Below are 65,718 nucleotides of genomic sequence, written 5' to 3'. Positions count from 1 at the left end.
GACACGAAGTTGGGGGTTTAACTTTGGTCACGTCTCAAACCCAAAAGTTGAGAAGGGGAGGCGGTCTCAATGTCAAAGAAAGCAATAGGAAAAAACTCTCACCCTCTATCTCCCTAGATCAAAACAAATATGTAGACATCGAAGGTGAGATTATAGTCCAGAAGAGGAAATAGGAAAGGCTCTGGGGAAGCATTAATTTGAGCCAAGCGATCAGCGCCAAAAGTGAGGGCAAGTCTTTGCTGGGTGGAAGAAAATCTTTCGGCTCAATACGATGTGAATTGAAGTTAAAGGGGTATATTGATATGGCTCATTTGGACGGATCAGATGGTTGGGCCGCATCATTTTCAAGAAAAGAAAGAAACCAATAAAACTTTCCAAAGTGAATAATATGCTCTAATAAGATAGCTATAACTTCTTGTGTGCTACTCAAAACATAGTCTCAAAAACATCAATGGATAGAGCTTGAAAAAACAAAGATTTTGATATAAGTTTCATAAAAATCGAAGAAGCGAGCACAAAGTTATGACTGTTTTAGTGAAGTGTGTCAAAACTATCCCAAATACACAGTCTGCTCTGATCAGATAGCCATAAGTTTTTCTGTGCTGCCCAGAATAGAGTATTGAAAACATCAATAGATAGATCTTGAAAAAACAAAAATTTTGATATAAGTTTCATAAAAAACAGAGAAGCGACCACAAAGTTATGACTGTTTTAGTGAGAAGTATCAAAACTGTCCCAAATACACAGTCTGCTCTGATCAGACAGCCATAATTTACTTTGTGCTAGGATAGAGCTTGAAAAAAAAAAGATTTTGATATAATTTTCATTAAAAACAGAGAAGCCAGCACAAAGTTATAACTGTTTTAGTGAACAGTACCAAAACTGTCTATACCCGCCTCTGCAGGCAGCTGTGTGGGGAGAGGTAATGATTTCCCTCACTAGAGAAGTAACTTCCAAGATGCATGGTGGGTTGAGGTCACCCAAGGGAGTAGAGGATCCTCTTATAACCGATCTGGAAGCAAGCTACTCATATGTAGACACACTAAGCTCTGAAGCGAACAGGGAAAAGATAGAGAAAGGAAGCAAAAGCTTGATTCATGAAGCAAAAGAGACTTCCAATTGGAGAGGACTACAAGAGTAGGAGAGCCTAATGCTTAAGGGAGACGAAAAAGTATGGGAGGAGCTGGATACAAGGCTATGGCATAGCTACAAGGGGAAAAAAATGAGGTGCTTGAGAGGGAGGAGAGAGGCCTCTTTTATAGAGAAACTCTCACCCTGTTACATTTCCAACCAGTAGATTCCTTCACCCCTAGTGACATAAGGACATGGATCACCATCAATTGTCCTTTTGGGAACATTTTGACAAGTGTCCCATCTAAAGATGCTCATGAATCTTTTAAAATTAAAAAATTCAAGAGTCCTCTCACATGGAGCCCATAGGGACCCTCTCTTTTCCACATGTCAACATTCTCCATATTCCACTTAGGATTTCTAGAAGGATTCGTCTTGATCCCACACTTCTCGACACTCCTCCACATGCCCTTCATGTGCTTGGCATGTGGTCTCAATATTATTTAAGTATATTATTGAGTCCATGTAGACATTTGGCCCATCCTAAATACATGACTCATTTCTATCTTCCCAATACAATCCAATAATATTTCACTCTCAAACCACTCTATTCCCATACCAAGGCATTTACGATTCATACACATTGTATTTACAATGATTCACATCACTCATACTAACATCCACAATCATTCTACTAATTATTCTAATTAGTATCAAGCCCATATTTGTTATTACATGAGATAAAGTAGTCATCATCACATTGTGGGCCTTGCAAGATTCTCCTACAAAATTCCACCTTATTGTTATTCTGAAAAAAAGATATTAATTTTTGTTGTCACAGTAGCCAACTCTAAGCTGAGTAAACTTAGGGTCTAGTGTATCAATCCAAAGTCCTTTTGATGAAGCACTCCATCTTGGAGCTTCATTATTGTTTACATTTTCAAAAAAGGGAGCCACTTCATGCCTAGAGACATACCCATGCATGTTTGGATCTCACCACTAATGAAACCATATCACAGAATAATGTGCCATGAATGTAACTTAACAACAGCCAAGTTTCTAGGAAAATAATGTACATTATTTTTCACAAGTCATCACCACTATTTTTTTTTCACTTTGAAATTAATAAACAATAAATACACTCCTCTTGATCCTGGTCCTCTACTAATACCTTGCCCTCAATGGTACCACAAATTTCAACATGGGGTTGGGACAATAGCCTATTGGTAGAGCAGTGTGGAGCTCTACGAACTGAGATGTGAGTTCAAATCAAGCTTACCCCTCACTCTACCAAGGGGTGGGTTAAAAAGGGGGTGAGTAAAAATTATCACAATAAATTTGGGAAAAAAACCCCCAAGTCTAACACATATAAAAGGTTTAGAACCTTTGAGATGTTTTAGATCACTAAGGTTAGAGCACTAAAGTGGAATAACTTTCGCACTTTCCCAAATTAAGAATAAAAAAAGATGCATTTTTAAATTTTTGTTTTATACTTTAGCAAAGCTACCCATATAAACCAATTAAGCATTTGTTATGTGCATGTACAAATATCCTGGTCATGATGATTCTGGTCAACTCCTAGTTTTTGACATGGAGGTTGGGAGAATAAAGCATGTGATTGAAAGATGAGAATATGTCCATACAAAGGAATTGAGAAAAAATTGTGAGAGTATCTATTTAGCAAGTCTATAATGTCAAATGCATGCATGAAGATGGTTGGTCATGTTGAATTAAAGAGGTAAAGCTCGGATGATTTCATGTGCCACTTAGGGATCACTCCTTTGTAGATGGGTGAGCATCTCACCCATCTCAATTTGCAACCTTTCAACCTTGGATCGAATTTTTGAGTCGATTGAAATTTCCAAAAAGGCACCCATAATCGGCTGTGTTTATACCATGGAGTCAAAAGTATAATAACCTGAAAATTGAGTATTGAAACTCTTTCCCCAAGTCAATTTTGTATTGAAACTATTTCCCTAAGTCGATTTTGTATTGAAACTCTTTCCCCAAGTCAATTTTACTATATCAAGTGTAAATGCCTTTCTCATGGCAAAGTGTGGGTTTGAAATGCCAAGTATGTGCACAAGTCCACCAATTCTACTTGTTCACCTATATATGAAAATCCTACATAGTATATTCCCAAGCTAGATGCATAAGAAGAGATCATCATCTTGATCTACAGATAAGTTTGAAAATCAATGCTCAACCGTTGTCATGATTGATAGCATGAAGCTTGGGTAGCTCTTCATTGTAAGACCCTTTTTCATGAAGGAAAGTTGCTTTGTGATTAGTATAACTAGTGCTCGAGGGAGCCCAATTTGGACATCCAGGTGATACCATATGTGGCCAAATGGTTAAAATCCATGCCAAATAGACTACTTGCAAGTGCAAGAGAGAGATCCTCCCAAGACACATTGGCCTAAGTTGTGAGGCCGGAACGGGCGTCCTAATGACCTTGAATGGATTTGAACACTGCACCAAGAACCAAAGATCTTTTGTTTCGTCTATTATTACCCTAGTCGAGTAATGCAATCTGTTGGGTCCAAATAAGACTCAACGCAAGGTGATCAACATGGAGTGATGTGCACACATTGCCCCTCGGTACTCTATATAAAATGGGCTTGACAACTTCCATTCATATTCATTAGTTTTAACTTCCAATTTCACTGATTTGTGCGCTTCATATTCAGATTAATAGTTTTGAGTTCTACTCACTGATTTGTGCGCTTCATATTCAGATTAATAGTTTTGAGTTCTACTTTCACTGGTCTGTGCACCCTAGTGCATACAATCCTCCATCGTAGTATCTTTTCACATCACCATCTAAGCTTTCCTTGAAAGAGTGGAAGGCAATACTAGTGATCACTTAGCAATAGTAATTTGAAAATTATCCATCTCTATCTTGCTAATCCTTGTTCTCTGTGTTAACACACAAGCAGTAATTTCTTAAATATCATGCATGTACATTCACAACCTATTGGTATAAAAAGAGTATCACCTTGATCTCTTACAGATATTTTCTGGTTTACCTCCGTATATCTTTTACTAAATTGAGCCTCGATGCCTTTTCCACAATAAAATGCGGGATAAACACTTTCCGCAAAAGCGTATTATGTGGAGTTATCTACAAGCTATGTTTCCCCATGTGTAAGAGCATCATTTTCTATTCTATCATGACAAGAGTTTCAGACCTACTGAGCAATCTCTGAGGGAATTCCATGTCCAAGAAAAAAAGCATCAAATACCAACCCCTCTTTTAAAGAGCCTCATAACTATATCTTAAGACGCTGAGAGGTCTCTAGTATCCCCCTTTTCCAGTACTCAGCCCGCTTGGTCTGGCGCATTCTCTTACAGGAGCTAGATGGTACCCTGACAACTGCTGCCCACTGGTTGACCCAGGACTTGTTTTTTGATTTCCTCACGGATTACTAACACAGACTCTAGGCTAGCTTCCATCCTTGGAAGGTTACTCTCTTCCTTTACTGTGTAGACACATCACAATCTTGCTATTGGTACTCAGCTAGCCATTGTGGAGATATGGTGGAGGATCCTTTTACTCTTCACATCAATTTGGCCATTCCAACCTTTTAGGTCTCCGTCATCCCAATGGCCCCCGAGTCTGAAGTCTGCCAGAGATGGGAGATCATGAACAGCATTACTGCCTGGCATATCTGGTGGGCTAGATGCAGAGCCCATTGATGGATCCTCCACCCTCCCCACAGAGACGATCTGCTCCATTTGGTTAGACATGATCCACACCTTGTGGGGACGTTGGGTGTGCCTTACAGGCAATTCGGAGCAGATGCAACCTCACCGTGCCGCCTTCCTACGCACACGAAGTCCAACCCCCATCCTCACTCAAGGGGGTGATGGACCCCATTTGGAACTAAAGGTCCCTTAAGTGTGCCTTTTTTCCTCGCCCTCCCCCACTGTAGCCTCCCTCTAAGAGAAGCCAGCCAGAGAGGAAGTGCTCCCTCTTTTTTCCAGTTTATACCTCTTTTGAGGGATGTACATATCAAGCTCCTTTGCAGACATACTTTCTTTTATGACTAATGAAGGATCTTTTCTTGGAAAAAAAAAGTAATTCCCTTAAGAAACAACCAACAATACAAAAAGGACTAACGGTTTCCCAGCACGCTGTAAGTGCTACTTTGCAGAACCAAGGTGCGCCTTTCGTACTACAAGTCAAACAATTATTGGGAACTGTGAATGTCTATCAGGACATTAGACAGTCAATCTTCTCACAGTGTGTTTGTACACAGCATCTATATATCATACTCATGATCTTTACCATATGTACACACCACTCAGGAGGCAAGACAATTGAATACCCGGAAATAAATAGAGAGGACCATGGAATACCACAGCATATGCTATGGCTTAAGATAAATGTTTTATAGCCTGCTGCTTAATTGCAAGTGTTCCATATCAGCAGCCATCTCCATTCTTCTTATGCTTCTCCTCATACTCCGTTCACGGCAACATTCCACAATGAGACGTGCAGCTGTACCCAAGCCGAGAACAACTAATACACCTACAAAATTCAAGACAACAATACATTAATGGAAAGGAGAGTGCACTCTTTTCATGAAAAAAGGTTCAGACCAATAACTTTATCATGCATAACATAGTGTATTAGCATATGGTAACTTTATCGTGCATAGCATAGTAACATTATCAAACTTGCCTTTGACTACCTCTTTGCTCTGTTGGTAGCAACAAACTCTCATAGGCCAACACAACCATCATCTACCATGTGCATTCCCACTCTCTCAGAGACTCTTTTGTCCGTTCATAGATAAGGGTTCACAACATGGGCTGGACTCTCTGCTAAACCCTAACCCTAGCTACATTCTCCGTATGACACATGCATCTCAGTGGCTGTGGGGACTGATGCATGTGAGTGAATGAATGGATACATGAAAGAAAGAATTGTATTACCATCTACAAGGGTCTATAAGACCAAAAAGTGTTACAATGAATCCATGAAGTAACTGTATCATGGAAAAAAAAGAGAAACTACCTGATAAAACCATCTATGAGAGACCATGATTATTGATACAAAGTTGCAAAGTAGCTTTCCAGTGCACGAGACATGTAGTGTGGGGAGAGAGAGAGAGAGAGAGAGAGAGAGAGAGAGAGAGAGAGGGTGTCTCCGTGCGCATGCATACATGTGCACCAATACTGTTAAAGCTTTCAGTCATAACATAGGGTTTAATGGAAAGTGCATATATGCTGAGGTAATAACATACCAATAATGATATTTACAGGAAGAGGGGAGGCCCCGAGATAATAAGATATCAAAACATCAAACATGAGCCCCGCCACGAGGATCAGTAGAGCAGCCAAAAGTGGATGGAAATGTCCCTATCAAAAATCGAGTGCAATATCAGTAAATGAGAGCCTCACTTCACCATAGCAACACCTGGGATAGTTGATGAAATGTTAGCCATACCCTCCCGTGCCACCTTCGGCGGAAAGTTTGGTGCCCATATGACCGGCTAATTCTCCAAGCCCAAAAATTTTGCTAAAACCATAAGACAAACATTAGATTACTTGTGCTCTAGTGCCGATACCAAAATGATAACTAAGAAAACCGACATTGGCAATGACTCCATATTAAGACACTTTACCAAGGGCTGCGAAATGGGAGCTGGCAGATTCGTAGCCACATGCCTGCAAGTGCACAATTTGAGAGGTTAAACACAATCTCATGTTCACAACTAGGGTCGGGGGGAGCGTTGTGGCAGTTTGCGGGCAGGAGGGAGGGGGAAGGATAGAGGACAAGAAGGGGAAACATTCTTGAATACCTGCAGACTTCACATTTATTTGTACCCTTGTTGTTAAACCATTGCTGTATACAACTACGATGGGTCTTTGCGAGCTCTCCACGACAACGACATCCCAATTCGATCAAGGGCTCATCAGTCGGTTGCTGGCAAATTCTGAAGCATCATCTCACACAAAATGAAATGTTAGCCATACATTTCTGCAATGCATGCAGCAAAATCATAATTCAAAAAGATATTAAAAAAATAAGTAAATAAGACTCACCGGCAATATTCTGCTAGACTCTCAGTACTGACTGCACTAACTGTCCGAGGAAACACTGCCTCCTGACCATTATAAGGATCTGAATTGTTCTGCTGAGGTGGTGGCACTTGCACGGTAATGGTAATATCATGTTGTTGTAGTTGCTGTTGCTGCTGACCTGTGCAAGTCTCCATGCTGGCGCCTTTACTGCCAGCCAAGCTTGCATCTTGTGAATGTGATGTGGATGGTTCCCCTGTTGTTCTTGCAGCAGGCTTACTGTTGTCTGCTCTATCAACTTCCCCAGTAACTTTTAACTGTAGCTTGCAAGCATCCCCTTCATTGCTTCCTGAACACTGCACTGACAAATCCACCTCAACCCACTCTGCATCGTGCTTAGAAAAAATGCACCGCCCACCTTCCAATAATCTTTCCCTAGATTCTCCCAGTGGTCCTGAGGCAGAAGAGAGATTGATTGCACCTGCATTGACAACGCTTGACATGGTCTGTGGCTGGCCAGCACCACCCTCTGTTACGCCTACAGTAGAAACAGGTGGCTCATTGTCTACAACCTCAGATCTGACCCTTCGATCTTTGAAAAGGTGGATGAACGATCTTAGCATTGTTCCTAGCAGGATTTTTACTTGTTGATCAACTTTATCATAGTTTTATAAGAAGAGATTTGTTAAAACTTAAGACCCGACTTAACTCAACGTTTACTAGGCACCTCAACAACATCTGCTTTGAGGTCAGAATAAGATTTAGTTGGACTATAGATGTGAAAACAAGGCAAAGCTCGATATGCCATTAGTTTTAAGTTCCTCTCTCTCTCTCTCTCTCTCTCTCTCTCAGGGAGTTGTGGACACCCCCTTCATTGATGTATACCATTTTATACCCCCAGTAAGGTACAGGATGGAGCTAGCTAGGTTGCATATCATGATTGTATACTCCATGCATATAGCTTTGCATTCTCCTAGTAGTAGAGCTCCATCCCCTCCCCCACTCATTGTACTTATTGCACACCCAGATTCAGCTTTTTAGTTCAGTACTTTTTCATTTTGTTGGGATGACAGAGGATACCCCACACAGGTACACTGATTTGTCTCATAGGCCGAGTTCGGTCTTTTGGAAGACGTTAATAAAATCTTTCTTTCTTTCTTTCTTTCTCTCTCTCTCTCAATGTGAGGCACATAATGCAGACTAGGTATACTTCGCTGATATGAGAGAGAGAGAGAGTGCATCAGCCTTCGTTATGAGCTAACTGATTGCTTAAGTGATATTATTTGCTTCTTGTGCAGGTATGACGTTGTACAAATGTTTTTTAAGGGGAAAAAATTAGTTTGTTGGCTTATGCACGTAGAAAATAACGTTTTAATCAAAATGTAAAGCATGAGCATTTATTAAATTTGTTGGGAATTCTGAAGTTGGGTCAAGGAAAAGATGGGTCGACGTTTAAAAAAGCAATTGATTTAACTTCATGTAACGTTTCAGCTTCACGCGTAGTTTTCTCTAAAACAACAACTAAAAAATGCACTTCAAGTCCGCGTTTTCGTAACTAGTTCAGGCCTGTTTTTTGTGATGGGATGATGGGGCGGTACATGCACCCTAGGAAATGGAGTTTCCAAGTTTCCGGTACATGCACCCCACAAAACGGAGTTTCCGAGTTTCTGGGGTCTGTTTCTGCCGAAACCTGTGACTATGCCTCACACCCTTATTGGTGAATTATAGAAGAACAGGGATGGCCTAGGTGATGGAGGCCCGTAAGGCCAGAAAATGGGCAGTTTACCATGATGGTAGGGTCATCATCACAAATAAAAGCCCCACATGATGGCACGGGGTCTGTGAGACCATAGACAAACACCATATGGAATTACAATGGCACTCTATGGTCAGATCCAGGAGGCTTTGCAAAGACATACACAGAAAAAGAAATTGTGTTCTACACAAAAACTCACCAAAGCCCTGAGAGAGGGCTACCCAAGGTGCCGGGTTATGTACAAGAATCAGCCCGAGGGCAAACACACACCACTGGAGGGGGCTGTGGTTCAGGAGGAGTGGCATGCCTATTTCGGCCTCACGTGCATCAGATAATTAGTGGTTAGACGGAATGAGAAGACCCAGTTCATGTGGATATGGTTAGCCAAGCCAGGCCCCCCCTTAGGAATTTGTTATTCCATAAAGAGTATTTTACAGATACAAGTATGAGGGTGCCTTGCACCAGATTTCCAAGTATAGCATGAAAACACATCAAAAAGAAGTTTCAAACCCTAGCCCAAGGCAAGGAAAAGAACCATCCATCACCCAATCCACTCAACAAGGGGAGGGTCCAGCTTCACACCAAACCATATGGATCTCTCAAGCAAGTCTCAGTCTCACATAGACTCATGCGTGGATATTTCGCGTCAAGCCCAGTCTCACATGCAGCAAGGATGCACCGAAGGAAACCAAGTTTCCTTTTACAGAAAGAGAAGTACCTGCAGCAGAACAGGTTCAATTGGCCCCAAAACAGGCCATACAAGGAAGAAAACAGCTGTCAGAGCATAGATTTCAACTCAGCCAATGCTGCAGGTGACTGTACACAATCCATACAGTGTTCATAAAGCAGTCTGTACTGTCCGTACAGACGACTTGGCAGTCTGTACAGGCAGCACAGCAGTCATACATGTCGTACAGCAATCATACAGGGTGCAGATCTGGTTGTACAGCAGTGGAGAGGATTGGAGAGCAGCTGAATGGTAGGCGGCTTCCTCCAAGGAGAGGTTTGGAGAGGGTGGTATGTAACATGCCGAAGCTTACATAGAGGATTATACTTTGATAAACAGTTTTCAGCACCTTTGTTCTTGATGACATATAGCAGAATGTAATGAGAATAAGAGTGCAGAGAGAGAAGAGAGACTTGTTGGATCCCAAATACCCTATGAAAGGCCCCCACCACCTATACTGTATTTGCTTTATTCAATTAGTAGAATGACTGCATGACTGCTGTACATAGCCAGGACTGAACTGACCCTACAGACCTTCACTTGGCTGAGGTAACTCTCAGCCTGAAGATGACCCTTGATCTTCACCTTCCACCCACCTTGCCCTTGGCTCCTATTGGGCTGTCTAGGCCCTTGAACCCTTGGCAAATTTCAGAAATATGAGATGATTTCTGGACTGGACTGAAGGGCTGTATATACTCTCCATATGCTCCAGTGGGCTAGTTAGACTACTATCGGCTAGGTCCCTTGGACAAACAAATGCCAAAGCTCCCATAAAGTGCTGGTCAGCCTGTATGCATTGCCCTAGGGCTGGCCAACTGGCTGGAAGTCCAATAAATGCCTGGCACACCTCTACATCATTCTAGGGGTTACAAAGACGTGCGATACATGCACTGACTTCATGCGCGGGACATGAACACCTGACCATATGACCATGTACGGCCTGACCATGATGCTCTACAATGGATCCCTGGTTGATTCATCCCGGACAAGGGCTCACGAAGGGCCAATTACCACTCTAAGTGTTGCATTTGCTGGACAAATATGTTCATGTGGCATCCAAGTGTGGGATGCACGTGACATCCCCTTCTACTTAACTTGACAGAAGTTGCAATGTCTCCAAATAGTTCGTCAATAATGTTGGATAGTCTTCTAAGAAGTTCTTGTCAAGACAAACCGCTGCATGCATCCCTCAGTCCTAAAACTTCATGAGAAACTGACACTCTCTTCTGCCAGAGCCATGCTTGAAATAGTGCAAAAGGATATGTTTTAGAACCATCACTTCGGCTTCGTCGACAATATTTGGTTCTGGTTCATCTTGGACATCTAAGGGAGGAGGTCTCGCATAGTGCTTCAGCCAAGTGACATGCAACACATCATGCATGGTCCAAATGGAGGGTAGCTTCAACTTCATGGACACCTCGTTGATCTTCTTAGAATGGAAAAAGGTCTGTAACTCCGATACGACAGCTTTGGGCATTACTTGCCCACCTGTTTCAACCTTTGTTTCATAATCCTAAGATATACCAATCCCCTTCCGAGAAATTCCCATCTCTTCTTTTGACAGTCAAGAGCAAGTTCCCCATGCCTTGCATTGATTATATTTTAGAGAAGCTAAATGGAGCCAAGTTGTTTTCAAAGCATGACCTAAAAAGTGGATACCATCAGGTACAAATTGTCGATAGGAACATCCCCAAGACAGCATTCCGCACTGAACAAGCCCACCACGAGTTTGTGTTCATGCCCTTTGGATTGACAAACACCCCAACGACATTTAACCGCATGATGATGCGTGTTTTTAGAGACTTGATTGGAAAGTGTCTTCATTTCTTGGATGATATACTTGTAACAGTAGAGCAACATGACATTGACATTGAAAAGTGATGAAGTTGCTGGAAAGCAACAAGCTTTATGCCAGCAACAAGCTTTATGCCAATAAAAAAAATCGGAGTTCTATTTGTTACAGGTTCATTACCTTAGATATATTATTAGTGTCGATTAGATCCCACCAAAGTGGTAGAAATTCTCAATTCGGAGATCCCAGAAATAGCATACAATGTACAGTCATATGTGGAAATTTGTCAAGCATATTCCACCCACATCGACAAGTTTTTTAGCCTCTCGGTAGCTCTCATAGATCTGCTCAAGGGTGTCGAGACTCGTAGCCAACCCATCCACATAACTCCGTGAACAATTCTTGGAGTTAGCGGTCCAACTCCAATTCCATAGCCTTGCTTAGGCAATATATGAAAACTTGCTCAGTGGTTCTGAGGTATCAAAGCGGTTAAGGACTGAGGATTTTCCGGACAGCACCTGCATTTTTTTCTCCAGAGGAGGTGGTCTTTAAAAGCCTCTACAGGCTGCGTTTTTTTACCCACAGACTGCGTTTTCTGCTCCAGAGAGTTGCGCTTCTGCCCAGGCCATGGTTGATATATACGTACGTACGGATCTGATCCGTACCGTACGGCCGTACTGTACGGATCCGTACACGTATGGATCGATCCGTACGTGAGGTTTTTTTTTGGCTGAAAATCGACGAGCGTGTATGAATGGGCGCCCGCCTGGCGGCTGGCCTTTGGGTACATACTAGGCCTTTCAACTTTGATTATTGGACTCCAGAGAGCGTGCGTTACAGAGAGGCGAGAGCAGAAAGTTTTCGAAAAAGACCAAGCGACCACAGCGTTGGAACTTTGGCGCCAGGCGTGCGTGTAGGTAAACTGAGCATCTTCCTCTCTCTCTTTCTCTCCCTCTTGAGTCTTGAGTCTTATCTCTTTCTTGCATATGTGCTGCGCACTTGGCAGGTGCAGACAAAAGTCTCAAGAGCCATCATGCCTAAGCCAACTAACCCGTATTGGCAAGAGCACACCAATGTGATCCGCATTGTCAACACGCCAGGGCAAGCTGGATCTGGCACGCGACGATGGCAATGCAAGTATTGCAACTTTCAGCTCACCAGTACCATTTCTCGCGTCGTTATGCACTTGACAGGCATTGGCACAACCAATAACTGTGTAGGGTGCAAGGCAGTACCAAAGGACATTAGGGATAAGTTGATTGCTGAGAATTTTCCAGCAATGGGTGCAGGGAAAAAGGTGAAAGGTAGTCAACAGACACAGGATGCTCTCCATGATGCACTCTTGGGAGACTTGGGTGGTTCTTCACAGGTTCAGGAGGAGCAGCCCACTGGCAGTAGGAAGAGGGCTCGTACCATGCATGAGCAGCAGGACTATGTGGAGGATGATGGAGAGATGCATGCACCAAGGCAGACTACCTTGCCTTCTCGAGTGGCCTCTCTTTCTTGGGTGAAGGAGCGCCAGAAAGTGGCTGAGATGGAGATTGCTCGCACTCTCATTGAGTGCAACATCTCCTTTCATGTCTTGAGGACTGAGCAGTGGCAGAGGATGGTCAGAGCCATAGCCCAGGTTGGACACACAGAGGATTGGTCGGGGTTGGAATACAATAAGATGCGGACCACTACGCTTGAGGAGCAGAAAGCATTGATAGATAAGGCATTGGTACCAGTGAAGGCAGGTTGGGGGCAGTTTGGGTGCACCATCATTTCAGATGGCTGGAGTGACATTCGTAGGCGACACATCATTAATATTCTTGTGTCGTCTTGCCTTGGCACGTACTTCTTGCGTGCTGTTGATGCAGGAAAGGCTGGAGAGCGGATTACAGGTGAGTTTATCTATGAGCACATCCGGCAGGCTATACTTGAGGTTGGCCCAGAGAATGTGGTGCAGGTTATTACTGACAACGCCTCCAATTGCAAGGCTATGGGTGAGATGATTGAGGCAGAGTTTAAGAACATTGTTTGGACTCCATGTGCAGCTCACTGTCTTGACTTGTTGATGGAGGACATTGGGAAGTTAACATGGGTGTTGCCTATTGTTTCCGATGCCACAAAAATGACTACTTTTTTCCGCAAAAAGCACAAGGCATTGGCTATCTTTAGGAGTCACAGTACACTTGACATGGTGCGGCCCTTGAAGACCAGATTTGCATATATGTATCTTGTGTTGCAGCGACTCTATGCAGTGAGGGATCCACTTCTACAGACAGTAGTGGACCCGAAGTGGAGAGAGATGCATCACGCACAGGAGGAGTCCACTAGATACATACAGCGGCGGGTGCTTGATGAGTCCTTTTGGTCGGAGGTGCAGGCTATGATAGTAGCATTGCCGCCAATTTATGTGTTGCTGCGTGTCACAGACATGGAGGGCTCCACCATGGGCCTAGTCTATCATCTCTTCTCAGAGATGAAGACACACATCAGAGGCTGCAGATCACTGGCGCTTGATCGGTATGCACTTGCTTCTGCAATGAATCATGATTACTCTAGAGTCTATTAAATATTTAGTATAATACTATAATGTATAATAGTAAATACTATAATCAAAATTCAGCCTGTTAACTAATGTTGCGTCAATGCTTTTACAGTCGGGAAGAGATCTTGGCTATTGTAGACAAGAGATGGACATTTATGAGTCGGCCCATTCATGCGATGGCTGCATTGCTTCATCCTTTCTACAAGAAGCCAACTCTTTTTAATGACAGGAGTCTACTACAGGGCAAGGATGCGTACATTGGCTTGATTTGCAAGGAGGATGAGCAGTTGGACATTGATGCAGAGCTCGCTAGCTATGAAAATAATTTAGGGTCATCCTTTACTAGAGCTGTGGCGTTGAGGCCGGAGGCAACGAAGTTCTCTCTTACATGGTGGCAGAGTTATGGAAGACAAGGTCTTCCAAAGCTCACTCGTATCGCTTTACGTGTCCTCTCACAGGTAAAGTTTTCTATCTTTACATTTTCCATACATGTGTTATGGACCTGGGACCATGGTTCATTGTCCAATGTCTATTGTCTATGACCATGTCCAATGTCCATTGTAATTTGTCACCATTGACACGTCACAATGCACATGTGACATGCAGGATTGCTCTGCTGGTGGATGCGAGCGCAATTGGAGCGCTTATTCGCTAATTCACACGAAGATCCGTAATCGACTCAGCACTGCACAGCTAGAGAGATTAGTCTACTGCCGAGCAAATATGAAGCTTGTGCAAGATTACCACGCTTTGGGGACACCCAAGCAGGTTAGAAAGTTGAAACTTTGGGCTAGCGTTTATACATATTACAAGCGAATATTTGTAATTACTAATTACTACTTTCTACGCTGTTAATAATGTGAACACTGAATTGCATTTTGTTTTTTAACAGACAGATCCATCAAAATTGAAGTTGGTCTCGGAGGGGAGTGCAGAGGAGACTGAGCAGCAGCAGCAGCAGCAGCAGCAGCTTGTGAGAAACGATCAGGAGGAGATTATTCGCATGCTGCACAGAGAGCTAGAGAGTGTGGATCGACGTGTGACGAGGTCACGTGCGCGAGTTTTCAGTCTCCCGTTAGTCGGGCGAGATGCAGGTCCAGAAGTTTCTCGACGAGAGACCATTCGGCGAGGAAAACTTCCTGTCCGTACTCCTCGGAGACGGGCAAATGAGGCTGTTCCTCTCATTCAGCCTATGGAGGATGATGATCCAGGACAGCAGAGTATGATGGCAGAGCCAGAGTATGATGAAGAGGGCAACGTCCTGACAGATGGGGACTTGCTCTCTTCAGGAGTGTCATCATCCTCATCCGATGAGGAGTTTTGAGATTCAGATAGTAGAGTCTCGAGAGTCGAGTCGAGACTCTTTGTTATTGCTTAGTGTTTTTTACTTTTGAGTCTTGACTCTTGACATCAGACATTTATGATTTGTTATTTGTATGCTCTAGTATGAGCCTTTTAGGTTGACATCAGACATTTGTTATTTGTATGCTCTAGTATGAGCCTTTCTACGTCTATTTTGTCTTGACAGCCATTGTGTCAAGTATATGATGTGTGTTTTGAAATTAGTACATACTACATGCAAATTGGTTTATTTTGATTCTTGAATGTTTCAAACTTTTATGTACCTTAAATGTAGAAAGGTGTTGAATGTCCTATTGTTTGCCAATGGTACGTATTTTTACGTACATAAAAAATTTTACTGTACGGAACACCGTACAGTACGTACATATACACAACGTACAGTACGTACACATCAACCTTGGCCCAGGCTGCGTCTTCAGCTTCAAAGGGCTGCGTTTCTGTCCAGACAGCCTACATAGGCTGCGTTTTGTTCTACATGAGGCTGCGTCACTGCTGCCCAAACAGCTTGCATAGGCTGTTTTCCTCCTCAAAAGCATTTGCTCTCCGCTTGGACAGCACCCTCACCTTTTCTTGCATTTTGTGGCTACCACACTTTTGGCTCTCTCTCTCTCTCTGCCCGCCATTTCGCCTCTGCCCCCCTTTCTCTGTACCCCTTTCCGCCAGTTCGCCTGTGCCCCCCAGTTCGCCTGTGCCCACCATTTCGCCTCTGCCCCCCTTTCCGCCATTTTGCCTCTGCCCGCCATTTTGCCTCTGTACCCCTTTCCACCAGTTCGCCTCTGCCCCCCTTTCCGCCAGTTCGCCATTTTGCCTCTGCCCGCCATTTCGCCTCTGCCCCCCTTTCTCTGTACCCCTTTCCGCCAGTTCGCCTGTGCCCCCCAGTTCGCTTGTGCCTGCCATTTCGCCTCTGCCCCCCTTTCCGCCATTTCGCCCCAGTTCGCCATTTTGCCTCTGCTCGCCATTTCGCCTCTGTACCCCTTTCCGCCATTTCGCCTCTGTACCCCTTTCCCCCAATTCGCCTCTGCCCCCCTTTCCGCCAGTTCGCCATTTTGCCTCTGCCCGCCATTTCGCCTCTGCCCCCCTTTCTCTGTACCCCTTTCCGCCAGTTCGCCTGTGCCCCCCTTTCCGCCAGTACGCCATTTTGCCTCTGCCCGCCATTTCGCCTCTGCCCCCCTTTCTCTATACCCCTTTCCGCCAGTTCGCCTGTGCCCCCCAGTTCGCCTCTGCCCGCCATTTTGCCTCTGCCCCCCTTTCTGCCAGTTCGCCCAGTTCGCCATTTTGCCTCTGCCCGCGATTTCACCATTTTGCCTGTGCCACTCGCCATTTTGCCTCTGCCCGCCATTTCGCCACCCACCCTTGCTCAGGCCCCCAAGGCAGCAACATAACTCTCTCTCTCTCTCTCTCTCTCTCTCTCCTCCCTGCTTGTGGGAAGGACTGCAGAGTGACCTGGAGGGATGGCCCCGAGTCTCCAAGAGAAACTCGAGGCCCTCGAGATGGCAATGAAGGCACTAATCAAGGAGAACAAGAAGACATCCGATTCCAACCTCAATGAGGTGGAAAACAAACTACATCGGCACATCATAGCTCTCGAAGCACGGGTCACGAACCTCGAACAAGAGAACACGGCACTCAAGGAGGAGGTGAGTGCATTGAAAGTGGAAATGGTAGCCATCAAGAATGCTGAGAAGGAAGAAGGGGAGATCAATGACAACACTCTCACGGCCATCAAAGAAGAGATCTCCAAGGAGATCACAAAGGACATGGAGGGAAAGCTCGAAGCCAAGCAGTCAGGATGGGTCGAGGTGGTGAAGAAGAACATCCGTAAAGAAGTGAGGGAGGAGACTCAAAGGGAAGAACACCAAATCATTCACACCACCATTGAGGAGGAGAAGATGAGGCATGCCTGCCGCCTCAACATTCGAGTCACAGGTATAGCCGAGACACCCGACTCCACTCCCGAGAAAGATGGACAGCTTCTATGCATGAAGCTCGGCTACAAGGAAGAGCACCCTCTCCCCTTCACCAAAGCATGGAGAGCCGGGAAAGACTCAACACGCAAGCGAGCCCTCATCCTACAGTTTGCAGGAGAGACGGAGAGGGTCACCTTCATGAGGAAGAGGGTCATACTACGAGGTTTAGAGGGAGCTCCTATTTTCTGGGATGATGATCTCACGAGGATGCAGCTTGAGCATAGGAGAACTTGCATGCCACGAGTCTTACCCGCGAGGAGAGAAGGCAAGAAGGCCTTCTATCGAGATGGTCGGGTCATCATTGATGGCCGGCCCATGGATTAGCGGTTTGGGGCCTATGGGACACAGACCAGGCAACTAACAGAGATACACATGGCAGTATGGAACTGTAATGGTTCACTATGGGTGCAGCCTGGACGACTGGAGCATGTTATGGTGGGGAGAGACATCATACTTCTGACAGAGACACATCAGAGCCCAGAGAGAGGGCTACCTCGAGTAGAGGGATTCCAGTGGGAGTCAGCATACAGGAGGACCACACGCCAAGGTACCTTGAGAGGGTCGGGGGGAGTAGCAGTCCTATTCAAACGGGAGCTACAGGGGAGACTGAGAGTGGTAGCACAGGATCCAGAGGCCAGATACATGTGGATCAGCTTATAGCTCTCACAGGACAGGGTTATATACATAGCTCTATGTTACTTTTCTCCATCAGGATCCTCCTATGTCATTACAGAGGACATGCCACAAGAGGAGGAGACAGGAGCCTCGCCATACACTTGTCTGTCAGAGGAGATTATGCATTATTCTACACTAGGGGAAGTATTTCTTACGGGCGACTTCAATGCCCACACACAGAGCAGACAGTGTGAGGTGTATGACTATGATGACATGGAGATCCTCCACCCTGTGGATCCAGAGGAGATAGGGGCTAGTCGGGCATCAGAGGACATTATGGGGACTACTTACTAGAGTTGGGAGCCAGGCATCATCTCGTTATTTATAACGGGATGTTACAGTGGCCGGGATCAGGAGGGCTGACATGCTTCCCACATGGGGGTCATACACGGACCGGAGGCACGGTGGTAGACTACATTATGGGGTCTGTGGAGGCATCACAGCTTGTCACCTCATTCTCCATTCCACCTCGTCCTATTGGGGCAGATCATACATACTTGGCATTTTCACTAGCCGGATCACCAGTATCACCAGTCCCCAACATACCGACGCCACACACTACCATCTACTTCACACATGACATGGCAGACATATACACTGGCAGAGTAGAGGATGGACTCCTACTCATGGATCCCCTGGCACCTATGGATACCATTACAGCCCAGCTGGCATCACTCCTACACACGACTGCATTACAGAACTTCCCACATCGTGTACACTCAGGAGAGCCTGCGAGACCTGGGACTATGCCCCAGAACAGATGGTATGATGACGAGTGCAGAGCCCTATACTCACGGCTCCGCATACAGAGAGCCTTGGGAGCCATCACAGAGCAGGAGTCGAGGAGAGAGATGAGGAGACTTACTCGCCGCAAAAGGCGGGCCTTCGCAGAGATACAGGAGCTAGAGATCTTTCATTTCTTCATGAGTAGAGATAGCCCTGTCTCATGGCGGCACTTCAGAGAGCCCCGGACCCCGACACCTATTGCAGACCCACAGACATGGCACACATATGCAGAGGGTCTATACCATGCCCCACAGCAACCACCTATACCTCAGCCACAGGAGCCTCGACCTACCACAGCTAGCTTCTTTACCCACTCGATGGTACAGGAAGCTATCCGCCGCCTACAGCATGGACGGGCCGCCGACCATATGGGCTTGCAGGGTGAGCATCTCATATATGCAGTAGATTCTTTAGCTCCTTTTCTTGCACACCTGTTTAACAGGGCACTAGCAGAGGGTTTGCCTGCGGAGTGGACGATGCACACCATTGTGCCGATTCACAAAACAGGGGATATGCTCGATCCGAGCAACTACAGGACGGTTATGGTTGGCCACGTGTTGGCCAAACTCTATGGTGCAGTGCTGGAGCAAGAGCTTAGCTTATATGCTGAGAGAGCAGGTTTATGCTCATCAGGGCAGGCAGTCTTCAGGAGAGCTTTCTCTACCACTGACCATGTATTCACTTTGAGATGTATGATTGATCAGGCCAGAGTGAGGAAGAGAAAGCTCTATTGCTGCTTTGTGGATTTCCGCAAGGCATTTGACACAATACCACGAGAGAGGCTCTTTCAACGCCTGCAGTCTCTTGGCATACCAGCAGAAATGACATGGGGCATCTATGCATTATATGAGTAGGTTTTTGGGCGAGTCAGATGTCCAAGAGGTATGTCCGAGACTATTGCTAGCACCATTGGTGTGAAGCAAGGATGCCCACTTTCCCCCACGCTATTTGGGTTATACATTGATGAGGTGGCTGACTTCATTACACGGGGAGGCGGAGATGGAGTTGATTTAGCAGGTACCTCAGTACATATTATGCTCTATGCTGATGATATTGTATTAGTGTCTGAGTCTCCAGGTGGTCTACAGCAGCATCTACATGCACTCGATGATTTCTGCACACAGAGAGGTCTTACTGTGAACCTTGGGAAAACCAAGGTTATGGTCTTTCATACATCGAGACAGGGCAGGAGTCAGCTGACATTCACTCTCGCAGGATGCCAGGTGGAGGTGGTGACATCATACGTGTACCTAGGGGTTACCTTCTCTGCAGCAGTCACATGCTTCACCATGGGTTCAGCAGCCAGAGCTAGATTGACACGGGGATATGCAGCATTGGCTATGCTAGAGAGACAGTGCCACCAGGCGCATTTTCAGGAGCCCCGGACGAAGGGGTGGCTATTTGACACATTAGTCACACCGGCATTGATGTATGGAGCAACGGTATGGGCGCCAGGCCTTGCTACCCATTGGTGGACACAGATAGAGAGACCACAGGCCCTCATGATGGCACGCATGATACGCAGCAAACCGTCAGTACCTCATGACATTATCCGAGCACAGTTTGTTGTGCCTCCTATGATGGTAGAGGCCATATTTCAGGCTATATGCCTGCTAGACAGATTCAGAAAGATGCCACAGGACAGATTGTCATACAGAGCTTTTGAGGCATCTAGACAGCTGGCTGAGGCAGGAGACAGAGGATCATGGTATGCACAGGTCACACATTGGTTCTCACAGCATGGCCTAGACATGGATCATCTACCACCATTCCAGTATGACAGGAATGCACCACATATCCGTCTCTCTCATAGTGAGAGGAACAGAGTATTGAGATAGGATCTATGGCAGCTCTATACACGAGAGACATGAATATCGCCTACACAGCCTCTTCCACCGAAGATGCTATACTACAGAGATCACTTCATGAGTATCACTGATGATGGATTTATAGAGAGGCCTAGATACATGGAGGGCTTTTTACCACACGGCTCCCGAGTGGCTATTGGTCAGCTCAGAGTTTCATCACACCGATTGGAGATTGAGACTGGCAGAGCAGCACGGATCCCCCGAGAGGAGAGGGTATGCAGATTGTGCAGAGAGGAGGTGGAGAGTGAGGAGCATTATGTATGCAGATGCAGAGCATATACAGCCATCAGAGAGAGATATCCCATTTTATTCAGAGAGCCACATTCCCTACGCTAGATCTTTGAGGCAACAGACCAGCGCATACTGGGGAGATACATTCTAGACATACAGCGCCACAGAGAGACATTATTACAGGCTCAGATAGCTCCAGAGGGGGGGTGACAAACACAGATTACTACATTTTTTCAGAGATCCATCCCCCTCCCAGCCCCTACACGGCGGGGAATTACTCTCCAGAGAGCAGAGACACTTAGAGCCCGCAGGAGACAGAGGACACCTGGCTTTCGGACACCACGCCTATACCAGAGAGAGATGACAGAGATCAGAGCTCAGTTTCACAGAGAGGGTGCGGAGCGACTGGCTCGCTTCAGAGCACACCCAGGCATGTTCTTCAGGGAGCTGTGGACACCCCCTTCACTGATGTATACCATTTTATACCCCCAGTATGGTACAGGATGGAGCTAGCTAGGTTGCATATCATGATTGTATACTCCATGCATATAGCTTTGCATTCTCCTAGTAGTAGAGCTCCATCCCCTGCACACCCAGATTCAGCTTTTTTTTGTTCAGTACTTTTTCATTTTGTTGGGATGACAGAGGATACCCCATACAGGTACTCCGATTTGTCTCATAGGCCGAGTTCGGTCTTTTGGAAGACGTTAATAAAATCTTTCTTTCTTTCTTTCTTTCTCTCCAACCCTAGCATCCTCTCTCTCTTTCCTGCTTCTTCAACCTTGCAGGCTGCGTTTTTTTACGTTTCAGAGGAGTTTTCTACAGGATGGCTGCAAATACTTTCACCATTCCCCAGTTGGAGGAGGACTCCAAATTTAATGGCTCCAATTATCCCCAGTGGAAGGATGCAATCTTTAATCTTTTGGTGGGTCTTGATCTTTGGCGGTTCGTCGATGCCTCCACTCCAAAGCCCGACCCCACAATTAACTCACCACAAACCATGAATCCCTGGACCAGCATGGATCTTCGAGCACACACAATCATCTCCTACAACTTGAACCAGCCATCCGGTATGCATAAAGCTGACCAAACCTCTAAGGAATTATGGGATGCACTTGCAACCCGTTTTCAAAGGAACGCTTGCAGCCGCAAGCTTCATTTAAAAGCCCAACTCAATGAGCTAAAGATTATCGAGGCGGATGATGTCATGGCCAAAGTGCAAGAACTCAAGAAGATCCGTCAACAACAAGCCACCTTGGGAGCCCAAATCCCCGATGATGACTTTGTCATTGAGTTACTGGGCAAACTTCCTCCATCTTATCAATCCTTTAAGGATACCATTGCCTTTCACCTTGTTCTTCCCCCGGTGGATGCGGTGATTGGCATGCTTCAAGATAGGCTTGATCTCATGAAGATCTCTGACTCTTCTCCTATTGAGTCAGCTTTTTTCAGCCAAAGGGAAGCCCAAGTGGCAACCCAAAGGAGGTAATACCCAAGGCGGCAAATCCAAGGAGGAATCTCCTTCAAGCTCCAAGAATAAAGATAAGGGAAAATCTACGGAGAGGAAATGCCACTACTATGGCAAGGCTGGTCATCTTCGGCCCGATTGCTTTAAGAAGAAGAGAGATGAGGAGAAAAAGTCAAAACAGAAGGACTCCAACAACAAAGAATCCAAACCCAAAGACAAAGATGTGGCCTTAGTTCTAGTCGAAGAGTGCACCTCATCCACAGAGGCGTGGACTACTACCTCTCTTGAGGATTGGATTGTGGATTCCGGGGCTACTTCTCATATGACTCACAACAAGGATATCTTGGAGGACTCTCACTCTGTCTCTATGCAGGTCCAACTTGCGAACAATCAACCTGCTGATACACAGATTATGGGTAATATTCCTCTAGTTACTCCCTCAGGGAGGCCCCAATACCTCGAGAATGTTCTTTATGTTCCAAAGTTATCCAAAAACTTACTCTCCGTCTCTAAGATAGCCAAGAAAGGCTATGGCTTGTACTTCGATGATCAGGTTTTGGAGATCATTCACAGAGATTCTCACATGATTATCGCCCAGGGATGTACTTCAATGATCAGATTTTGGAGATCATTCACAGAGATTCTCACAGGATTATCACTCAGGGCATACAAGAGGGTGGTCTTTACAAGATCACCAGTTTTCAGGAGGAACCCAATCTTGATCACTCTCATCTGTTCCAACTTCTAGCCTCTCATCAGGCTCTTCTCACATAGGAGGATACTACTCTTTGGCATGCCCGTTATGAGCATCTTCCCTTCTCTTCACTAGAGCTTCTAGTCTCCTACCAAATGGTAGATTGCCTCAACTACCTCAGATGTGTGGCATTTTCTCAGCTTGTCTTCAAGGCAAGCAACCATAGTCACAGGGGACGGAAGGGACGAGTGCTTGGAACGGAGGGACGCCGAAATGGGACGGACCGGCGACGGGGACGGCAGGGGACGGACGGACGTCCCCTAGGAAGCGTCACTCACAGGGGAAGGGGACGGGGACGGGGGTGGGGGTGGGGGACAACCCTGTGGGGGGACGGCAAGGAGCCGTTGCGCGATTTTCTGCCATTGCGTTCACCGTTTCTAGCCATTGCGTTCGCCGTTTCTAGCCATTGCGTTCGCCGTTTCTAGCCGTTTATGGCTGTTGGCTTGGCTGTTTATGGCTTGGCCTTGGCCCTTGAGCCTTGAGGCTTGGATTTTGCAAAAATTGACACTATTTGCAGGTCTATTATAGACATTTGCAGGCATTTTGGGTGTTACATGCACATTCACTTGGCATTGGGGCATTACAGGATTGGTACAGGTGACAATTGCACATTTGGACACTTTAGTAGATTTACAAGTGCCAGTTCAGATTTGGTCTAATTGGCTGCCTAAAAATTGGGGCTTTTCTACATTAAGCCCATTTTTGCAGCATTCGACCCATTTACCTTTGATTTTGCCGGGATTTGAACACTTGAAGCTCTTACAGGTGTCAGCTGATCGTTTTTTTAACGGCACATGTATACATTTGTGGTTTGCAGCAGTATATGTATGCCACTGTGGACACTTTGATAGATTTGCATTATCGTGCAGTACACTTGTAGATTTGGAACATGCACATGTATTTCTTGTGGTGGAGTTCCCTTTTAGTCCATTAATTATCCTGCTATTTATCTTTGCATTCTTATAGTTTTGCTGGGCATTGCCTACTCTTGTGGTGACCTATGACAGATTTGTTGTGTTGTCATGGCCAACAGTAACAATGACCTCTTTGGCATGCTGTCTCAAGAGGACAAGCTCAATGGGGATAACTACCCTATGTGGGCTTATATGATGCGTCATGTATTGGTTGCCAAGAATGTATGGCTATATGTGGATGGCACTGAGGAGTGTCCTCTCGCACTCACCTGCTCCAGTGGAAGGTGAAGTGATTCCCGCTTACCCTCCTGCAGGTCAACCTTCTCATCCTCCTCCTTCCCAGCAGCAGCGTACTTGGCATGCTAGGGATGCTCAAGCCCATGCGTTGATTGCTCTCTTGTGCCGCAGGCACATCATTCCGCATATTCGTTCTTGCACCACCGCTAAGTGTGCTGGGGATACCTTGGCGGAGTTGTATTCATGTCACAATAAGACTCGTGTAGCTTATCTTGGGCGCATGCTTGAGACTGACCGCATGCTTGAAGGTGACTCTATCGATTAGTACCTTACGCATGTGAAAGACCTTCGAGAGCAGAGGTCTTGACAGACGGCTATCTTGTTCAGACAGTCTTGCGTAATTTGCCCGACTCTTATCAGACATTTGGCACCACTTTGCGGTTGTTGGTAGGCAATGCACCTAATGCCATCACTTTTGACAACCTTGTGACTCTCTTGCTCAGTGAAGAGCAATCCTATTCCAACAGGAACAACATGATGTCTGTTGAGTCAACAATGACTACTCCCTTTCATGGGAATCGATCTGAGCCTAAACCTAGCCCATTGGATCCTCCCAAGACAAAGGACAAGCCTGAAAAGAAAAGGCATTGTAATTATTGCATGAAAACAGGGCACACCATAGAGAAATGCAAAAAGCATATTGAGAGTGAAAAAAAGAAGCAGCTGGCATCTTCTTCAACAGGTGCAGATTTGGCCAATTTGGCTGCACATGTATCAGCCTTGGCCATTACATCTTCATCACCTATAGAGATGTCTTCTGATGCCATTGCTTTTGATGACTATGCTCTATAGTCAGTACTTCTTGGTCTGCATTGTCTGGCAAATGCATTTCAAGGGGGGATTTTACTTGCCCACATGCAGTTGGTGATGCCTCATGGTCACTTATGCTTGTTGACCCTTATGCTTGTCTATGCTAGACGCTTTCTCTTATGTGATGTCTACTGGAGATGCCTTTTATGCTACTTTCCCTTGCAGCAAGATTGTTTCTACAATGTTGACATTGTCACTTTCTCACATGTGATGTTTATTGGGAGTGCCTTCTACACACTTGGCCAGTGTTGGCTTGCCCTCATGGTTTTGACATGTCACATGTATATTATTCATTGTGGAATTATGCATCTTTACACTTGCCATACATGCCACTGATCATGGCATTGCTGAGAGTTTACCCACCCTCTCATAGCATTGGCTGATGCCCGCCCCGAGCCCCCACTTTTTCTCCCGATTTTCAACGTTCCCCCATTGCTGAATTTTATTTTTATCACCCCTACCATTGCTGATTTTTTCCTCATCGGACCCTCCATTGATGAGTTTACCTCTTGCAGCTTACGTTGCATGTCTCACAGGCATGACTTCTGGATCCTGTTGCCTTTACACATGCGTGCTCCATCTTCGTATGCTTATCACTGGTGCCGTTACAGAGCTATGCTTTGCTCTCTTGTTGTCATTGATGTGGATTACATGCAGTTCAGTTTGGCATTATATTGCTTACCTTGAGGGGGGTATTATATTTACTTTCCTTACTAGAGGATATTATAACACACCTTCTCCTAATGCAACTTATGCGATGCCTCTTGATTTGATGCAGTTGATGTACACATGATCTTTGACATGCATTTCAGGTGATGCATTTATGTACTACTGTGCTCTAGTTTTAGCACTATGACATAGGGGTTTCTCATCTTCCCCGTCATATAGTGCTTGCTTTTCCCATTGGCACTGCAGTTCATCTTTGCCATCGTGATCTCTCTTGATCACTCTTACTGTGGAGCATAGTGCAGGGCAGCATTCACAGCTTTATCACCGTGCTACCCGTTCATATCGTTCACTTGAGGGGGGTTCGTTGGTCATGTCCACCCGACCACTCCTGGCTAGTTCAGGTGTGAACTTAGCTTACTCACGAGCACTTTTTCCCTATGGCTGGACACAGGTTTTTTTCCCGTGTGAACACACACTTGTGTGTTGGGCACTTAGCCCTAGGCTTAGTACTCTCATTGCACTTTCATTTTATCATTATCAAGTACATCTTTTCGAGCACTCACGTTTCTCTGTGCTTGAGCTTGTGTGTGTGTGTGTGTGTGTGTGTGTGTGTTCCTCCTACCCAACATTACAAAGTTCACAGAATGGGTTGTTATGGTGGAGGCTGACACTAGCCCCAAAGTCGTCAAAGTGCGCTCCGACAATGGTGGTGAGTTTACTTCTCGAGAATTCAATGACTTTTGTACTTCCCACGGCATACAGAGACAGTATTCTACTCCCCACACTCCTCAGCAAAATAGGATAGTAGAACGGAAGAACATGACCGTGGTTGAGATTGCTCAATCTCTTCTTTCTCATTCTCAGCTTCCTCAAAAGTTTTGGGCTGAAGCAATTAACATTGTTGTGTACATCATCAACCGTTCCCCCACAAAGGCGGTTGATGGGAAGACTCCAAAGGAGGCATATTATGGGAGAAAGCCATCAGTTTCTCATTTCCATGTCTTTGGATGTGATGCTCATGTTCATGTTCCCGATTCTCTTTAGACGAAGTTTGACCCCAAATCCACCCAAATGATCTTTGTCGGCTACAACGAACACTCCAAAGCTGTCAGGCAGGATCCCAACAAAGAGAAAGTTATATTATCTCATGACATGCGCTTTGATGAAACCCCGGAGACTTTCAGATCCCCGGAATCACCAGTAACTTCATCAACTCCTTCCTTTGGTTCCACCCTCACCATTGGATTCTTACCTCTCCTCCACCTCCGCCGAGTTCCTCTCTCTCCACGGTGGCTTCACTCTACATTGCAAGATTCTCAAGTCCCTTCTTCGACCATTTATCAATCTAGGATTGCTCCATCCAGATTGAGGAGATCTCCGCCAGATTACAACCTCAGAGTACTGGCATGCTTATAGTTAATTTTGCATTGATGACTTTCTTGATGCATCATGTAGAGCCTTCTACACCAGAGGAGGCCTTCAAAATTCAAGGGTGGCGGTTTGCGATGGAGACGGAAATGGATGCCATTAACAGAAATCACACATGGAAACTTGTTCCCCGCCCTTCTCATAGGAAGGTTATTGGTGTCAAATGGACTTATAAAGTGAAGTTTCTTGCCGATGGTTTACTCGACAAATATAAAGCCTGCTTGGTGGCTAAGGGCTATGCCCAAAAGGAAGGCGAGGACTTCTTGGAGACTTTTGCTCCAACTGCCAAGTATACCACTATTCACATTGTTCTTGCCATTGCCGCTCACTTCTCTTGGCCCATCTTTCAGATGGATGTCAAATCCGCCTTTCTCAACGGGGACCTTTAGGAGGAAATATATGTTGAACAACCCCCTGGCTTCATCCACGATGGCTTCAAGGACCGTGTTTATCTTCTACGAAAAGCTATTTATGGCCTTAAACAGGGTCCTAGGGCGTGGTACCAAAAGATTGATGCCTTCTTTCTCTCTCATTCCTTTGAGAGAACTCCTGCGGATAGTAACCTTTGCGTTTTGATAGAGGAAAATCACATTATGATTATCATTCTGTATGTCGATGATCTTATTCTCACTGGATCCCCCGACCCCGACCGCACTGCTATGATTATGGATCTTCTCAGTCATACCTTTGAGATGACCAATCTTGGTCTACTTCACTACTTTCTTGGCATGGAGGTCTGGTAGTGCCCACATGGGATATTTCTCTCTCAACAAAAGTACGCTTCTCAAATTTTGGAGAGGTTTGGTATGGACTATCGCTCACTATCTTGCCCTATGGACCCAAATCAAAAGTTGAGTAAAAACAATGACTCTCCACCCTATCATGATCCTACTCGGTATAGAGAGCTTGTCGGCTCACTTATTCATCTCATCATTACTAGGCTTGATCTTGCTTACAGTGTTGGTATTATGCTAAGTCGGTTTCTTTCAACCCCACATACTTCTCATTGGCAAGCTGTTGTTCGTGTTCTCAGATACATAGAGGAACCTTGACACATGGGATTTCATATGGCTCTAGTCTTGATTTGGTTGGATATTCAGATTTCGACTCGGCAGGTGATCTAGATACCCGATGGTCCACCATGGGCTATTGTTACTTACTTGGTACCGGACTTATTTCTTGGCAAACGAAGAAGCAGCCTACAGTTGCCGGTTCTTCAACAGAAGCAGAGTATCGTACTTACTTTGAAACAGTCAAAGAACTTTTGTGGCTTCATCAGCTGCTTAATCATCTTCATGTCCCTCCTCCTTGCTGGTTCTTCAATATAAGGAGAGTATCGTACTTACTTTGAAACAGTCAAAGAGCTTATGTCGCTTCATTAGCTGCTTGATCATCTTCATATCCCTCCTCCGATGACTACCGTTGTCTACTTCGATAGTCAAAGTGCCATGGCTTACACGGAACCCGGCCTTCCATTCGAAGTCCAAGCACATTGCTCTTCATTATCATATGGTTCGTGACTACTTGGCGCTCGGCACCTTAGCACTGGTGAAACCGGCCTCTGGTAGAAACCAAAGTGCGGTAGACTAGCAGTCACCCTTCCACTTGTAGTCTAGATATGAAAACAAATTGGATTGGAGCTAGACTGCCCTAAATCTGAAAATAGAATGACACCTATTGGCCCCAAAGCTTGGCGCCCCTTGCGGTATTTCTTTATTCAATTTCAAAAATATGTAAGGCTGAGTACAACAAAACCAGCCAAGAGAATACACCTGTATGGCCAATCTGGCAGCCCACAATACCTCTTAGCACAGAGGATTCACACACACAGATCTGTGTCTCAAAGCAACACTCTGTGCTACCTGTAAATGCTTCTCGGCATCTTGCAATATTCTACTCTCATAGGCTATCACATGTCCGTCCTGCATGAGAACTGCCCCAATGCTACTTCCACATGCATCACACTGGACAACAAAAGCCTTTCGGAGGTCCGGTAACACCAATACTAGATCCGAAGTAAGCTTTTCTTTGAGCTTTTTGAATGCTGTAATTTCCCGATCAGCCCATCTAAACGGAGTTGCCTTCTTTGTCAAGGCATGAAGAGGCGAAGCAATTTCAGCAAAGTACCGTATGTACCGCCTGTAATAGGAACACAATCCTAGAAAGCTGCGTACATCATGCACGGTCCTCAAATCTGGCCAATTAAGAATTGCTTCCACCTTCGCTGGATCCATACGGACTCCATGCTTGGACACAATATGCCCCAAGAAATGTATCTCTTGCAAGAAAAACTCACTCTTCTTGCCATTAACAACCAACCTATGGTTCCTGAGTTCTGCAAACACAATGGCCAAATGCCTTCTATGCTCGTCCTCAGTTTGTGAATGCACAATCATATCATCAAAGAATGTGCCCACAAACGCTCTATGAGGCCTGAAAATCCTGTCCATCATTCTGTTAAATGTGGCAGGTGCATTTGTCAAACCAAAGGGCATACCCAAAAACTCATACAACCCAAACGTGGTTCGAAATGCTGTCTTATGCACATCCTCGGGTCTAATACGTATCTGATGATACCCGCTTTTCAAGTCAATGCGACTAAAGACTGTGGAGCCCTGTAAGCGGTCCAAAATGTCATCGATCCTCGGAATGGGGAATCAATTCTTGATGGTATTCTTGTTCAGCGCCCTGTAGTCAATACACATGCGCCAAGAACCATCCTTCTTTTGCACTAAAAGTACAGGTGAGCAAAAGGGTGATGAGCTAGGCTGTATCAACCCTTTATTCAAAAGCTCCTGCACCTGACTCATAATTTCTTCCTGTTGGGCTGCACTAACACGGTACGGCGGTCTATTTGGTGGAGTACTACCAGGAATTAGATCAATGGCATGATCTTCTGGCCTCTCAGGAGGAAGTTCCCCTGGCAATGACTCGGAAAAACAATCTTGGAACCCACATAAGAAATCAGTCCTGTCCTTATCTAACATAGACAAATTAGACTTAGACTCATCATCTTGTGCATCCTTTACATAAATCAAGTACGAAGAAAGATGCTTTTTCATTACTGATGAAATTGCCGAAGTGGATACAATAGGAACAGATTCCCCTTTAAGTTTTACATCCAATACATGTTCTTTCCCTCTATGAGTCAGAGTGATTTTCCTATTGTATGTGTCCACCACCGCATGTACTCTGTGGCACCATGGCATTGTCAGAATATGCAGCGGAAATGATGACCAGATCTGGGAACACAAGAGCAAAAACGCAGACAGAAAAACAGCACAAGAGAGAGAGAGAAGTAGGCGTGTAACTCTGCTTTGATATACACAAGAAGATCCCGAATATGATACAAATATGGTATGGGGGCTGGGGGCCTATATATATGCCCCTGGGAGAGCAGTCGGCCAGCATAGGAAGTGCCCACGACTGCTGAAAAATGTCCACGACTGCACAAAACAGTCGGCCAGCAGAAAAGTGCCCACAACTGAATAACTACAGTCGGCCAGCAGTCCAGTAGCCCACGACTCATGTGTATGCAGTCGGCCAACACTGGAGTGCTCCTGGCATTCTCTGGCAACCCTCCCAAGCCACAGAAAAATGGGAAAAATAGGGAAAAAATGCGGAGAGTGGGGAAAAATGATAAAACACCTCATAAGGGCGGGCACACCCACAACAAAGGCCCTGGAGTATAAATCTAGGCAGGAGATGACTTCTAACAGGCATACCCAACAAAACATCACAGCCATCCAGAGGCATGATGAAAAACTCTTCGCTGTCCACATAACCCTGCAAATGAAGCCGAAGCTTCCCGATGATAGGAGTAACAGGTTCTGCATACCCTGGACAAGCCATGTTAGCCTCATATAACGGCCTCATCTCCTCTGCACGAATCCCCAATCAGCCAGCCAAATCTGGTGAAATGAAGTTGGCTCTAGCACCTGTGTCAAAGAATATCAAGGCATTCTGATCTCTCACTTTGCCCCATGCCCTACACAACTCTGTCACCACCTGGCTATTCCCCCACAAGATCAGGAACTAATCCCGCAGAAGGTTTTGGTTTCTTTGACTTGGGCTCTCCTTTATTGTCAGAGTCCTTTTGGGACTTTCTCTTGGGACAATTAAATGACATATGCCCCTCTTCAATACAGTAAAAACATTTCCGAGCATCTCTCAAAGCCTGTCTTTCCTCAGAAGTTCTCTTGGGCATTGGCAACTTCTTATACCTCGTCTCTGAAGACCCTTTAACATCACGAGAAGCATGCCCAGATTTTTCAGCTTTCTTGCTCGAGTTCTTACTATCCTCCAATGAGTAACGCATTAGCTGTCATAGCATTCTCGATCATCTGTGACATGTTCGTTACTCTTGTCTTGATACAATAATCTCGCACCTCTTTGGGCAGCACACAACAATACTTCTCTACCTCCTCAGACAAAGGCACTGCACGGTAAGAAGTCACTGGGAGTAGAGCTTCCCAAAACTTCTTGTTATAATCTTCCAAATTCTCACACTTTGAAGCATCCAACTTGTGCCATGCAGTCATAACATCCACCTCAAATGTAGATGTGAGCCATACGGAAGAGAAAACCTGTTTAAATTGTACCCAAGTAGTGGGTGCTATGCCCTGCAAAAGAAGAGTAGACCACCACTGCAAAGCATTGCCTTTGAGAAAAGTGGCAGCTTTCCTCACTTTAGAGGACTGTGTAATTCCCACCAGAAAAAGCAGCATCAAACTGCTGTAAAAAGGTAAGTGCTTTTAATTTACCTTTGGCTCCACTGAATGTATCAAACTTCACTGCAGCTCCCCCTTCCTTATAATCTTTCGCCTTACCCATAGGCGTTAGATTATCATATGGAAGTGGCTTCGCAAGATTGCTACCCCCAACATTCATGCCCATCATAGGGTCAACATTACCCATTCCCACACCTGGCATGCCATACATTCCAGCCATGTTTCCAAACATACCATTATGCATACCTGGCTGCATGCCACCATACATATTTGCTTGCATTCCAGGTTGCATGCCCCCAAACATATTTCCTTGCATACCGGACTGCATACCACCATACATATTCCCCTGCATTCCAGGCTGAAAATTAGCTCCAAAAGGCCCTGGCATACCCATGCCTCCCTAAAGATAACCCCCAGTCATAGATTGGAACACCGAGCCACCACCAAAATAACCTGGATGCATAGTCTGCTAAGGAATAGATGGCTGTCCAAAGAAAGAACTCTGTGAGTTTGCACCATAAGCATGCTGCATGTTCGGAAACTGTCCAAAAGATGGATCCTGTGGGATGGCACCACTATGACCCTGAGGAAGGTTCTTAGAACGAACCTTCTTCTTCTTCTTTTCGGGCTCTGTACGGGATCTCATAAATTCAGCAAACTTCTCACTTTGTGTGAGCTGCATAAACACATCCATAACACTAGCCAAACGATCTTTAAACCGAGCATCATCATCCTCTTTACCAAGTACATCCTCTGGCTGTGTTACATCATCAAGCTCAACAAGGCTAAGTGCTGAAAGTGTCCCAAGAAGGTGCACAAGTCCAAGGAGAGTAACACAGCCAAGGTAGAAATCCCATAGGGCTGGTCGGTGTTAGCAAAACCCAAGGGAATGGCAGCCTTGAGAGTCGAAGGCCATTTGGGGCACACCAAAGAAGGCTTTCAGGAACACGATTCCAAGGGGGGTGGAGCAAGGATGCCGGGATTAACCTCGGGAAGGAGACCATCGAGGGCTAGGGCATGATGGCAAGGGGACAAAGTGGAATAGATGCGCAGATCTCAACACCAAATCTAGAGTGGAGTTAGGAAAATGGCAAGGTTTTTAGTGAGAAAAGGTTGCCAAGAAGGATGACAGATTTGGGAGTCCAGGAGGAGACAAAGGGATGATGACAATCATCCAAGGTCAAGGTTGGAATCAGTTTAGCAGGAGGGGATGTCATGTGCACACATGGACATGGCTGATTTCCAGAGCTAATTTGTTATGTCCCAAGGCTGGCATGGGTTAAGACCTATAGGTCAGGTTAGCTTGGGGATTAGGGCATCTAATGAGGGGTTAGTGGTTAATTAGAGGCATGGGCTAAATATAGCCCCTAAATCATAGGGAGCCTATATAAATGACTTTATGACTCGGTTTGAGGAAGAACTCCTCACACCTAGACTCAAGGCCCTGAGACTACTCCATGCTCACACATGAGGGGTGTGTCCTATTGGTATGAGACGCCAAGGCTTTGCATGTGGAGCCATGTCTCTGATGCTACTATCCCCTATTTCGTGGGTGAGCCTAAACGGCTCTACGTTTGGGCCATGAGCTAGAAGCCAGTCTCTCTATGTTCCATGTTTATGCTTGACTGCAGGGGTTGGATGGTTGGAGGACTTTACATTGGTATCAAAGCCAGACCTGCATGGTTAAGCTTGGAACAAGCTGGGAGGAGGAGAGGAGAAAATCCATCACCAGATTTATCCTGAATCTGAGTCTGTGGGGCTGTTCTCAGCTTCCAAGGCCCACTAATATGGGACGCTTCGGCTGATGATGGGGCAAAGGTGGACGATGGTTGGAGAATAGGGTGGTTAGATGTATTTGGAGACCATACAGCAAAAGCTTCATCTGTGTTTTGTGTGCATGTTGGAAACATTCATGTAGGCCTCTACTTGTATGTGTACTTGCAAGATTTCCACTTGACTTCTTCATTGCAAGCTTATGAGAGTGTTTGATGCTTTACTGGTGCTCATGGAAGGCTGGTTGTGGTCTGTTCAAGGCTGAAAACTTCATTGCTTATGTATGTGTGTGGAGTTTGGGGCCTCAATGAACTTGATCATATGCACTTGCTTTTCATGGGCATGGCTAGAAGCAGTTCACTGTCAGGTAGCAAAACGATGAGAAGTAGCAGAAGGGAATCCTCAAGGTTATGTAGGTTTTGAGAGCCAACGGTGAAAAATCTCAATGCATGGAGGGGAGAGAGAAGAGCAGCGGACCAAGGACTTGTTTCTTTTTTTTTTCCGAGAAAAAGATCCTTCTATTAGTTAATGAAAAACAGCCACAAAGGGCTAGATACAAACTCGCCTCAAGTACGGGGTGGGAATCATATGATCATAAGGGGAAGAGACACTTCTCCTCCGTCTAACCGCTCTGTGAGGAGAAGGCTATCTCATAGGGGTGGGCGGGCGGGGGGGGCGGGGGGGGCGCGCAACCACATAGGTGGTCTGTGTTAGAAGTCATCTCCTGATCTACATCAGTCGTGGGCTTCAGGGCTGCTGGCCGACTGGATTTGATCAGTCGTGGGCACCTGTTTTGCTGGCCGACTGCATTTATGCAGTCGTGGGTCTTTTCATCAGTCGTGGGCATTCCTTCAGCTGGCCGACTGCCCTCTATGGGAGGTATATATAGGACCCCAGCCCCCATACCTCATTTGTATCATTCCTCGGGATCTTCTTGTGTATATAGAGCAGAGTTACACGCCTACATCTGTCTCTCTCTTGTGCTGTTTTTCTGCCTGCGTTTTTGCTTTTGCTCGTGTGTTCCCAGATTTGGTCATCATCTCCGCTGCATATTCTGACATGGTATCAGAGCCCTAGGCTCTAGATAGGTCTTGGGATTTGTGTGAGCAAGAGGGGGACTGTTTTGTGGCTGATTGGTGGACTGTTTTGGGCTGATCGGGAAGAGGAGAAGCAAGAGGAAGGCGGGCTGATTTGCTGGACAGCCACTTGCAGGTATCAGTTCTTCTTTGTTCCCACCCACCCACCCTTTTCAGAGTACATCCCCGCTATGGCAGATCTGTTTGAGATGGCCGAGAGACATGTGAAGATCCTGACACTCCCCACGTTCCCGGTGGACCGTCAGTTGGACGGGAGCAACTACGGCATATGGAAGGTGATGATGGAATCCGTTCTGGAGTCCTACGATCTTGCCGATTTCGTCGTTGTTGGTGTTCCACGGCCGGAAGTAGAGGAAGGGGAGTTACCGTCAACCCGAAAGGACCAGGAGGCCCAGACGCAGATGTGGGATCGCGTCAACGCCAGGGTCCGTTCGTTTATTTTCCTCAACTGCACACCACAGGTAATTAATCATGTAAAGCATATGACGCTGGCTAGAGGTATATGGCAGCATTTGGCCTCACTTTACAACAGGGTATCGCCCATGAAGAGGATTTCCTTGGAAGTACAGATGCGGGTTATGAGCCCTGCAAAGTCGTCGACGATGCGGGAGCATATTAACAAGCTGCAGGCTCTTCAGCAGGAAGTTCTTCAGGCTGGGAAGGAGATATCGTCAGAGGACATGGCCATAACGTTGCTGTCACATTTGCCCTCTTCGTACTCAGCATTCTACTCGTCTTTGATTACCAGTGGCAGGCTCAGCACCATCACGTGGGAGGAGCTTGTGCCCATGGTCCTGGACCAGGAGGAACGATTCACGAACCCTCCTCAGGGTGGAGGTTCGGAGGCCTTTACTGGCCAACGGTCGAAAGGCCGTAACACGGGCAAGGGGAAGGCTTCGTCGGAGAAGTCTTCTGAGAAGATGTCCGTTACTGACCGCGAGAAACTGAAGGCAGAGAGGACCTGTAATGATTGTGGCGAGAAAGGCCACTACTGGAGGCAGTGTCCCAAGCGGAAGACCGAGAAGGGTGAAGACTCCTCAGCAATCATGAAGACTCCGGCTTTTGTGCACCTAGAGGTGATGGACACCGATGCTTCATTTTCTTCAGGCAGGGAGGAGATTGGAGGACTCTCCGTAACGGATACTCGGGAGTGGATTCTCGATAGTGGTGCTTCCAGGCACATGACTCCTTCCCGTTCCGGTTTACAGGATCTCTGCAGGCTTTCTGGTCATATTCTTACTGGGGATACGTCCACTATCCCAGTTCACAGTGAGGGCAGGATGGAGATAGTTCCCGATGGCAGAGGGGGGAAGCATTCCTCCCAGGTGTTGTATGTTCCGGCACTTGGTTTTCATCTGTTGTCAGTGCATCAGGTTTGCAAGACTGGCGTACGGGTGGAGTTTGATGAGCATTTTGTTGCTCTCCGGGACAAAGCAACAGGCCAAGTGGTTTGGGAAGGTGGAGTGGAGAATGGAGTCTACAGGCTTTCAGCACTCTCTCTCCCAGGTCCTCAGGATTGTGATGAGTGGCAGTCTGGTAATGGCTACTCAAGTGTGGATACGCTGCAGGTGCGGGCTTTTCGAGACCAGGTGGTGGATAGCTTGCCAGTAGATGGCAGCAGTTGGCAGGAACTTTCCAGTACTGAGGTTGGTAGTTCTTGTGTTGGCGAGTCAGAGGAAGCTGAACAGGTCACTTATGCTCTGATGTCTCGTCGTGTTCGGGACATAGAACTTCCAGTAGTTGAGGATGTTCTTTCCACGGGGACCTTTCGGAAAGCCAGGCAGGTGACAGGTGTTTGCTTGCAGAAGGAGGTGGTTTCTCCAGGCTTTGTGGTTCCGGATTCAGAGGGGGTGGTTGACAGGTTTCATCAGGTTTCCAGGACTTGTTTGTGCACCGTAACAGGTGTTGATCCTTGTGAGCAGTGTGATGTCTCTGTGATTCAGAAGCTGTATGGTTCATTGATCTGGTTGATGGACACCGGATTGGACGGGAGCTTCCTGATGAGGCACTTGAGCTCTTGGTTGCAGATGTCTCTTTGTGAGGCAGGATTGCGTTTCCTGTGGTTTCTGCAGCATGCGAAGGATCATGGACTCTTGTACACAGGAGGGGGATTGTTGGATGGAGTCCGACTCCACGGTTGGAGTGACTCGGTTTGGGGAGGAGATCCGGACACGAGGAGATCTACTTATGCCCCAGGAGCAGTTTTACGGAGCAGCAGGAGGAGGTTACATTGCAGGTTTGGGCTTCCACTGGAGGAACCCATGGTCATCCCGAGGCACTTTGTTCGTGAACAGATCGTTGCTGATGACATCTTGCTGGAGTTCTGTTCGACGGAGGACAGTACGGTGGACCTCTTCACGAAGTCGCTCTCAGGATTTGCTCAGGCGGCACCCCAGCTCCCAGTGGTTGGTTACACAGCCAGGAGCTGAGAGGGGGTGTTAGAAGTCATCTCCTGTCTAGTTTTATACACCAGGGCCTTTGTTGTGGGTGTGCCCGCCCTTATGAGGTGTTTTCCCATTTTTCCCCACTCTCCGCATTTTTCCCCTATTTTTTTCCATTTTTCTGAGGCTTGGGAGGGCTGCCAGGTGATGCCAGGAGCACCCTATTGCTGGCCGACTGGATCTACATCAGTCGTGGGCTTCAGGGCTACTGGCCGACTGGATTTGATCAGTCGTGGGCACCTGTTTTGCTGGCCGACTGCATTTATGCAGTCGTGGGTCTTTTCATCAGTCGTGGGCATTCCTTCAGCTGGCCGACTGCCCTCTATGGGAGGTATATATAGGACCCCAGCCCCCATACCTCATTTGTATCATTCCTCTATATAGAGCAGAGTTACACGCCTACATCTGTCTCTCTCTTGTGCTGTTTTTCTGCCTGCGTTTTTGCTTTTGCTCTTGTGTTCCCAGATTTGGTCATCATCTCCGCTGCATATTCTGACAGTCTGCAGTGCCAAGTGGGGTCACCACCTCTATCTGTGAGAAAAGGGCCATGCCTCTGGAGCCTCAGGAAAGCTTCTACTGCTTCTGCATGCGGTCAGAACCTCCCTAAAGCTTCCCCCACTGACCGCGGAGGGTATGAATGATGTCGAGCCAAATGCTCCGGATGGACTCAACAGGCGGAGTATAGGTACCCTCGATGGCCCCGCTGCATCTAGCTCGCCAAATGTGCCAAGCTGTAATGCTGTTGTAAATCTCCCATCTCTGGCATGCGTGCTAAGGACTTGTTTCTGCAAAGCATCCCGGTAGTACATATGGCTGACTTGCTTACATGGACTGTGGTCGTACAGGTGCAAACTATGTCCAGCATGACGGACCATGTGTGTAAGCTTTTGGGCATATAACAGCTGGATATAGCATGCGAGGGGTGAGTTTAGCATGTGTGACCCTTTTTATGTCCAAATAATGCATGGAGACCCTCAGAATAACTAACCACGCTTTTTTCTTGGAGAGTGGGTAGAAGTGCTAGAAATAGCAACTCATGCACTTTTGCCTTGCTATGTAAGCAACATGGTTATTTTTTTGGCATACTATAGCTTTTTTAGGCAAAAAAAAAGGGGGGGGGGGGGGAAAGAGGGCTGAATTAAGGCGCCTAGCTATTAAGGGCATTTGGGGGCTTGCTTATTGGGTCTACGTGCTATTTTGAGCCTCACACATGTGTGTAAGGCTAAACATTGCGAGCAATTGCGTCTTCCCTCTTTCATCCTTGCCTATTCCCTCTACTGAATCTAGTCTTTCAACTCCATGGCAGAAAATCCTTCAACTACAACTGCACCTATGGCGATAGAAACTTCGGGAATACAGTGTGGCTAAACCTGGAACTCATGGACTCGTACACAAAGAGGCACAGCTTGGCACTCAACCACATAAGACAGCTTACAACAATAGCTACAAGAGTTCCGCTCCCAGGCTCCCCAAGCTGCAAATAGTTACCCTCCTCCATTGCAACTCTCCCTTCACCCGGAGCCTTCCTCGGGTGATGAGGAGGAGTGCGAGGAGCTTTCCTTAGAAAGCTGGCTCGGGAAGTGGATAGCCTTTTCTGATCTGTATAGACACACTGATGCTCAATACATCAATCAGATAAGGGGTTCACTCAGTGTAAGAACCTCCATGTAAAACCTACAACATGGGCCGATTTTCAGCGAGTGTTTAAGGCTGCGTTTGTCTCCATAAACAAGATTGATAACTTCCGACAGTTGTTCAAATTGGAGATGGGAAAGAAGAGTCTTGACAACTACTCCCAGGAGTTCAAAGACCTAGTGCATCGTTGTAAGGCTGCGTTTGCCTCCATAAACAAGATTGATAACTTCTAACGGTTGTTCAAATTGGAGATGGGAAAGAAGAGTCTTGACAACTACTTCCAGGAGTTCAAAGACCTGATGCATTGTTGTAAGGCTCTTGAGGAACCACGTGTTGGTTTACATGTTGTACTTATTTGGCCTTCCACTGGATTATAAAATGAGGTCCTCCAGAACCATATTCATTCTCTCGACAACATCTACCGTCATGCCAAAAATTTTGACGATACCCTTGCTATTAAGAGAGGTGGTGAGTGTTGGAGTATGCACAGGTGGAAGCATAGACAAGGAAAGAAAGAGAGAGCAAAGGAGAGAGCACTTATTGACAAGATCACCTTTATTATAGCTTGAGGCTTTTACAATGGCAATAGCCAGCAAGGAAGCAGGACAATGTGCTTGGATTGGATAATTATAAGTGATAATGGTAGTGATGCAAGGAGCTGGCCGACTGCTCCATAACCCACTAAAAGGAGAAAAATGGATAAAATCCTAATAAATGGACACAGTCCCAATACACTGAGATACACAATATTCCAACACCCCCTCTACAACTCATAGTGTGCAAGAGTCTGAAGAAGATAAGCTGATGAAGATGCAACCATGGACACTCCAATACTGCGGATAGCAGAATCACCTTGGAGAGAGCACCCGCCAACCTATTTCCTCGAAACACAATGCCACCACGAACAACAAAGAAATTTGCTTGGCTCCGAATTCCAACACCAGCGTGCAGTGAACTCCAAGAATAGAATGATGAGCAGCCGGACACGCCATGCCCATTATCCCTGAATAGTGGACTATGAACACATCACGTCCCAAAACCTCGAACAATGAACTTGGAACAGATCCTGTCTATAGTCTCTGCTACACCAAAAACTAACCTTGTCCTACCAGATTTTAATGGTTAGAACTCCAACTCACAATTCCCATGCACCAGAAAATGGAGCTACTTACAGCCCCCTCTCCCACCTACAAGCCTCCTCTGTGGCTAGAAGCACATGGGGGAAACTACATGTATACCAGAGAAGAAGAAAATCTTGGTCCTCCCAAGCTTGAAGCGCCTTGGGAGCCCTAGATGAGTCACTAGAAGTATCTGTATCATTGTCTTGTGTTGTGTCTTTGCCCTTCTTCTGAGATAAAGACTTGCCTGTGGTCTTGTCCTTCTTCTTGGTCAAACAATCCTTAGACAGATGTCCTCTCTTCCCACATAAGAAGCAACAACTTCGACCTTTCTTTTGTACTAAAGTACGTGCCTGATCTCAACTGTTAAGAGACACCTTGATCTTACCCTAAGAAACGAGGACGGACTCTTCTTCCAAGAGAAGGGAGATGAGGTCATCAAAATCCAGTTGAGTGGTTGTGACTCGGCACCTTGAAGCCCGAGAAACCGCATCCTACTCCGGGGGAAGCTTGGTGAGGATAAGTGCAACCAACTGAGTAGAGGGCAAAGCAACACCCATGGCCAGTAACTGGTCATGGATAATCTTGGCCTTCATAAGAAATGACTGCATAGAACTACCAATAGGAAATAACAAGCCATAGAGTTACCCTTGCAAAGTAAGGGCTAGCATCGATGAATCTCGAGCATAGAGATCCTCCAATTTGGACCATACTTGATGTGCACTGGTAAGAGTTTGTATAGCCAGCAAGACCTCCTTTGTAATAGTCTGCATAAGCACTAAATGCACCTTCGAATCACGATCCTCCCAGTCTTGTAATTTCGCAAGAAATTCATCCTCTTGAACCTAAGTCCACCTCCTTGAGTTCTGAGGGCCACTCCACTTTTGGAGTTGCATGCCTCTCTCAAATCTCTCTCTCTTGCTTTTGGGGAATCGTGCAAGTTCAAGCGTGGAGAAGAGGAGAAGAAACGTGGACTGCTGGCTGCTGTGTTTTTGCTACTGTTTTCTGTGCAAACCTGCCCGTACAGTCCATGTGTGCATGCCGTACAGAGTTGTACGACTGTAGGTACAGTACGGTTGCTGCAGGTTTCTCTGCTGGTACAGGCGGCACTGACAGGCTGAGCAGGTACGGGCAGTGCTGTGGCTTCTGACAAAGGCTGTACTGCAGGTACAATCGTACGGACAACAGGTACAGGTAGCTGTACGATTGCTGGCAAGCAGCTGTGCTGTAAGTACAGAACTGTACCATCAGGTACAGTCGGGTACAGCAGGCGCACCAGTAAACTCAGGTGACAATAGCACAGTCCGTACAGTTCTGTACGGACAGATTCAGTCAGGTGTGTGTAGGCTGTACGGATAGGTACAGTGCTGAATTACTGACCTGTACGGACAGATACAGCATCTTCAGTTGCAGACAGAGTTTTTCCAGAGCTTGGTTGGTGCAGAAGTCTAGTGATTGCAGGGAAAAGAGTACAGACAGTCGTTGTCAAGTGCAGACTGGTACGAACTGTTCCACGGGTGCAGAATCACGCACTGACTTGGTAAGCTCTGAACTTGTTCATCTGTCTTTCTTTCCATTGGCTTATGTCTGCTGCAGATTTGTGCTATCTGGCCCCTTGTGAGAGGAGGGGTATGGCAGATTGAAAAGGGTGGAAACAGAGACTGGACAGTGAATGTATGTTTGTGCTGAGTTGTGGAATCATGTGCATGAGATATGCCAGATGTATGCTCAAGGTTGTCCTGCTAAATGGTCTTGGCTGATCAGAGGGAAGCACAGAGTGTTGCTTTGAGACACAGATCTGTGTGTGTGAATCCTCTGTGCTAAGAGGTATTGTGGGCTGCCAGATTGGACATTCAGGTGTATTCTCTTGGCTGGTTTTGTTGTACTCAGCCTTACATATTTTTGAAATTGAATAAAGAAATACCGCAAGGGGCGCCAAGCTTTGGGGCCAACAGGTGTCGTTCTATTTTCAGATTTGGGACACTCTAGCTCCAATCACATTTGTTTTATATCTAGACTACAAGTGGAAGGGTGACTGCTAGTCTACCGCACTTTGGTTTCTACCAGAGGCCGGTTTCAAGGTTCCGTTGCCGAGACCAATCATCAACTTTCTTAAGAGGGTGAGCTCGTGGTTGACTCGAGGAAAGTCATCGCTGAAAAAAATTCAGCAAACATGTCTGATACAGAAGATGAGTACTTTTATCATGAAGAGGAACAGCAAGAGACCTCTCCTGAGAGAAATGCATCTGAGGATATTTTTGCAGGAGAACAGGCTGCAGATGATGAGCATTATGAGGATGTAACACAGCCAAAAGATGTACTTGGTAAAGAGGATGATGATGCTCAGTTTAAAGATCGTTTGGCTAGTGTTATGGATGTGTTTATGCAGCTCACACAAAGTGAGAAGTTTGCTGAATTTATGAGATCCCGTACAGAGCCTGAAAAGAAGAAGAAGAAGGTGCGTTCTAAGGGGTCATAGTGGTGCCATCCCACAGGATCCATCTTTTGGACAGTTTCCGAACATGCAGCATGCTTATGGTGCTAATTCTCAGAGTTCCTTCTTTGGACAGCCATCTATTCCTCAGCAGACTATGCATCCAGGTTATTTTGGTGGTGGCTCGGTGTTCCAATCTATGACTAGTGGTTATCCTCAAGGAGGCATGGGTATGCCAGGGCCTTTTGGAGCTAATTTTCAGCCTGGTATGCAGGGGAATATGTATGGTGGTATGCAGTCCGGTATGCAAGGAAATATGTTTGGGAGCATGCAACCTGGAATGCAAGCAAATATGTATGGTGGTATGCAACCAGGTATGCATAATGGTATGTTTGGAAACATGGTTGGAATGTATGGCATGCCAGGTGTGGGAATGGGTAATGTTGACCCTATGATGGGCATGAATGTTGGGGGCAGCAATATTGCGAAGCCACTTCCATATGATAATCTAACGCCTATGGGAAAGGCGAAGGATTATAAGGAAGGGGGAGCTGCTGTGAAGTTTGATACATTCAGTGGAGCCAAAGATAAATTAAAAGCACTCACCTTTTTACAGCAGTTTGATGCTGCTTTTTCTGGTGGGAATTACACAGAGTCCTCTAAAGTGAGGAAAGCTACCACTTTTCTCAAAGACAATGCATTGCAGTGGTGGTCTACTCTTCTTCTGCAGGGCATAGCACCCACTACTTGGGTACAATTTAAACAGGTCTTCTCTTCCGTATGGCTCACATCTACATTTGAGGTGGATGTTATGACTGCATGGCACAAGTTGGATGCTTCAAAGTGTGAAAATTTGGAAGATTATAACAAGAAGTTTTGGGAAGCTTTACTCCCAGTGACTTCTTACCGTGCAGTGCCTTTGTCTGAGCAGGTAGAGAAGTATTGTTAAGGGCTGCCCAAAGAGGGGCGTGATTATTGTATCAAGACTCGAGTAACGAGCATGTCACAGATGATAGAGAATGCTATGACAGCTAATGCGTTACTCACTGGAGGATCATCTGGGTTTAAGGGAAGTAAGAACTCGAGCAAGAAAGCTGAAAAATCTGGGCATGTTTCACGTGATGCTAAAGGGTCTTCAGAGACGCGGTATAAGAAGTTGCCAATGCCCAAGAGAACTTCTGAGGAAAGACGGCCTTTGAGAGATGCTCGGAAATGTTTTTACTGTACTGAAGAGGGACATATGTCATTTAATTGTCCCAAGAGAAAGTCCCAAAAGGACTCTGACAATAAAGGAGAGCCCAAGTCAAAGAAACCAAAACCTTCTGCAGGGTTAGTTCCTGATCTTGTGGGGGAACAGCCAGGTGGTGAAGAGACAGAGTTGTGCAGGGCATGGGACAAAGTGAGAGATCAGAATGCCTTGATATTCTTTGACACAGGTGCTAGAGCCAACTTTATTTCACCGGATTTGGCTGGCCGATTGGGGATTCGTGCAGAGGAGATGGGGCCGTTATATGAGGCTAACATGGCTTGTCCAGGGTATGCAGAACCCGTTACTCCTATCATTGGGAAGCTTAGGCTTCATTTGCAGGGTTATGTGGACAGCGAAGAGTTTTTCATCATGCCTCTTGATGGCTGTGATGTTTTGTTGGGTATGCCATGGTGCCACAGAGTACATGCGGTGGTGGACACATACAATAGGAAAATCACTTTGACTCATAGAGGGAAAGAACATGTATTGGATGTGAAACTCAAAGGGGAATCTGTTCCTATTGCATCCACTTCGGCAATTTCATCAGTAATGAAAAAGCACCTTTCGGCGTACTTGATTTATGTAAAGGATGCACAAGATGATGAGTCTAAGTCTAATTTGTCTATGTTAGATAAGGACAGGACTGATTTCTTATGTGGGTTCCAAGATTGTTTTTCCGAGTCATTGCCAGGAGAACTTCCTCCTAAGAGGCCAGAAGATCATGCCATTGATCTAATTCCTGGTAGTACTCCACCAAATAGACCGCCGTACCGGGTTAGTGCAGCCCAACAAGAAGAAATTATGAGTCAGGTACAGGAGCTGTTGAATAAAGGGTTGATACACCCTAGCTCATCACCCTTTTGCTCACCTGTACTCTTAGTGCAAAAGAAGGATGGTTCTTGGCGCATGTGTATTGATTACAGGGCGCTGAACAAGAATACCATCAAGAATCGATTCCCCATTCCGAGGATCGATGACATTTTGGACCGTTTACAGGGCTCCACAGTCTTTAGTCGTATTGACTTGAAAAGCGGGTATCATCAGATACGTATCAGACCCGAGGATGTGCATAAGATAGCATTTCGAACCACGTTTTATTACAGGCGGTACATACGGTATTTTGCTGAAATTGCTTCGCCCCTTCATGCCTTAACGAAGAAGGCAACTCCGTTTAGATGGGCTGATCGGGAAATTACAGCATTCAAAAAGCTCAAAGAAAAGCTTACTTCGGATCCAGTATTGGTGTTACTGGACCTCCGAAAGGCTTTTGTTGTCCAGTGTGATGCATGCGGAAGTAGCATTGGGGCAGTTCTCATGCAGGAGGGACATGTGATAGCCTATGAGAGTAGAATATTGCAAGATGCCGAGAAACATTTACAGGTTTATGAGAAAGAGATGTTGGCTATAATTCACGCTCTTTCTACATGGAAACATTACTTGCTTGGGGCTGATTTCACTGTGCAGACAGATCATCAGACCTTGCGCTATTTCCTCACGCAAACTGAGCTTTCAAAGAAGCATATGCGTTGGGCAAACTTTTTGTCTATATTTCACTTCCAGATTGTGCATGTGGAAGGCAAAAAGAATGTAGTGGCAGATGCTTTGTCACGCAAGCCACAGGCCTCAGCAGTTTCACTTGCTTATCATCATGAGCTTGATGAAATGAAAGAGCAGTATGCCCATGATGAGGACTTTGAAAGGTTGTATGATCAGCTGTCTGACGGTCAGCGGCATCAGCATTATACTCTCAGAGATGGGTTTTTATTGATGCATGGCAGACTGTGTGTTACCAGGCCATTGCGTCTCAAGGTTATGATTGAAAGTCATGCTCCACCGTATGCAAGTCATAGAGGTATTGACGCCACGGTAAAAGCAGTGGAGACTTTCTTTTATTGGCCAACTTTGAGAAGAGATGTTGATGCCTTTGTGAGGCAATGCATCGTATGTCAGAAGGTAAAGTTTGACCGTCAAAAGACACCAAGGTTACTACAGCCTTTACCTATTCCAAATAGACCTTGGGAGAGCATTGCCATGGATTTTATATTTGATCTTCCACGGACACAAACGGGAAATGATGGCATTTGGACTATCATATGCAGGTTCAGTAAGCAGGCTCATTTCATTCCCGTGCGTAAGACGATCAAAGTGGATCATATGGTGAAGTTGTTCATGGCGAACATCTTCAAGTATCATGGCTTGCCTACGTCTATCATTAGTGACCGTGATCCACGGATGACGAGTTTGTTCTGGAGAGGGTTGTTTGACAACATGGGTACAACTCTCAAGTTTTCATCATCATTTCATCCACAAACAGATGGTCAGTCGGAAGAGGCTAACTCTACAGTGTTGGATCTTCTTAAGTGTTATGTGTCAAAGCACAAGCAACAATGGGAAAAGTATCTTCCTTTGGTGGAGTTTGCATATAATAACACCGTTCATACCTCGACAGGCAAGGCGCCTTTTGAGATTGTGGAAGGAGGGAAGAAGGTACCACCCATTTTGCATACAAAGGATAAGATCTTTGAGGCTGATCAGTATGTGGAGAGTATGGATGAAGCTTATCGGAGAGTTAAGTTGGCACTCCAGAAAACTCAGCAGAAGCAAAAGAAAGCCGTAGACCGTCACAGACGTGCTTTAGAGTTTGCATTGGGTGATTGGGTTCTTTTGCGCTTTGAAAAGGCTAGACTCAAGAAGATGAAGGGTAAAGAGCCCTTATTCCCTAAGTTGAGCATGCGTTATTATGGGCCTTTTCAGGTATTGGAAAAGATTGGTGAGGTAGCCTATCGTTTGAAGCTACCAGATCACTGGAGGATTCACAATGCTTTTCACGTGAGTCTCCTTAGACCTTTCCGTGGGGATGTGCATGAGGATGTATCAGATGAGGCTCAGCCGGAAGTTGAGGAACTTGATGAGGTTCTTATTCCAGAGCAGATACTGGCACATAAGGAAAGAAAGGTACGAGGTAAAGTTTCCCGTCGCTATCTTGTGAAGTTCAAGAACTATTCACCGATGGATGCGAAGTGGATGGAGGAAGGTGACTTAACAGATTCACCTCAGGTTTTGCAGCTTTATCTCGATGCCTTTGAGTTAGAGCTGACTCTTGTTGTGGCTCATTCAGGTTCAGCAAAGCATAGGTCTGGAGCATTACCTGATGCTCAAGAGGGGGGTAGCACCTCCACTCCCTTGATACAGACAGGCTCAGATGACATCTAGAGGTCGCTTGGTGCAGTTTTATCTCACCCGAAGGTACTGATGGCTGACAGTACATCTGTTTATGGGACTTCTATGATATATGTGTACTAGTCACATGGGATATTGTGGTTGTGTATGGTTCATAGTGGTATACAACTTGGACTACTACTACGCCATTGGTTTGCAGTGAATGTTGATACATGTGCATGGCTTACAGAGATTGGGACGCTGATCTTGCCATATTGTATATTTCACTTTGGATATTTTGCTGTATCACCAGAATGGAATCGAGGACGCTTGCCATTTTTCAAGAGGGGGTTATGTCATGACCCTGTGAAAATGGGACAGCACAAGTGTGGGCATGGTGGTTGCTGAGCAAAAAGATTCACATTTGGGGTGCCCGGACAAATGAGAATGATGTGTGGACACTTCAGATGTGAAGGGGGACAAAAACATTAATGTTTTTAATGTTTTATTGATGGTTGCCCCTAGGCCTTAGTGGCCCCTAGGGAACTTTAATGTTTATTAAAGTTGGGGCCCTAGGACATTTTTGGAGAGAGGCCACTCCACTTTTGGAGTTGCATGCCTCTCTCACATCTCTCTCTCTCTTGCTTTTGGGGAATCGCGCAAGTTCAAGCATGGAGAAGAGGAGAAGAAACGTGGACTGCTGGCTGCTGTGTTTTTGCTGCTGTTTTCTGTGCAAACCTGCCCATACAGTCCACGTGTGCAGGCCGTACAGAGTTGTACGATTGCAGGTACAGTACGGTTGCTGCAGGTTTCTCTGCTGGTACAGGCGACGCTGACAGGCTGAGCAGGTACGGGCGGTGCTGTGGCTTCTGACAAAGGCTGTACTGCAGGTACAATCGTACGGACAGTAGGTACAAGTAGCTGTTCGACTGCTGACAGGCGGCTGTGCTGCAGGTACAGAATTGTACCATCAGGTACAATCGGGTACAGCAAGCGCACCAGTAAACTCAGGCGACAGCAGCACAGTCCGTACAGTTCTGTACGGACAGATTCAGTCAGGTGTGTGTAGGCTGTACGGACAGGTACAGTGCTGAATTACTGACCTATACGGACAGATACAGCATCTTCAGTTACAGACAGAGTTTTTCCAGAGCTTGGTTGGTGCAGAAGTCTAGTGATTGCAGGGGAAAGAGTACAGACAGTCGTTGTCAAGTGCAGACTAGTACGAACTGTTCCACGGGTGCAGAATCACGCATTGACTTGGTAAGCTCTGAACTTGTTCATCTGTCTTTCTTTCCATTGGCTTATGTCTGCTGCAGATTTGTGCTATCTGGCCCCTTGTGAGAGGAGGGGTATGGCAAATTGAAAAGGGTGGAAACAGAGACTGGACAGTGAATGTATGTTTGTGCTGAGTTGTGGAATCATGTGCATGAGATATGCCAGATGTATGCTCAAGGTTGTCCTGCTGAATGGTCTTGGCTGATCAGAGGGAAGCACAGAGTGTTGCTTTGAGACACAGATCTGTGTGTGTGAATCCTCTGTGCTAAGAGGTATTGTGGGCTGCCATATTGGACATACAGGTGTATTCTCTTGGCTGGTTTTGTTGTACTCAGCCTTACATATTTTTGAAATTGAATAAAGAAATACCGCAAGGGGCGCCAAGCTTTGGGGCCAACAGGTGTCGTTCTATTTTCAGATTTGGGGCACTCTAGCTCCAATCACATTTGTTTTATATCTGGACTACAAGTGGAAGGGTGACTGCTAGTCTACCGCACTTTGGTTTCTACCAGAGGCCGGTTTCACTTTGAAGCTTGCCTTTGACGCTCAGCACGTAGCACAACAGCAGAGGAAGCCAAAGAGTAAAAAACGCAGATGAAGAGGGGTTGATGAAGCAGAAAACACAGCCACCTTGGAGAAAACACAGGTGAAGATCGAGCTCCAAAAATGCCAGCAAAGAAGGGAAGAAAATCACCTAGAGGTAGAGAACTGGTACCTCAACGTCTAATACCATGTCAAAGTCACACAGCAATAGCACGCACATCAGCCTAGGGCACTGAGCAACGTCGGTGTCCGGGCTCCCATCTCCTAGCCGTTGCTCCCCTCAAAAACCCGGCCGGAGGAGATATCTATTACAGGGTGTCACCACTTCCTATATATGGCTCTTCGACTTCCAATGCTCTCGCATATGGGATAATCCACCACTTCCAATCATGCGACAACCTGAGAGTAGCTAACGAGAATTGCCACCTCCAACACCCTCTTTCAATCTGAGCACCTCGAACAACAGAGGGTAGAACCGCCCAGGACCCCACAGGCCCTGAGCTCTGATACCATGCTAGAATCATGCAGCAGCAGTACGCACACCACCCCCTTTTATGAGCCTAAACCATGGCCCATGGGCTGCCCCAATAGTAGCCCAAGTGTAGGGTAGAGGCTCTACTACAGTGGAGTAAGGGGTCTCTTATTCTCATGCCACGCGTCCAAGACTTCAACATCTCCCCCCAACCTATAAAAGCCAACCACACTTACCTCTCATTCACATTGCCCTACCAAGCGGGTTTCTACCTTCACCCTATTCACTTTCACCACGATCTAGATCACATCTATGAGGACCACTTGTCTCACCATATTTCAGCTCTTGACCTCTCCCTGCCCACATCCATAGTCACATCCCAACTTTCATCCATCATTCATGACTCCGCCCACTTCAGCTTTCCCAACACCACATGCTGCTCAGCCAGCTTGCCGATGGGCTCTCAGCCTCAAATTGGGTGGTATGGCGAGGAATGTAAAGCCAAAAGGCTCCGCCTCCTATACCAGAGAGAACATGGATTGATCTCAGCACTGATGCACATGACAGACCTACAGAGATTTGAACGCATGATGCCCACCCATAGGATTCCTATCCATGACATGCGGCATGCACTGCACTCGCTTTGATAGCCACACAATGAACCTTGATTCTTGACGATAGCTTACCTCTCGTTCACATTCTCATGCCACACCCCACCCACCCACCCCCCCCCTTCCCCCGCCCCTGGGCGGGTTTCTACCTTCACCCTATCCACTTTCACCACGATCTAGATCACATCTATGAGGACCACCTCTCTCACCATATTTCAGCTCTTGACCTCTCCCTGCCCATATCCATAGTCACATCCCAACTTGCATCCATCATTCATGACTCCACCCATGCCAGCTTTCCCAACACCACATGCTGCTCAGCCAGCTTGCCGATGGGCTCTCAGCCTCAAATTGGGTGGTATGACGAGGAATGTAAAGCCACAAGGCTCCCCCTCCTATACGAGAGAGAACATGGATTGATCTCAGCACTGATGCACATGACAGACCTACAGAGATTTGAACACATGATGCCCAAAGGATTCCTATCCATGACATGCGGCATGCACTGCACTCGCTTTGATGGCCACACAATGAACAAGAAGGTAGAGGAAATGGCAGTGTTGCATAAGTGATTCTGAGGACTGGATTATGGTCTTAGGAGATGTGAATACACACACAGCTAACATGCAACTGGCAAACCGATGCATTTAACTTTATGTGGCAGCACAACTCCCAACACACATAATAATGTTTGAAATAAAGAGTCCTTGGATCAAAAGGAGCCAAATCTCTATGGAATAATGCTAATGTGCAATAGTACAGGGCTGCTAGTAGCAAATGGTACTCAATGGTCTCACACAGAGAAAGCAACAGCACATGGAAAGACACAACCTTATTTCTTTCCACGGTATGGTCAATGTGGATTACAGTAGCCACTTTGACACCAGCCCGCCGCCACCCACAAGCGACTTCCCTCGAGACATCTCAGACTTGCAGTATCCCACAGAACCCGGATACACGGGCCAATATCTGTTAACCCAAAGGAAATCACGAGAGTCCAGCAACCACGCAGGATTGTAAATATATTCTGTAGACACATGGAGGGTTCACCCGCCAGATTTTTAAACGAGCTTGCAGCCTTGGCAAAGTAGCATATGTCCAGAACCCACTAGTAGGTTTTTGGCACTCGCTGGTTTAGAAGCCATCATTTTTTTTTTCTTTGTTTTGCAATGAATATAGATGCTTCAGGCATCTTCTGTTACATCTTGTGTTCAAGTCTCAGAAACGAACGTGTATATATATGTATATATATATGTATATATGTATATACATATATATGTATATATATATATATGTATATACATATATATGTATATACATATATACATATATATATATATATATGTATGTATATACATATATACACATATGTATATACATACATATATATATATATATGTATATACATATATACAGATATATATATATGTATATATATGTATATACATATATATACATATGTATGTATATACATACATATATATATATGTATGTACATACATATATATACATATGTATGTATATACATACATATATATATGTATGTACATACATATATATACATACATACATATATATATGTATGTTATGTATGTACATACATAACATACATATATATATGTATGTACATACATATATGTATGTACATACATATATACATGTATGTACATACATATATGTATGTATATATATGTATATACATATATATATGTATATATATGTATATACATACATATATACATATATATACATATATATATGTATATATATGTATGTATATATATGTATATATGTATGTATATATATGTATATACATATATATATATATGTATATATATGTATATATGTATGTATATACATACATATATACATATACATACATATATATACATGTATATATGTATGTATATACATATATATACATATATATATATATGTATACATATATATATAATGTATGTATATACATATATACATATAATGTATATATATACATTATATGTATATATGTATGTATGTATATATATATACATACATACATATATACATATAATGTATATATACATTATATGTATATATGTATGTATGTATATATATATACATACATACATATATACATATAATGTATATATATACATTATATGTATATATGTATATACATACATTATATATATATGTATACATATATATATATATGTATATATATGTATATATGTATATATATACATTATATGTATATATGTATATACATACATTATATATATATATATATACATGTATACATATATATATATATGTATATATATGTATATATGTATATATATACATTATATGTATATATGTATATACATACATTATATATATATATATACATATATATATATGTATATATATATATATACATATATATATAATGTATGTATATACATATATACATACATTATATATATATGTATATATATATATATATATATAGCAGCTTCAATCGAAGCATTGCAAACAGGTCCAAAGTCTACAGGCATGTATGGAAATGACTGTAATCAACATGATGAGAAAGATCAAGACATGTAAAATCTGACCTGCTGGGGCGACATGCTTGATGCCGCGTTAGGGGTGCTGGCAGCCATCACGTGCAATTCCAGTAAAACCTCTTCATCACGCTCTTCATTCGCCCTGCTTGCCAGGTAACGCTGCCGCAGGGCGAGTAAAACCCTAATTTCCTGCAGCTACACCCTGGTTTCTTCCTCTTGAAATCCCTCTTCTAATTTCCTGCAGAATTTTGCGTTTCTCTTCAGGTCCCTGTGGTGGTAGTCTCTCCACTCGCAACTCGCAGGTGAGCTTGGCCATCCATCACCAGAAACATCGAATACGACCTTCTTCTGCACAAAATCTGCGGCTGCCTGTAGGTGTAAGCTTCACCTGCGGAGCTCAATGGAGGGGGAAAACCTGCGCTAGCCCCCCTTCACATACACACACGCGTATACATATGCGCACATATACACACGCAATACAAGGCTCTGAAGAAAGACGAAACGCCATAGCTGTGATGGTCTACCTGGTCTTTAGGATTCCGACGCTTGGCAGACACGACGGTGGGAGAGAGAACGCAGGGGCATTGACGCTCTAAAAGGCAGAAGCGGCCAAGTGTGCTGTGTTTCAGGAGGAAGAAGGCTTATATTTTACTTTATTATATAACAATTTTATTTGATATCGTTTCAAAGGTCTAAGAAATAGGTTTTCATATATTTTTGTTTGTACCAATGGAACCCCCATGGAGCCATGCTCACACTTTATTCTTGACTGTGCACATTCCTTAGTATCTGACACCTACCCACCTCTTATTCAGAAGGCAACTTTGGTGCTTCTCATTCTCAAAAATTAAAATTGCCACCCCAAGACTTATGGAAGGCGGTGTTTGCATGCATTCTTGCGCTTGAGAGAGTATATCATATCGTATCTTTGGCGTGTCGCAAGCTTGTTGTGTTTTGAGCATCACCATATACTAGCATTTTTTTTTAGGCACTATTTCTCATCGTTGTCCTCCTCTCACGACAATAATTGTTACAAAATCCCTCATAATCAATGCAAAATCATACATTAGCAAACTCCATACTTGAAAGAGTGCACGCAACTAAGATGAGCTTTCATAGCCCACTTTTATCATACTATGACCCATGAGCATGAATGAGTTTGAAGCCACCTAAGAGGTAACCATGACATGAAATTCCCCTTATTGTATTTGTGTGTCAATCTCATAACCTATAGTGCTTCTTCTATTAACTCCTCACATCGCCACCTAGAAACCTTTAAATCTTCCTTCATGCTATAGATTTCAGGTGCCACATGTGCATTGTGAAAGTTTGTAGGAAGCATACCGAAGAGAAGGGCACTCTGATTCTTGACAAGATATAACTCCATTAAGTCAGCTCATGGAGTTCATCACAAGGTAACTTTATTTACTATGACAATATCTTAGGCCCTTCTTATATAGAAAAGTGTATATGTCCTACATATGAAAGCATTTGCAAGACACTCGTGCCAATTCGAATTTGTGTGCTTGCAAGCCCAAATATATATCGGGAATGATTTCTAATTAGGAGAAACATTAGTGAACTCGCCAGTGAACTCGCCAAAACTACACAATAAAGCCTACACTCAAGCTTATTCTCTGAATTCGATTCTAAGATGTGTCATAGAAGAGAGTATATATTGAATGATATTGGAGTAGCACCAAGCCCCTAAAATGGGAATACATGCGGGCACATTATTTTTGCAGTCTCGTCTATCTATAAGAGAAACATCACCTTTCCTAACCCAAATTGCAAGTTCATGAAAGCATTGTTGCATAAGTAAGACAATTGTGTTACACCTCTAGCCAATTTTTGGCACAATTAATTGGGCTTTGCAACCCAAATTGCATGTTCATGAAAGCATGATTACTTTAGTAGTGAAAATGTCTTATACAAGTTTTGGCACAATTTATTGGGCCTAGCTAATTGACCTTGGCTAATTGAACGGAGGATACCCTTAACCTAAAAACCTTAATTCAATATAAATAAACAAATCAAATCCTCTTTGTAGTTTGACCCCTTTGTCAAGGGGTCTCACTCATGACACCCCCTCCACCCCTCGGCACATTTTTTCCCTCCATATTTGATCCTCTCTTGATCTCCAAAGATCCCCCAAATCTTTCTAAAAGTATCAATTTTTTTTACAAAGTGAGTATCCTGTCATCCCAAGTGGCTCATCTTTTAAATCCCACATGGACTCTATCGACATTACCACCATGAGTGTAGAGTAAATACATGAATGAGTAGTTCATCAACCTACCTTATGTTGTTAAAGTAAACCAAGTGTTTGGTGCGTAACCTATATAAGTCTTCATATTTTTGCTTTCTCTCCCTTGTTTAGTCAAAATTATATGGATATGTAATTTATAAGCCAAAGCAATGAATTTAAGAGGAGAATTTTGCTAATAGATTCTTCTTTGATTGTCTAACTATTTAGTTAGAGTAGATAAATATTATAAAACCTTAGTAATTATGTTCAAAAATGTTCAAAAGAGAAGCTCCCTACATCAACCATATTTTTTGTTGACATCTTTTCCTCCTCCTAGCCTATGTCATCATAATATCATCTCTATTTTCATAACAAAAATTGAAATTATATAAATTTTCTTTTTTCCTCTCACACAAACAATTTCATAAAAAATAATTCTTCCTTTCTCAAATTAAAGAATTTGGGAGGGAGGTGTGAACTATAAGGAGCCATCAAAGGCAAGTCATGATATGATATAATCCAATCTTTACATATCATACCATATTAAAGTTTATAAATTTCAAATGCAATTTTGTATACATATTTTAGTGTTTTCATATTAAAGTATGCAAGTTTCAAAAGCAAGTTAGTGTACATATTTTACTGTTTGTCATATTATATCATATTAAAGTGTTAGTGTTTATCATATCATATCGTATTAAAGTATTAGTGTTTGTCATATCATATCATATTAAAGTATTAGTGGTTGTCATATTCATGAAACTATGTAACATTGCAAAAACTGTGAATATTGAACCGATACTACATGGCAAAATATAAGAGCATTGAATTTGGTAATATTTGTCAAAAATGTGCCCCAAAAGATGAACATGGTAGCATGCCTAGTAGTCTATTTTCTAGCTCTACTCTTTTTTCTTAATAGGATAAATGTCATTTGTATCCAATTTATAGGATAAATTTCATTTGTATCCAAATTGATAAAGCTATAAGTACATCTAGCACTAAGAAAGCTATATTTATACCTTCTTCCAACTCGTTGTATGATTTGATTAATCCCCCAATGTTGAGTCTTTGTTTTACGTAGAATCTCATTATAGGATAAATTTATCCAATTTATAGGATAAATTTCATTTGTATCCAAATTGATAAAGCTGTAAGTACATCTAGCACTAAGAAAGCTATATTTATACCTTCTTCCAACTCGTTGTATGATTTGATTAATCCCCCAATGTTGAGTCTTTGTTTTATGTAGAATCTCATTTTGTTGTGTCATTCTCTTATGTTAGTTCAACCTCTCTATCATTGTTAATGTAGGAGAAATTTTCATTTTTTTAACAAAATCATTATACACCAAGCAACCTCTCTATCATTGTTTTGTCAATGTAGGAGAAATTTTCATTTTTTTAAAAGGAAAATCATTATACACCATGCAAGTGTAAAAGTAGTTACACTTTACTATTTATTGATTTAATGATTGCAATCATCATACATAGACACATAATTAAATGAATACCTAAAAAGGATTCTAAGTTTTGAATCTCAAATTACTATCTACATTATGGATTTCATGAACCCCAATGAATAGCCAGCAAAAATAAAAAAATAAAAAAATCTACATTATGGATTTCATCACCCCCCCCCAAATAATGAATAGCCTTGCAAAAAAAAGCGGCTTTTGAGTTGTTGGTGTTGATACTTTAGAAAAAAGGCTTCTAATGCTAAAGTCCCTATTCACATTCCTCATCTCCATTTTGCTCTCTTTCTTTTCTTATTCTTCTTTTTTGTTGAAACGGTCTTAACCATTTAACTTTTGATTACTCACATCACAAGAAGAAAGAAGTTGAAAGATGCCTCAAAGATATCATATTTTGATCAATCCTATAATTCAAAGACATTCCTTAAAGTCCTAGATAGTAGCTATTTATTTTCCTCATAACATATCACATGTTATACTTGTTCACGTAACTTTCTTTTAAACCTTATTTTAAGAAATTCTTATGAAGCCTTTGAATTTCATGATAAGTATGTGAATCATTATAGGGATAATGGAGTATTAAAGCATTCAAGCTAGAGAAGTCAAAGACACTTAGGACTTGGGAGAGGGTAGATTCTTGGACTGGAAGGGGCAGTGCTATATAGACCATACCCAAGGAGATACTAGAAAGAAAGTTACTAGAGTAAATAGAAGTGTTAGATGAAATAATTGGTATTTATAAGTTATTAATACAAAAATGGCATGTGTAATGAAGCAAAAGTAGTGAATATAAATCTAAGTTGAAAGAGAGGTACACCCATACTTATGGCGAGTAGCAAGGGGGTAGCAAGTCACACTTGTAGAAAAGTGATGTGCAAAAGCATATTTTTAGGTTGCTCAAAGAAAAGGACAACAAAGATATAATTAGTCAAAAGAAAAAACTAATAGTAAGTTAATGATATGAACCTATGGTTCTTATGTTGAAATTGCACTATGGAAGTTCTAAGAATCTCAAGCTCTTATTCACCATATCTCCCTAATTTTTTAGATCTTTGATTGTATATCTGAACTATTTTGTCAAGTTTGTTTGAACTATTTCACAAGATCTTCAACACAATACCTATGATTTTGTATAGAGTATAGTTGTAATGGTAAGGAGAAAGAGTAGGGTAGTTAAAAAAAGTTTATATTTATAATAAAGTATAGGCTATAAAAATGGGTATTTTTGTAATGGTAAAGAGGAAGGAAAGGGTCTATAAGCTATAGTGTAATTATTGGTCTTTATTAATACCAAGAATTTTATATAATAGTAGCTTGAAGCTTTAAAAAAGTAGTAAACATCTGATTTTGTACCCTATAATATGGTATATATTGTAATATAAAGAATAATATGTATTATTGTAAGAAATTATATATCTTGATAATGATTGGCTTGTAATAATATGATAGGAAAAATGTACACACACACACACACACACACACAAAGAGTTTATTTGTTTTAAAGAAACATATTTTCCTTTTCAAGCTACAATCTTCATTACGAGAGAGAGAGAGAGAGAGAGAGAGAGAGAGAGAGAGAGAGAGAGAGAGAGAGAGAGAGAGAGAGAGAGATTTATTTAAAACATAATTATCCTTTTCAAGCTGTAATCTTCATTACTAGACAAAGGAGGATGTCTTAAAATCTTTACATTTGTTTTTTATTATGTACTCTCTATAGTGTAAGAAATTTCACTAAGGATGGTCTTTTGAATATTTCTCATAAACATATTTTGTTATGTATCTTTCAACATTAAAATCCACCAATTCAACAATCATGTGTCTATTATGTATCTTTCAACATTAAATTCCACCAATTTAATAATCATGTGTCTATTACGTATCTTTCAACATTGAATTCCATGTATCTGCTCTATATCTTTCAACATTGAATTCCACCAATTCAACAATCATGTATATGTTCTATATCTTTCAACTTTGCATTCCACTAATTCAACAATCATCTATCTTATATGTATCTTTCAACATTGAACAATCAATAATTAAGCTTTTGATTTTTTGAGATACCTGCATAGTTAATAAAGGGTGTATTTTTTTGGCAAGCAAGTTTTGGTTTTAAGGCGAGTGGTTTTTCTCTCTACTCTTTCTCTCTCTCGTCCTCTCTCCTTGCAATTTACTATAATTTCATAGCAACTTTTTTTAAAGACACCATACAAAGATGAAACTTCCAATATATTCCAAAGAAAATGACAAGACTTTTGAATATTATGACCACCACCTATGATATGTTGAGCAAAAGCAACAATACAAGAGAGCATTTGACACCTTATAATACTTATGGGACTCAGCTATCATCTTTCTCTTTCTCTATCTTCTCTCAATTTACTATATTTCATTGTAACTTTTTTAAAAAGACACCATATAAAGATGAAACTTCCATTATATTCCAAAGAAAAATTACAAGAGTTCAGCATATTATGACTTTCACCCTACGAGATGTTGAACACAAGCAACAATACATGAAAGCATGTGGGACCTCATAATACTATTGGACGTCAACTATCATCTTGACTGCTCCCACTATCCCAAGTTTGTAAAACGAAGGTGGAAACTTCTCCTTGAAGAGGAACCTCTTTTTCCTCTTCAATGATGCCAAAGGCTCTTCACATCTTCTTTCACCTCTAGCATGCTCTTGTCTGCAAGGTTTACCACCTTGGTTCCTTTTCTTTGAGGTGCATGAAAGATGCAAGAGTTTTAATTAAGATGCTTGCAAATGTCATATTATTAGAGGGATTGGTGGATGAAGCCATGAAAATAGAGTGTATGCCCAACCTATGCTAATATAAAGGAATAAGGGGCAGGTGGGGTGGGGTGGGATGTATCCCTCAAATAAGAGTAGTGGTTAATGAAAAAATCTATTCTATTTTTATAGGTTTTAGAAATATAATATAAAAATAACTTTTGAAATCATATAAAAATATCGAATGTATAGACAACAACACAATCTCCCGCTCACTCAAACTTTCTCTCTCTCACTCAATCTCCCTCTCTGCCTCTCCATCTCTCTCTCTATTGTTAACTCAATTAACTATAATGTCATAGCAACTTCAATTACTATGTCATAGCACCAAGTTAAGGGTACAAAATTGCACCAAAACAATGTGAAAATCAATAATTTTTTGTCATTACAAGAGATGGATGTCCCCACATCCCTCTGATGCTCCCGTTGAGTATAATCAATGATGTCTCCCTTGAAATACTATTACCCTAAATCATTAGGAATGTGCAAAAGAGGTCATATACAAGAAATAAATCACACCTTGCTCCACTCCACGCTGACGCAATGCCGATATAGTCCCTTGCATACTCTAGCAAGGGTCCCAATTCCGACAAAGTAATCTAGAATTGCATCCCCTTAATCAGTGAATGTCTCAAGTAACCACCTCCCATATACAGTTATTTTATCTATATATAGATATATATATGAACAAACAACAATATAAAAGGCAATGAATACAGAATGATTATACTACTTGAAATGAATTGTAATGAAGTGAATGCCACATATAAAGTTTTAGTCTTACCTTACAAATGCCTCACTATGCCTACTAGCAACATATCAAATGGGATTCTCATCTGTATCCAACATGTATGGGTGGGTTCCCTCTCATGGTTTAGGTTCTATGAAGACATCGTCATCTACCTTAAAACCTAGGGATTAGTAGCTATCTCATCGCCCCACCTGTTAAACTTCAATTGACTAGACATAGTGTGATGGTGGTGCATAAAGATGGCAATGACCAAAACAGAGACCTATGTGCACACACATGTAACTACGTTAGGGAATTCATGGTGGTTCACTTAAAATATAAAATGATCACAATCCGCTCTTTCACTCATCTCACTACCTTGCCTATCATACTTCAGTCAGACGTAGTGTGCTGATGGTGCGTAAAGATGGCAATGACCAAAACAGAGACCTACATGCACACACATGTAACTATGTTAGGGAATTCATGGGTGGTTCACTTAAAATATTGAAAGAGGCACATGAACAAAGTCCTACGCAATGTTAAGTTGTAACTTTTTGCCTCTCACAATGCAATCCCCAAGTGCTATGTACACAGAATACACTTCATAGTGCCGACGGCATGTAGAAACTCTTCCTACAAGTATAAAGGCTAACTCCACAAGCACCTCCCTAAACACATTCCATCGGGGAACTACATGCTCCGACTTGGAGAGAGCAAGTTTTGTAGGAAAATGTGCCCACACCAAGCGCACCCTCCAAGGCTATCATAGGCGTCCATGGTTCCCATCCTCATCAATGATCCCATGAATCATTGCACAATAATTCAAGAGAGATCATACCTGTGTTTTCTCTTTCCCAAAAATGCTAGACGAAGGTGATTAATGTTGGAGTTGGGACCCAAGTGGAGAGGGTCCACCACTTCTGAATTGAAGTCTACATTTTGACAAGAAGAAGCAATGTTATTTCCAATGTTTAAATAATGAACTTGTGCTAAAACAAAAAGACGTTGAGAACTGTTATCATTGAATCCCAAAACATCTGTGTCATCTTCCTTTGGACTCTCGACCCCTTGCTCTTTGCTCTCACCTTTTGGGATCATCTTTTCATCACCCCTTGCATGGGACTCCTGTCGATCAATGCTCTTGTCATCCTCAGCATCATTAGGGGCGCTCTCATCATCATCGTCTTCCCCTTCCCACTCTAGCCGTGTCCTCTTTTTAGGCGTTTCTGTCATGGCTGCAGATGATGGAGACACATCTACGGTTGGCTTCTTGCCCTTCTCCTTGGGTTGTTACTTAGTGGCCAGCTTGCCAGCTTCACCTTCTTTGCTCTTGCATCCAACCCATAAAGCAACTATAAATTCCCAATACGAACTTCAAACTTCATATAGAAATGCTACCATATACAATGTTACTTATAGGGTAGTCTAGCTTTACTACTTACGGGGTAGTCTAGTCAAACTTAATATAGAAATGCTACCATATACAATGTTACTTACTTTGAAACTCCTCAGCTTTGCTAAGAGGAAACTCTCCTACGGGATAGTCTAGCCACCATGGGCAAGATGTCTATGTCTCCTTGCTCCGTAACTCATCAATCCAATCTCATCTCCTCTCTCTTGGCTTGCACCCATGTATCTGACGGGTGCTCGAGAATACATACCCAATGACACACACAATTTCTCCACCACCTAAAACAAAAACATTTGAATACTCTATGTCACCTTCTCGAGCATCCTACGAGTGCTCGAGAATACATACCCGATGACACACACGATTTCTCCACTACGTAAAACACAAACATCTTCGTTAAGATAAACTAACAATAAATGAGACACACAACATCGATTATGCTACTACATACCTATACAACACGTGTCGTGCCATGCACGGCAAGTGTGGTTATTGGTCAAGGTCAAGGATGGCTTGCATTTGCCCTTCCCACCTTAGGAGTGACTTTTTCCAAGTGCGTCTTCCTAAAAGCTTTCAGAGCATCCATGATACCCACCTTGTAGTCGCATGTTGCTCTCTTATGCATGCTTGTCGTTTGCTATGGCAAGTGAGTTCTCTTCCAACTTCGCATAGAGTTGTAGTGTGTACTCCATCAATTAGAACCAGTACACATGGCGATATATCCATGTGAAGAATTCTCTATCTGAAGAAGGAATCTGGGCGCCTTTCAGTGGGAACTCACCACCTGCCAATATGTCCCACGAGTCTACATTTCTTGCATTGTGAACCCACTTTATGTATCTTGCTACATATTAAAAAAGTTTAATACGTCAAGAGAAAACGTGTGATCTTACTCTGTGTTTGGAATATATGCATGAGAAAGCTTTGCCAGCTTGGGAGTAGTGAATTGACTTGTCTTTTCACTCTAATCTTTGTAAGATATCACCTTCTTGAAGAATTATTTACCGCAGTCGGAGTTGGCTATTTGTTCCAGCTCATGTCCTCTCTTTGTAAATAGTACCTCCGTCTCCTTGAGAGCATCTTTGTAAATAGTACCTCCGTCTCCTTGAGAGCATCTTTGTAATTCTTTTTGAACATGTCTACATTTTTTGATTGTCCCCTCTACTCCCTTGCTCAGGCAAGCCATTGACCTTCTTTTGGTATGTGGCATTAAAATCAAACTGCAATACATTGACCTTTTTTTGGTATGTGGCATTAAAATCAGGCTGCAATACATTTCTATTTTAGAATGCCATGGGAAACTTTAAGCATCTAGATTTGTTAGGCCCCCGATGCGTGAGATCTTTCTCTGCCCACGCACGATCCTTGCTTTGCTAAACTTTGATAAACAACAACTGTGGATCAGCTAGCCCCACACGTTGCATCATGAATATGTCATGTGTCATTGTGTTTGGCACATGAATGCTAGTCATCACCGTAGCATTTTTACATGCATAATAAAATAAAATTATTTATAAGATGCTTTTTCATTTAATCACATGAATGACAAGATACAAGTCCAGTTAATTGTTATCATGCGTAGAACCATTAGGAACTCCACGTCCTCCTCCTATAGGAATCGAATAACCCTACAATTCACCTTTGGAACCTTGTCTCTGTTAGCTCGTGTGGTTCTTGCCCATTCTTGCCAAGCTTTGAGAGACGATAGCTACCATCCCAGACAACAAACATCATCCCGGCGGTATGTTGCTATCCTTTCGTTTGCTCTTGCACCATATCAAACTCCCTGGACAATGATAGTTTGGGGCCAACTGCACTTTAACAATTGAATGGAATGGGCTCTTGGATTGGGAAACTCTTCGAGACAATGAGCACCACCATTTTCATCTGATAGGTTCTCTCTTCCATGTTTTTAATCAACACTTTGATGCAATTCTCATTTGTGCAGCTTGCAGGGTTTATGAGGAGGTGACATAGAGTCACTCTAGGAAGGCAGTATTGACCAAGTGATTCTCCACTGAATTAGTGGAGATGCGTCAATCACAACTACTTGTCCAAAACTCTTCTTTATGGGCTTCTCTTCTTCGACAATTTTGCATTACTGGTGACATGATTATTATCTGGGCGTTGCACAAGCAGGCCTCGCTAGAACTTGTAATGTAAATGTATTGCTCATGTTGCACGCTTGATGTGGCAACTTGTGACATGCCCACATCTTGAGATAGTGCAATCTCATCTAGATTTTTGGTGGAACCCTTAGATTGGTAAACGAGTTCAGGGAGGCATATTGCCTACTTTCTTGTTATGCCAGATAGGGCATGAATGAAAGATAGAGAGTGCAAGAGAGGGTTTCAGAGGGTGAGATCGAAGAGAAAGAGAGTGGGGAGAGCATGCGATAGAGTGTACGGGAGAGGGTTTGAGGGGGTTGTTAGAAAATAGATGATGAGATTGCAATTCTAATGATGTTAATCACTTAGATTGAGAAGCATAAACAATCCCCCACATAAGCATACATAATGCTAGTGAAATAAGTGAATAGATGCACCAAGCATATGAGAGACTAGACAATAAACATCATGAATGTAAATGATAAACAATGAATACCATGATTACCTTAATGCAAGAGAAAGAAGCCTTTTGCCCACAAAGGAACCACCAAGTATATTGCCAGCAAATGGTATGTTGCACAAAGCAAGAACAAGTCTCCTCTCACGTACACAATGAGTGTAGACTGTAATCAGACACCACAAAGTGACTCGTTAATCAAGGGTGGTACCTACTATGCCTACTCTAGCCAACCATGGTAATTGGAGACCTTATGACCTTAAGGTGCACTTAGCATTTATCCACTAAGGACTAATATAAATGGATGCTAGATTACTAAAATCTCAACACCCTCTCTTGATCTACATCCATACCACGTAGGGTGGGTAGTCAAGAGGGTTACAATGAGTGTCACACAGACTTCTAAAAATATAAGTAGCACAAAGCTTAAAGAAGTGTATCAGTGGCCACATTGGCATCATGATGGCTGCTCCCAGGGTGCTTGTCTTCTTTATTCTTATTCTCCTCATCCCGCTTCTTCTTAAAACAGACCTTGGCTTCATGTTCCACTCATTGAGTTAGACATGATGCAACACTATATCAACTCACACATAGTGATAAGTGTGATCCTTTATTAGTTAACTGGATCTTGTACAGTGGTATGATAACCACACTAACTGATCCCTTACACAGAGAGATGCTACAATAAAAAACCCTATCCCACATCACATAAAGTGATAGACACACACTACCAAATCAGAATTGGCCTTCCCCAAATAAATGTATTTGAGTTCACATAAGCTGTGAGAAATCAAGTGACTGTGCTAGATGGTAGTAGTGGGATAGTGTCTTTTCCTTTTTAATTTTATGAGATTCCTTAGATATCTTGAGCCGTGCCTGGGTTTTAGTGTGAATAAACCTAGGCATGACTTTTACTCAAGTGATCCAACTCCTCACTTAGAATATGATGATACGATGATGTGATTGCTCTTTATAGCATGAGAGCATGATACATAATGATTTTGTCACAAAGACTCTCCACTCAATGTTCAATTGTGTTGAGATTGTGCCAAGGGATAATCACAAAGATTGAGTTAAATGGTTTAGCTTTAGACCCTTAAGAAAAAAAAAATCACAGATAATTTTAGAAGGTGAACTTTCCCTCATAAAATGGAGGAGGAAGGTATGTTGCTGATGAAGGCTAATTTCTTCAAAAATCGTGGACCAAATCAGCGCTAGTTTGGTGGAGATGAATCGCCTTGAGGTGCGCTAGAGGGTAGTGCTTACAATTCTGCTGATTATCCACACATTAGAGGCTAATTAGGGCTCCAATTAGCACAAGGTTCTCTGCAGTAAACACTTCAAAACCCGACTACAGGAGAACCTACTGTATGCTCACATAGGCGACGATTTTGGTCTAGTTTTTTTGTTGATCCGACTCACCACAAGTAGGACTACGAAAGCCCTCAGAGAATACGTCGGGCTAAGGCTAATGAAGGCCTCCAATTCACCCTTTCTTCTCTGCTCAATAGGACCTTGATACCCCTGTTTGACTTTTTGGCTGTAGGCAATGATTTACAGATAGTTTGTGGAGGTTTAGGGATTCACCAGAACTGCCCTACAGAAGCCCTAACAAAATGCTTGAAGAAGATGCCCACAAGGAGGAGGTATTGAAAACCTCCAATCAAGGTGTATTTTCACACTATTTTGACACTCAGGAACATATTAAAGAATACCTTCATTATATTGTTTCTCTAGCATCAATGTTGTACTCCATTTAGTTTGATGTTGATCAAGAGCTTTAGATTGTTGATGATGACCTTGAAAGTAATCTCCAACCTAGCTTCACTCTTAGCTTCAAGTTGGTTGTTGCTCCTTCTCTCTCAATTCAAGGTTTGGCCTTCTCTCACATAGAGATGGTCACAAAAAATCCTTCTCTCCTCTCACTCTCTTGTACCCAAAGATGAGGATGAAACAATGCTCTTCCCTCTCTCAATAATATGCATGTCACACAAGTATAAGGGGAAACACCTGTACCACTTCAATGTTCACAAAGATGATGGTACTCATTAAGAGTGATAAAGATGCTCACACCAATGGATGTAATTCTACTCACGAAGAGTGTGATTAGATGCTTCAAAATGCCACTCAATGAGTCAAAGAAATCAGCCCACTCTTGCAACAAATGCAATAAGGAAATCTCTCACAAATGCTTCAAAATGCCACTCAATGAGATGCAATAAGGAAATCTCTCACGAATTGTAAGAGAGAATGATGATGAACAAATCAAACATGAAAACCC

General features: G+C 43.7%; 2 protein-coding genes across 7 annotated transcripts; one reads left to right on the top strand and one right to left on the bottom strand.

Annotated features, from left to right (window-relative positions):
* Positions 1 to 5,133: 5,133 nt before the first annotated feature.
* On the bottom strand, positions 5,134 to 52,874 carry LOC147605431 (RING/U-box superfamily protein). Of its 6 annotated transcripts, none has more exons than XM_086793266.1 (8): positions 52,734 to 52,874; positions 52,258 to 52,568; positions 7,126 to 7,729; positions 6,882 to 7,016; positions 6,705 to 6,747; positions 6,527 to 6,598; positions 6,324 to 6,438; positions 5,134 to 5,605 (listed from the first exon to the last, which is right to left on the bottom strand). In XM_086793266.1, exons 3-8 carry the CDS (start codon positions 7,722 to 7,724, stop codon positions 5,466 to 5,468), a joined length of 1,104 nt encoding a protein of 367 aa, XP_086649392.1. In that variant the 5' UTR covers positions 7,725 to 7,729; positions 52,258 to 52,568; positions 52,734 to 52,874; the 3' UTR covers positions 5,134 to 5,465. The 6 variants fall into 6 exon arrangements, with proteins under 6 accessions (XP_086649392.1, XP_086649391.1, XP_086649390.1 ...); XM_086793265.1 differs by having other exon boundaries at positions 52,258 to 52,638; positions 52,734 to 52,840; XM_086793264.1 differs by having other exon boundaries at positions 52,258 to 52,866.
* On the top strand, positions 12,337 to 15,667 carry LOC147605432 (uncharacterized). The gene is made up of 4 exons (XM_086793557.1): positions 12,337 to 13,884; positions 14,022 to 14,367; positions 14,516 to 14,677; positions 14,802 to 15,667. The coding sequence occupies exons 1-4, from the start codon at positions 12,410 to 12,412 to the stop codon at positions 15,231 to 15,233; spliced, it is 2,415 nt and encodes an 804-aa protein (XP_086649683.1). The 5' UTR covers positions 12,337 to 12,409; the 3' UTR covers positions 15,234 to 15,667.
* Positions 52,875 to 65,718: the final 12,844 nt, after the last annotated feature.

Source organism: Cibotium barometz, chromosome 59 (assembly GCF_041138505.1).
Source record: "Cibotium barometz isolate CiBa-2024 chromosome 59, ASM4113850v1, whole genome shotgun sequence".
NCBI lineage: Eukaryota > Viridiplantae > Streptophyta > Polypodiopsida > Cyatheales > Cibotiaceae > Cibotium > Cibotium barometz.
Note: the sequence above shows the minus strand (reverse complement) of the source record. Positions and strands in the feature narration are given on the sequence as shown.

What these genes read in the sequence shown, in the direction of transcription:
- LOC147605431 (XM_086793266.1), bottom strand. Translation starts at nt 7,724, where the DNA reads ATGCTAAGATCGTTCATCCACCTTTTCAAAGATCGAAGGGTCAGATCT. An exon ending in AGTCTAGCAGAATATTGCCG is followed by an intron (nt 7,017 to 7,125) that starts GTGAGTCTTATT and finishes ATGATGCTTCAG; the next exon opens with AATTTGCCAGCAACCGACTG. An exon ending in CTCCCATTTCGCAGCCCTTG is followed by an intron (nt 6,599 to 6,704) that starts GTAAAGTGTCTT and finishes TTATGGTTTTAG; the next exon opens with CAAAATTTTTGGGCTTGGAG.
- LOC147605432 (XM_086793557.1), top strand. Translation starts at nt 12,410, where the DNA reads ATGCCTAAGCCAACTAACCCGTATTGGCAAGAGCACACCAATGTGATC. An exon ending in AGATCACTGGCGCTTGATCG is followed by an intron (nt 13,885 to 14,021) that starts GTATGCACTTGC and finishes ATGCTTTTACAG; the next exon opens with TCGGGAAGAGATCTTGGCTA. An exon ending in CTTTACGTGTCCTCTCACAG is followed by an intron (nt 14,368 to 14,515) that starts GTAAAGTTTTCT and finishes TGTGACATGCAG; the next exon opens with GATTGCTCTGCTGGTGGATG.